Below are 72,089 nucleotides of genomic sequence, written 5' to 3' on the forward strand. Positions count from 1 at the left end.
TATTCTCACCAGCTGCTTGAAAAATAATTAATTAATTCATCTTGAGTTAATTAGTTGGAGAAATTCAAGCTAGAAGTCTTTGTGAAGTCATGCAACAGTTATTCCTTTCATTGAGGAAGTTATCCCTTAATTAAGGAGATAAGGATGAGTTATATTTGAGTTGTAATTAGTTAGCTCAGTTAACTAAGTTAAGTCTAGTTAGATTAATTCCAAATAGTTTGTGGAACTAATTGTGAGTTCAGTCAGTTAATGCATGCATGCATGCATGCAACTAGTGTACTCCAGATAACTGAGGATTCTCACATAAATAACTCATGCATGTCTATTCAGAGAAAGACCTAGTTGAGATTAAAAATAAGAACATTGTATTATCAGTTGGAGGAATTTTCTTATAAAGGAAAATCATCCATGTAGAAGGAACACGGTTCCTTGAGGATTGCACAGTTTTACAGGGTGTGAGATCAGTGTGAGTGATCAGTGTTATACTTGTTAACAGTAGGATCACCCAGGAGAAAAAACGCAAGGAAATAGGAGGCTTGGAGGGCAGAGGAGAAGGTTTATGAGAAGCTTTGTTTGCCTGTCAGATCCAAGAGGATTGTATTGAGAGCTAGTTAGCTGTGAGAGCTAAAGCTTTGTGTAATCTTGATGTACGTCCACCTTGTATGATAATACATAGAGCGTGGTTTTTAGCTGAGGATTTCCCTAGAGTATTCTTTTGTGTTTCATGTGTATTGATTCTTCTTCTCTTTTATATGTGTTCTTCTTGATCTTGCTCAAATTGATTCAGCTTCTGCAAGTTTGATTGTAGAAGTAGATTAAGTATTTTGCTTTACTTATATTGCATAATTAGGTTAATCTACAGTGAGAATTTCTACATGGTATCAGAGCAAAGGTGATTGAAGCTGTGAACAGTATATTGAGAAGGGAAATTCGAAGTTTAAAGCTCTTGATTGCAGGTACAAAATCGAATTCTTATGACACCTCAAAGTTCACCAATGGCATTTAATGGCTTGAGACTCGAGTATGCACTAGATGGCAGCTCGAATTACATAGCATGCAAAGATCGCATGGAAGCTGTATTAGAAGACAATGGTTTGAAGGATTTGATTGACCAAGAAATCCCAAAGCCAAGTTCACTAATGCACAAGAGTTGGCTGAATGGAAGAAGTGTGTGGTGAGGGCAAGATGGATCATCCTTGAGGGAGTTCGAGACCATATTGTCTCGAGTCTCCATGGGAAGGAGACTCCATTTTCAATGTGGAATCCATTGAAGGACCTATATCAGAATAGTAGCGACTAGAGGAAATTGGCACTCAAGGATAAGCTTCGAAGAATCAAGATGGAGAACGACGATACTATTTCCAGATATTTGAACAAGTTCACCACCTTTGGAGATGAGCTTGGAAGTGTGGGAATAACTACTGCCGATGATGATATGGTGAGCCTCGCTCTCCTTGGCCTTCCAAAGAGCTAGCATAGATACCAGGACTCTGTGAATGGGAGGGAGAAACTGCAGGATTGGGAATGACTGTGGTTAGATCTCATGTAGTAGGAGATCAGGAGGAGCACACGAGATGGTTCTTCATCTAAGAAGGATGAAGAAAATCTAGCCTTAGCGAGTAAGGCAAGGAAAGGGAAGGAGAATGATTCTCATCCCAAATTTAATTCTTCTCATGGAGGGAAGAAGGGTGACAAATATAAAGTGAGATGCTTTAATTGTCACGATATGGGTCATTATGTGACTAGTTGTGCATCGAAGAAGTCCAAGAATGGATCCTCAGATGGATCAGAAGGTGAGGCATTAGCTTCTCAGTTCGAAATAGACTTCACCCTCATTGCATGCATGGTGTCATCGACGATGGGGTAGTGGTTGGTTTGTTGACAGTGGAGCCTCATTCCACAAGACCGGTGATAAAAGTTTATTTAGTACTTCGGAGGAGAAACACCTCAAGATACTCATAGGGATGGGTGATGATGAAAGGTATAGTGTTTCAGGAGTGTGCACAATATCATTTCAGAGGGAGCATGGAGCTTCTATCACCTTGACAGATGTTACGTATGTGCCTGGACTGAAGAAGAACTTGGTATTGATCACGATGTTGGAGGACAGAGGCTACAATGTTGTCTTCAGTAAGGGAAAGTTTTTCCTTAGACACATCACCACAGGATAGGTGAAACAGATTGGTTCAGGGGTACAAAACCTATATGCTCTTGAGGTTCAAGATGCCTGCAAAGCCTTGAGGGGTGAGGCAAATGTTAGATACTGGGTGGTTGAGAGGGAGAGTAAATTATCTCTCAACATGCAGCGCCAGAAGAAGTCTCAGACAATTGTGGAGGAGCCACAATTGGAGAAGTCAGCAGAGGGATCAAATACAACCATACCTCCAGGTGTGAGGTGGGGCAATGTGAAGTGTTAGTCCTAAGAAGGTTGAAATTAGGCAGGGTCCATTGAGATGCTTTATCTCATAGATCGTACCTTGCTACGAAAGCCCAAAGTACAAAGTAGCAGGAGGAATTAGTGGGATTGATGCAGTCAGAGATCAAAGTGACAGAGGCTAGAGTAGTCAAATATTGAAGAGCGCAGAGAAGGATTGACAACAGTGTAGACAAGCTGATTCAATAGAAGCGTAGGGTTTTCAATCGACAGAGGCAATATCAGTGAGAGACTTTGATGACAGAGGCATCATTCTGATTCAGGTTGGATATTTTTTGTTTCTAGAGTTGTTGGAGCTACAACACTAGAGAGAAGTGTTGCATGCAAAACATTCCAACGGTTCAGGATTAAGATCTAGTTGAATTCCTTTCTTGTTGAGAGGGAGTGTTGAAAATAGCAACAAGAAATGCTAAAAATAATATTCAAAATATTCCAATTTTTATTTGTCCTTGAATTAAAATTCGAATTTAGTCTCACCAGCTGCTTGAAAAATAATTAATTAATTCATCTTGAGTTAATTAGTTGGAGAAATTCAAGCTAGAAGTCTTTGTGAAGTCATGCAACAGTCATTCCTTTGATTGAGGAAGTTATCCCTTAATTAAGGAGATAAGGATGAGTTGTATTTGAGTTCTAATTAGTTAGCTTAGTTAACTGAGTTAAGTCCAGTTAGATTAGTTCCAAATAGTTTGTGGAACTAATTGTGAGTTCAGTCAGTTAATGTTTGCATGCATGCAACTAGTGTACTCCAGATAACTGAGGATTCTCTCATAAATAACTCATGCATGTCTATTCAGAGAAAGAGGAGATACCAAATCAACGCAAGAGAATGAGAAGATAACTGAGAGCTAACAGTAGGGCGAATCCGTCAGGATCCTTTGATCTTGAGGGATCACTACCTTAATGATTCTCTGTATCATTGATATCTCCACTCGGCTGCTATAAGAAGGGGTAGCATTGCTAGCCCGGGAGGATTATTGTTGTTTTTATGAAATTCACTATTGTACTTGAAACTTTGATCATTGACTCTCTCTAAAAGAGCGGTTTGCTGTAACTATCTTTTGATGCTTAATATATAAATCATGTTGCCATTCAATCTTTGATTCTGGAGTAATTATAAGCAGTGCATCCATGGAGGCTAAGGGCCTGACCCTGGTGGATCACTTGTTTCCTATACCATTAATTCTTGATTTCAAGTCGTGTGTGGTTTGCTTTCTCTTATCTACTTTGTTCAGTAATCTGTTGTTCCTTATTTCATGTATTAGCTCTGTTATATTTCGATTCCCATTCAAATAGTAAGGTTATTCTCTACACAAGAATGTTATGCTACTTGTTCTGAAGTTATATCATATTGTTGTTCCTTTGCCAAACTGATATTATTATATAACATTGTTGTTCCTTAACATATTATCATTACTGTTCGATTACAGAGTAACAGTGTTGTGTATTTATAAATCGGTATCATTGTCTATTTATCTACAGTTTACTTCCAAATGTGATTGTTGTTCATTGGAACTGTTGTTCCATCGTGATCACAATTGCTATTTATTCGTAACTCGGATTAACTATTGTTGTGCTGAAATTCAGATTGCTATTCCTTTAACAGAAAAATGTTGTGTGTAACATTTGGTTTAAGTTTGTTGTGCATTTACATTTGGTTTAAGTTGTTGTTCAATATTTCATAGCTTCCTTCAATTTGTTGTCCTATTTCCGTTTGTTGTTTAAATCATTTCTGAGTAAACTTTGCAATTACTGTTCCATTTTCGTAGGTTAAAGTTTTGCTATTCAATTGAGTCAATAGATTAGTCATTGTTCCATTTCTTGCCATTTGAATTATCATTACTTTAGTGTGCACAAATGATCTGAAACTGTAATGAACATTGACAGTTGTTGTCCAATTTCGAGGTTGATGATCTTTTCCTTGATTTGCTTCTCAATTACATCAGTTTACAAAGGGATGAGTTATTACTACTACACCCTTGACTGATAAGTTTTTGTAGTTTTCTAAGTGAATGATTTAGATCTCAGAGTGCTAAAAGTTTCTTTTTGAAAGTAGATTTTATTTCAAGCATCCATTTACTCTTGTATTCAAAATCACTATACTACTAGCATTACTCTGACAAATGACCGCCTCAAACTGAGTACACTCTTTGAGATAACAAATCATGCCTGGATTGACAATTAATGTAGGGTAAATAGAGGTGAAAAAGAACCTTTTTACTGCTCGAAATTTTGGCACCATTGTCGGGGAAAAGTGTAGCCATTTGTTTTTTTCAGAGTTGTGTAAGTACCTGCTAAGAGAGAATTGGGTTTTAAAAACAGAAGGTAAGAACCTGCGTACGGAGCATGTAACAGCCCTGCACCCCTACCCACTTTCTTGCAGATTTGTTGTTGTTTTGGGTAGAAATTAGCATTTGATTTGTGTGCATGACTAAGCAGAAAAAGCCCAAAAAGAATCCTAAACCACTACCCAAACCTGAAAAAGCTAAGGGGCCGGTGACCCTTGGCCGATCAACCTTTATAGATGAAATCCTTAATAAAGCAGAATCTCAGCCTTCAATAGGACCTATAAAATTTGCTTCTAGACAACCTACTAGTTCCCTTTAGGTCACAAGATCACCATCTGTAGCCTTAGCTGAGGTGCATAGCCAAACTGAGGAGCAAGATGTTCAAGAAATTGAGAATTCTAGCCCAAAATCATTACAAGAAGGGAACCTTAGCAACCTCTGCGAAGGAAGAGGAGAAATAGGGGAAACTGAAGAACCAAGATCTCCTGTTGGGATAATTCAGCCATTAAGTAGCCCAGATAAGGGAAGTGCTGTAAAGATCATTCAAAACGAAGAATCCCCCCAAATATTAATTCATTGAGGAACTTTCATTATCCCAGATCAAGGAAGTGTTGTTAAGGCCATTCCTACTCCTTCTAGTCAGCCTAGGAATACCTTCCTAGACATACCAGAAGGTTATTAGCACATATTTGACAAAATGGCCCAGAACCAGCCAAACTCCCAAACCTCCACACTGCAATATCCCATTGTAGATACTGTAGCTAATGCACCCATGAAGGCAATTCTGCTCCAGGACATCCCTACATTCCATGGCCTTACATCAGAAGATTCAGATGCATTTTTATTTGAATTTGATGTGCTGTGCAGAGGATATGATTATATCATCGATCCCCAAAAGCTAAAATTATTTCCCTCTACATTAAAACAGGCTGCTTTAAGATGGTTTATGGGGTTGGGTGGAGGTGTTATAAATAACTGGGATCAAATGAAAAGTTCTTTTCTGAAAGAATATTAGGATTATTGTAGGTCTAGAGAGTTAAAAGATGAAATGTTTTAGATGGTAGCTAGACCTAATGAAACATTAGAGGAGTATGTTGAACGTTTTCAGTATAATCTTCAAAGATATCCTTATGCATCATTACCCTTACCTGGCAATGTATTAAAAAAAACATTAATTAAAGGAATGAAAGAACAATGGATTGAAACACTAAATATTATGGGAAAATGAGATATTTATCAGGAAAATTTTGCTGACATTATTGATTTATGTATCAGGAATTCGAGAGGCAGCACAAGACTAAAACCAACAGAACATGACAGGTTTACAAGGGACAATAAGATCTTTGCAAAAGGAGTAACTCGCATAGAAATTGGAAATTTATTTGAGAATTTTAAAACTGATATATTGGGACTCTGACAACATAGCTCGATATTATGCAAGAAAAGTAAGAGCAAGTAGAGGCAGAGAAAAATCTAGCAATCTTCTGTCCCAGATGCAGAAAGAAACACAACCACAAAGAGTGCCCATTAGATGCAGTTCAAGTTTGTGCCATTTGTACAAAAGAACACTCTACAGAGAGTTATCCCTCACTTCCTGGTCTGAAAGTAGTATACAAAGTAGCAGAAGAAGAACTAGAACCGGTGTACCTACTTAATCAGCACCATCAATGGCAACCGTGACAATCAGGTATGTTCCTCGATCTAGCTTCTTCTTTTCAGCCTCCGCAATATCATGCTCAGCAATATAATACAATGTGGAAAAATAAACTCCCCTTCCCAAATTGGTCACAACAACTATTTCCTTCATCCTCTCCATGGCTAAATCAAACAAGCCAACCTAATTGGCCAAATTTTCCCTATGCTCCACCATATTGGCAAAATAATGCATATCCAACACAATGGTCCCCTCCTACTTCACAAAGTCAAGCCTGGCAGAAAACTGGCAAAGACCAATGAATCAACCAGTAGGAACCATTCCACTCCCTCAACCTACACTACCAGCGCTACAACAAAACCCCCAGTCCAATCTAAGACTAAAACTCCCAGCCCAACCCAACCCAAACCCAAATAACAGACTAGTTTAATCTATTCAAATAATTGAAACACCAGAACTAGAAACGAATCCAAGGGAGTGCAATGACCTTCAATTAAGGTCTGGACGCATTATAGAAACAGAGGGAGATAAAACCGTTCAAGTTGAAAATCAGTTACCTATAGAAAAACCATCACAAGAAGAAGATGTGATTAGACAACAGACTCATAATCAAAAAACCACATCTTCTCCCCCATTCCCAGAATGATTAATTGTACCACGCCCTGATTTTGATATTCTGGGAGAACTTAAGAATTTGTACATAAAAATCCCGCTCCTCCAAGCCATCCAAGACATCCCCATATATGCAAAAACTATCAAAGAGCTATGTATAAAAAAACCAAGGAGGAGAATAACAAATAACCCCACAGTCCAAGTAGTTGGCACCTTATCTGACCTGTTATCAAGAAGAGAAACACCTGTCAAGTATGAAGACCCAGGAAGTCCAATAGTGACAGTACAAATCAATGGACAAACCTTTTCAAATGCCTTAGTTGATTTAGGGGCTGCAATTAATATTTTAACAACTGCCGCTTGTAAAAACTGGGCATTACATGAGTAAAACTGACTTCCACTTTATTAGAACTAGCTGACCAATTAGTGGTTCGGCTAGAAGGTACACTACATGATGTCATTGTATTCGTTGATTCTTGGGAATATCCTACTGACTTTCTGATAATAAACCCCAAAAACCAACTTGATGGACATCCATTGATTTTAGGCAGACCTTGGCTTGCAACCAATGATGCTTATATTGGATACCGACAAGGTAGCATGACCATAACTAGATGGATTAACATCAAGAATCTAGCCCTATACCCTCCCACCCAGCTAAGTGTCATGATAATAAAAACTAACAAACATCCGGTATCATACCTCACTAAAAACGTTAGATCCCAATTAACAATAGAAGATGCCCTCGATTTCAAATATCAAATAGAGGATGATGTTATTAACAACTTTATTAACCAAGCTGAATCCACATCCCACATACAATGTCACATGATAGAGGAAGCATTTGAGAATGAATTAGAAGAAGATCCTTTCAAAGACACTCATGATCAAACAATACCTACTACCTCTGTGTCAAATAGAAAAACTGTAGAGATTGAGCCAAGAAAAACTTTAAACATTAATAGCAACCTGACTCCCGAACAAGAAGAGAAGTTAATCCAACTACTGAGAAAATACAAGGAAACATTTTCATGGGATTATCGGGACATGAAAGGAATCGATCCCCAGTTATGTACACACCACATTTACACAGAAAATGATGCAAGACCTGTTCGCCAACCCCAAAGGAGACTTAACCCTCATCTAAAAGATATTTTGAAAGCTGAACTGCAAAAATTTTTAGATGTAAACTTTATTTATCCTATCTCCAATAGAAAATGGGTCTCTTCGCTTATAGTGGTGACAAAGAAGAATGGAAAGTGGAGGATTTGTGTAGATTACAGAGAACTAAATAAAGCAACACAAAAATACCACTTCCCCCTTCCATTCATTGACTAGGTATTAGATACTTTAGCAGGAAAGAAATTATTTTCTTTCTTGGATGGCTTCAGTGGATACAATCAAATTTAGATTGCCCCTGAAGACCAAGACAAAACTACTTTACCTGTCCTTGGGGAACGTTTGCCTACAGAGTTTTACCCTTTGGCCTATGCAATGCCCCTGCCACATTTCAAAGGGATATCCTCAGCATCCTTTTAGATTTAATAAATGAAGGGCTCTAAGTATATGTGGATGATTTTACACCATACGGAGATGATTTCGACCCAGCATTAGACACACTGGAAAGGGTGCTGCAACGATGCATTGACACTAGGCTCTGCTTAAGCCATGAGAAATGCTATATGATGATGACTGAAGGACTCATCTTAGGTCATTATATCTCAGCAGCTAGAATACAGGTAGATCCCGCCAAAATTCAGATAATCTTCTTAGTACCTACTCCTACCACACAGACAGAGGTACGCAGTTTTCTTGGATTTTCTAGTTATTATAGAAGATTTATAGAACATTTTTCTCACATTGCTGCACCTCTATATGCACTGACAGGAAATGTTGACTTTGTTTGGGCAGATAAATGTGAGCATTCTTTTAAGGATCTAAAAAAGCTTGTGTCAATATCCCTAGTACTCAGAGGTCCAAATTGGGACCTACCATTCCAAATTTCATCAGATGCTTTAGACACAGCTATTGGAGCAATCCTTGGGTAGGAAGAAGACAAGAATTTCTCTCCTACTGAGTTGAACTATACCGTTACTGAAAAACAATTTTTAGCTGTGATTCACGTTGTAAATAAATTTAGGCATTATATTACTAGATATCCTGTTGTTTTATATACAGATCACTCTGCCATAAAATATTTAGAAATTAAACCAATCACAAATGGTAGAGTAACCAGATGGCTAATTTTATTGCAGGAATTCGACATCACAATAAAAGACTAATCTGGAAAAGAAAATCCTATAGCTGACTTTCTCTCACGAATGCCAAAAACAGTGGATGCAACAACGGTCGTAGATAAATTTCCAGATGAACATTTGTTCGTTGTTATTGTCAAAACACCCTGGTATGCTAATGTTGTAAATTATTTAGCAGTAGGCAAGTTACCCAAACATCTGACTCCCAATGAATGAAAGCAGATTGTCTAGCGTAGCACCCAATTTTCTTGGATTGGGGGCTACCTATTCCATATAAGGGCAGATATGCACATCAGAAGATGCATCTGTGAGGATGAAATTTTTGACATTTTGAAAGCATGACACGACAGACCGTGTGGTGGAAATTTCGCATATTGAAGAACTGGTCACAAAGTTCTGCAAACGGGGTATTATTGGCCCACAATCTTCAAAGATGTAAAGAAGTTTTTTCATGTTTGTGACATCTACCAAAGAGCAGGATGCCCTGGACAGTTCGACGAAATGCCCCTAAACCCACAGCTAATCATTGAACCATTCGAACAATGGGCGCTCGATTTTATTGGTCCAACCAATCCATAATCAAACTAGAAAACATATATTTTGGTAGCAACAGAATATGTCATCAAATGGGTTGAAGCAGAGGCATTTCCAAGATCTACAGAGGATTTCATTATTCAGTTCCTGTTCCACATATTTGTGCGATATGGCCACCCAAGAGACATAATCACGGACAAAGGACCACAGTTTTTTGGTAATAAAATTGCTGCAACACTAAAAAACTATCATATTCAGCATAAAATTACTACTCCATACCACCCACAGGTGAATGGCCAAGTAGAAAGCACGAATAAGGTAATAGAAGCAATACTAACAAAAACCATTGGGTCACGCAGACACGATTGGGCTACAAGATTGGCAGAAGCCTTGTGGGCATATAGAACAACATGGAGACGCACTACTGGTTATTCACCATATCAGCTAGTATTTGGAAAAGAACTCATCTTTCCAATAGAATTCGAAATACAGACCTTGAGAACAGCACAAGAAATTGGTCTAGATTTAAATGAGGCCTAGATTAATAGACTACAGCAAATCAATGAGTTGGATGAAATTAGGCTCTCTTCTCTTCAACATACTGCATTAATCCAACAATAGAGAGCCAAATGGCATGACGCCCTTATAAAAAAGAAATTCTTTTGCGAAGGAGATTGGGCACTCCTATACGATTCTAGGTTTTAGGATTTTCTGGGGAAAATTCAGACTCGCTGGCTGGGACCATACGAATTCCAAAATTTACATGATAATGGCACCATTACTTTAACCACCATCGATGGTGGTCGACACACATTTAAGGCAAACGGCCATTGAGTTCAATTGTATAGCAAGCCACTCACTCGGGAATCCTTCTACCAGTAACTCTGGGAAGACTCTGACATGTAAATTCTAGCCAAGGAAGTGAATTCTTCCTCACCTTTGGTTCATTAAGTAATTTGATTTCCTTTAAATTTTGTACATAATTCTTTTATTTTGTTTTCTATACAGATTTCTGCAATTTCTGCATATTGTTGTTCCTTTCCAAAGGCTCAACATTCTCACCGCTTTGCTATTCCTTTTTGAAGAAACAACACTTTTTGCATTTTGCTGTTCCGTTTCGAAGGAACAGTAGTTCCTCCTTCTTGTTGTTCCTTTCCGAAGGAACAACACTTTTACATTTTGTTGTTCCTTGCTGAAGGAACAACACTTTTGCATTTTGTTGTTCCTTTCTGAAGGAACAACATTTTCGCCATTTGCCGTTCCTTTCCGAAGGAACAACATTTTTTTGCATCCTGCTATTCCTTTCCGAAGGAACAACAGTTCGTCGTTTTGTTGTTCGTTTCCAAAGGAACAACACTCACGTCTTGTTATTCCTTTCTGAAGGAACGACGCTTCCACCTTTTTGTTGTTCCTCTTTGAAGGAACAACACTTAAGCATTTTTGTTGTTCCTTTCCGAAGGAATAACACTTCTGCCTATTTTTTGTTCCTTTCTGAAGTAACAACACTTTCATTTTCTATTGTTCCTTTCCGAAGGAACAACACTTGTGTTTTCTGCTGTTCCTCTCCGAAGGAACAACACTTTCACTTTTTGCTATTCCTTTCCGAAGGAATAGCACTTTCATTTTCTGCTGTTCCTTTTCGAAGGGACAATACTTTCATTTTCTGCTGTTCCTTTCTGAAGGAACAATACTTTCATTTTTTTGTTGTTCCTTTCCAAAGGAACAACACTTTCATCTTTTCTTTGTTCCTTTCCGAAGGAACAAAATTTTCACATTTCTTGTTTGCGCTTGTTTTCTTTGTTGTTCCAATTAAGGGATAGCTGTTGTTCCTTTCAATGAACAACAATTTCGGCATATTTTTTTTCCTTTTGCTTGCGTTTTTTGTACAATAGTTTTTCTATCTTGAGAAAAACATTTTTAGAGTGCATTTTCTTCTTCGTGTGTTTCACCATTTAGATCATTTTTTGAGTTATGCTCATTTAAAGCACAACTATACATTCATGCAACAAATACAAAAACTAGAGGATACTGAAATCAACAAATTACATAAAAATTGTTATCTTTACAAGAAATTGCTTTGAATTGATAAGAGAAAAGAGGAAAGGACACAACTATTGATCACCTTACTATCATTATTCTACTAATACTGATATGATTGATTATTTTTATCATGATGGTTCTTCCTAAATTCCCATAATTCTCTTTGATCATTATTAGTGAATAAGAATAAAGGGCGTATTTTTCTATTGAGATGTTAAGACTTCTTCCACCATCTCTACTCTTAAGGAGTGTTGAACCACCCTCTATATATAAATAGGAAAAGTGCTATATAAAAGAAAAAAGGAAAAAGAATTTATATGATTGCTAACATGGTTTGTCAAATGAAGGATAGGGGGTCTTATCAAGAGCTAGCCTACCATGATCATAAGGAAGAAAGTGAAGTGACATTCCCATTATGGCCACCACACTAGGGATATGATCCAAGAGACACATCAGAAAAAATAAAAAGTCCTTGGAACAGGAGGTCTCATCACGAGCTGACCTGTCCACCTTTCACTCTTTCATGGTGAATGGCATTATGATTTATCTGGTTACCAAGCCAACATAATGGCCTCCATTCTGACATTTCACAGCACTTTCCTAAGCATACACAAAGGATTATGGTTCCATGGGTGAAATAAACAACTCTGTCAAGGTTATGGACACCTGTGGGCAACAGAGCTCTGTTGATGGTATTGAAGTCATATTTCTTATACACCAATAGTAATTATAAAACCCTTCTTCTTATATCTTTATAAATGGTTCAAATGAGATTATGTATATAACCCCTCCGAACCTTTAATACATGAAAATCTATTACAGTCAATTATGACGGCAAAAGTTGATAATGATCGCATAGGAACTTTTATGCACGTCTGATGTCCTATCCTCCAATTCTCGCATCATATCACAACATTTTCTTATTTATTAAGCGATTCTATTATACAACTTGATTTTGGAAATTTTCTCATCATTGTAGACACGACATTTCTGTATACGCTATTCCTTTATGACTCTATACTATGGTAGTTCAACACACTGCTCCTTCATTTGACGGCCGAGGATGGCCTATCACATTGCAGGGGGGAGCAGGTGAACTCATAATTTGCTAGCATACGTGTCATCTTATCATTCAAAGAATTATGACTCGGGAATAACAAAGCTTAATGGTATGACTCTGCAACAATTAGCAGTAAATCCGAAATTCAAACAGCTTGTTGTTTCGTCATCTTCTCTGTGTTTGGTAACAGTTTGAACAGCCTGATGTTCCATTTCCATCTCTATGTTTTTTTACAGTGTGCTAAGCATGGGAGGAAGATCAATTCGCAGAGAACCACAAGTGTTGATGGTCTCTGATGCTGCACGAGAGATCCTAGCGAGGGCAGGATGGATAGTTTATCTCAATCGTCTACAACTATCCAACGAGATGGTGGAAATTGAATTTTTGCAGAACTTTCAAGAACATCACTCCATGGTGAGAGGGAGACAAATAGCAGTCACTAATGACATAATTGCAGAGGTTTCGGGACTGCTAGCCACTAGACCTGTGTGGACTCTAAAAAGGGTGAGACTACGAGATGCCATGAAAATCTTCCAAGATGAAGGGAAGAACCTGACTGTAAGAGGAAAGGGAATTTTACTAGTAGCCTTGGGAGAGCCATGGGCAGAGTTGGCGAGAATTATCCAGAGCTAAATCACTTGTGAAGGCAGGAAAGACGTGGTAAAACCATGCCACCTTAAACTTTTAGCTATGTTAAAGAAAAAATGCGCTGTGAATTTTCCTGAGTTTTAAAATTCTTTATTACACGATGTTGCCCGAAGCATGAAGAAATCTCACCATGTAGAGCCAGTAGTGAGCCACCACGGGTTAACACGATTGATAGTTAGCTACAGTCTTGCTCAACAGCAGAGCAGTTGGGAAGAACTGATAGTCTGATTTTCATGATAGACGGGGGACTGGCTTTGCCAACCCCAAAATGGAAACATGTTGCCAGTACATCGAATAGACCACTAAAACGAAGGAAATCTGTTAGATTGGCATGGATCAGAGGAAGGCTGGAAAATTCCCAGGGGAACATCAGTCAACCGGTGGAAATAGACTATTTAGGAGATGAGCAACCCCCACAATTGGAAGGAGAAGAGAACGAAAAAGAATTGGAGGAAAATGATGAAGGAGAACCAGAGGAAGAGACTGAGAAATCTGGTCAAGAGGAAGAGGAAAAAGAGCAACGCAGTGGAAGGCCACTACAAAACCCACTGCAAGAAGATGAATTGGCCCAAATTTTGGCCAATATGGGTGAATATTCTCAACCTCTTAGCCCACTTAACCTCCACATTGAAGAGGGACTACAGGAGCACTCTACTCATGAAAAAAGTGCATCTGAAGAACTGTGTGATGAGGAAGAGGAAGAAGAGGATCACTTTGCCCATGATAAGAGTGTATCTGGAGAGGAAGGTGACGAAGATGAAGAAGAGGAACAATCTAGTCCTAGTCAAAATACACTAGATGAATTCCATGGATAAGAAGGGGTAGAAGAAGAAATTACCTAGGAGACAGTAGAACAAACTAGGGTTTCTACCCCTAAACAACCCAATCAGCAGAACACTAAAGAAGCACCCCAAGAAGAAAATTAGGAAATTGGTCAAGGTGAAGATACAATATTGGAGGTACAAAGCCCAAGCCTAAGTAAACAAACGACTGTTCCTTCCATGAAAGAAGAGGAAATTAAAAGATTACGAAAGGAATAGCAAAGACTGCTTAACGTGATCACGCAACTTCGACAACAAATAAGGGTTTTGAAAATGGGGAAGAAAGCAAAAAGGACATTTGTGGTAAAGCATGCAACTACCCCAATGAAACCCCTTAAGAAAAATATTAAGAGGACTCAAGTCTAGCTTGCCATTCAAAACTGAAAGGAATAGCATCCGGCTGTTTCCCATGTCGAAGTACAAATAGAGAATGTATCGGCCTATAATAAGGCAATCCAGACAGAGGCACTGTCCTCTAAGGAAACTCAGACCATAAAGATGAGACGCTGTGATAAGAAAACCCAAGTAGATCTCCCACCTACAACTATTATGTTGGAAAAGGACCCAAGGATAGCAACTTTGAGAAGAGATTTGGCGCAAGCCCAGAAAACAATAGAGAAACTCACAGAGAAGACTGTCCCTTAAGAAAAATACAAAATATTGCAACAACAACTGGAAGACATTAATGCATCAGAAACTCAAGCCTTTGCAGGATGGTGAAAAAGTAGAAGAAAGAGTCACAAAGGTAACTCATAGACTAGACGTAGTCATCAAACAAATGGATACCTTATGCTCTCTGTATACTGACATGCTAGCATGTAGAGCACCTATTAGGAGCTATGCTTTGATTTGAATGGAAAGATATTTACAATTGAAAATTAACGTTGTTAAAGGAGGAGTTCCTATCGAAATAAAAACCATTGATGACTTCATAAATTGTTGTAAGCATTACAGGGTGAAGGTTCATAGATTATTATGTGAGTTTTATTTGCACAATCTTGTATTAGATGGAGAAATAGAGCAGAATCCTAGCCCTTTCGTGGGTGATGTCCAACTGCAAGCATTTATTTCTTTTGGTGTTAATCAAATAAAGTGGCTTAAAGCCTACAATGCCTTTCAAAGACAAGAGAATGGATTAGACTTATGGGTCAGAGCTGAACCTAGAGACCCACTACAGTTATGGAATAAACATAGGAACCTAATGAGAACTCCGGGTGTGATTGAGGCATTGGGAACTATTCACACAGTGATCAATCGGCAAGGGATAGAATACTTCTTTGCCATCAAAGACCTTTCCATTGCAACTGCCAACTTCCGATATCAGACTTCAAATCCAAACATCCAAAACAGGGAACTATTTAACTATGAGAACTTTAAGCTAGCTGTTGACAACTTGGGTCTCTATGGTCACCTTATTTTGAGAGAAGGCCCATCTTGGTTAGGCTGTAGGTTCCAAAGTCTGGTCATTTGGCATCCTGCACCAGGATACCAAGCCTTATATGAAATGCCTAAAGGTCAGACAGGACATCTTTTTGAGCACCTAGCTAGGCATCATGGCTGTAGACCACCTCATGAGATCCCTTCTCCAACATATTCCCTCACTACCTTGCATGTCAATTATAATATTTTCATGAGGGCATGAAAAAGGGTAAGCAGGCGGGTGTGTTGAGCACTAGAGAAGGTATGTTATTATCACTTATTTTGTCATCCTTTCTTTAAATTCATAACTCCTTTACATTATGAAATAGGTATATGATGAGAGATTATGATAAAATCTAGAATATTTGTGTGCAACGTAAGATGACTAATAATTACCTTTTTCTATGCAAAAAAAGGGGAAAACGAGAAATCACCAATCTGAAGGAAACGAAAAGATGCCATCAACTGTTGTCCCTTTGACAGGGAACTGTACCCAAACAAGAAGATCCAGATTGGAGCATACAAACTAGGAAAAGGAAGAGGAGATACCAAATCGGTGCAAGAGAACGAGAAGATAACTGAGAGCTAACAGTATGGTGACTCCCTCAGGATCCTTTGATCTTGAGGGATCTCTACCTTAACGATTCTCTGTATCATTGATATCTCCACTCGGCTACTATAAGAAGGGGTAGCATTGCTAGCCCAGGAAGACTATTGTTGTTTTTATGAAATTCACTATTGTACTTGAAACTTTGATCATTGAATCTCTCTAAAAGAGCGGTTTGCTGTAACTCCCTTTTGATGCTTAATATATAAATCCTATTGCCATTGAATCTTTTATTCTGGAGTAATTATAAGTAGTATGTCCCTGGAGGCTAAGGGCTCGACCCTGGTGGATCACTTGCTTCCTGTACCATTAATTCTTGATTTCAAGTCGTGTGTGGTTTGCTTTCTCTTATCTACTTTGTTCAGTAATCTGTTGTTCCTTATTTCATGTATTAGTTCTGTTATATTTTTATTCCCATTCAAATAGTAAGGTTATTCTCTGCATAGGAATGTTATGCTACTTGTTCTAAAGTTATATCGTATTGCTGCTCCTTTGCCAAACTGATATTATTATATAACATTGTTGTTCCTTAACAGATTATCGTTATTGTTCGATTAAAGAGTAACAGTGCTATGTATTTATAAATCAGTATCACTATCTATTTATCTACGGTTTACTTCAAAATGTGATTGTTGTTCATTGGAACTGTTGTTCCACCGTGATCGCAATTGTTGTTTCTTCATAACTCGGATTAACTATTGTTGTGCCGAAACTCAGATTGTTGTTCCTTTAACAGAAAAGTGTTGTGTGTAGCATTTGGTTTAAGTTTTCTGTGCATTTACATTTGGTTTAAGTTGTTTTTCAATATTTCATAGCTTCCTTTAATTTGCTATCCTATTTCCGTTTGCTATTTAAATCATTTTTGAGTAAAGATTGCAATTACTGTTCCATTTTCATAGGTTAAAGCTTTGTTGTTCAATTGAGTTAATAGATTAGTCGTTGTTCCATTTCTTGCCATTTGAATTATCATTGCTTTAGTGTGCACAAATGATCTGAAACTGTAGTGAACATTGACAGTTGTTGTCCAGTTCCAAGGTTGATGATCTTTTCCTTGATTTGCTTCTCAATTACATTAGTTTACAAAGGGACGAGTTATTACTACTTCACCCTTGACTGATAAGTTGTTGTAGTTTCCTAAGTGAATGATTTAGATCTCATAGTGCTAAAATTTTCTTTCTGAAAGGAGATTTTATTTCAGGCATCCGTTTACTCTTGTATTCAAAAGCACTATACTACTAGCATTACTCTGACAAATGACCGCCTCAGACTGAGTACACTCTTTGAGATAACAAATCGTTCCTAGATTGACAATTAATGTAGGGTAAATAGAGGTGAAAAAGACCCTTTTTACTGCTCGACACTAAGCTCTAGGAATTTTCCAACAGATAAACCCTGTGCAACATTAGACATGACTACTTGTCGGGTTGCTTCTAGAACTCCATCTTTCCATTCACATTTTAAGCACCTAAACCACATTCATAATTTCCCTTCACTTTCACCAGGTAATGTCAACAGTAAAGGATACAAGAGATATAGAGTATAATATGATGACATCGACACCATATCATCACAACAGGTGTACATGAACATCATGTACACTGGAATCACAAGGAGTACTTTACAACATTATACTTTGGTTTATCTAGCACATGTGAGGGGTGTCCCCCTTCTTGAGCCCATTTTCCAGACATGGGATTTCTATGATGTATTATTGAGCTAGTATGTCTCAATCACACATGTGAACATTACTAGGCTCCAATTTCTCTCTCATCATGTGCCTCTAGATGTTTCCATAAGGGGATATTTGATTGTTTGACCCACTTTTCATGCATGAGATCTCTTTGAGCTTCTAGAGAGGGCACACTTTCTTATTGATTTTTGTGTAGATTGGGAGGTACTCCAAGCCCTACTATTCGAGGGTCGGAGGTCAAAACACAACAAGTAGACTTGTGGGCTTAGACCACAAGCCTGGGGTTTTTAACACATAGATGTTTGGGCCAAAACTGTGATGATTCTTTGACATGTGATGGATGAGGATGATAGATCTCGGTGAGACGATTATAACACAATGAGAATCATACGATTTCAGGTTGTCGTTTAGGAGTTATGAATTTTTTAAGTCTAATGTTTGGCTAGCACCATATGAGCTAAGGTCATCTTAAGTTTAGTAAGCCTCCTTCACAATTGGACAACTCTAGAGTGACGTTGGAAGGAGCCCCTCTTTTGAATATAAATAGAGGGTGATATGTGAGGTTATTACACATCCAAAGAGAGCAACATTAAGGCAGTGCTAAGAAGGAGGCACACCAACTTGGTGAAGAGGGAGATACCTCTATTTTTCAGCAGGAGAAGAGGACAGAACAACGTGAGGGCTTAGGGTTGGTTTGGGTGCCTCTTTGACTACATGGAGGGATGTCTCATGCCACAACAAAGCCAAGTAAGGCAAGGGTGTGAACGCAGGTGAAATGAGAAGGGATTGGGCCCATTTGAAGGTTCAATTCAGGGTAGACAGTCCCAAATCTAGGCTACCATAGACTTGTAGGTGGAGATATATGGAAGCCGCAATACTTGAAGGAATACCGAGGCTCATTTATAGGCTAGGACAATAGCAAATTGCCTCGGCCTCTCAAGGAGGGACAACTGCACTCACGGGAAGTTTTTTTGGGCTAGTTGACATGGATTCTCATGCTAGAACAGACCAAGGAGATCACAGACCTGTGGAGACTAGGCCACAGACCTATGGTGGTTGTTTGGAGGGCTAAACAAGCCAAATCTGGGTGCTCTAGTTTCCTATCATGACACTGAATGGCAAAGGCTTGTAGATTTGAGGAGACCGTAGTATTTCATGGAGGTTTTGATCTCATATGGTAGGTTGTTGTGGGATACAAGGATGCCCTAACCAGTGACCATACTTCTTTCCATGAACAATAGATGAATGGTATGTTATTTCTCTAGTTTTTCCTTGTGTTGGGTCACAGTTTGTGACTAGTATTGGATTGACTAGTTTGCAGCTCGTGGGAACCATTTGTTGGAGTTGCCTTAGGCATGAAGGAACTCAAAATAGGAGCAGATCACATAGTTGATGGTGTCCTAGGAGACGAAAAGTTGTTGATGCCTAGATTTGTGCAATACCTCCTTTATTACAGAGAAAAGGGCGGAATGGTGGAGTCTCTGGACATCCATATCTAAGGGTCTTCCAAGTGTGGGGATGCCCTAACAGAGCGCAGATGCTACAGCATGGACTTGGTCTCTCGTAGACTATTAGAGGTTAGCGTGAGAGAATACCAAGTGTGGACATGATTGGGCACTTATGGTCCACCGGAGGACATTGTGATAGTGTCCACACTAGAGCTCGATGAGCAAAAACTTGATGGAAAAAGGTGGTTGCAAGAGAGGCAGTGGTTGAGCTTAAGGGTTTGATCAACCAGGGGAAGTTTGTGGAGCCTGATACTTGTGTGTCGAGAAGGAGTTCTACAGTAGATGATGGGCAGTCCTCCTAGCCCATGTTCATTGTGGGAGATGGACATATTGTAGTGATAGGTGGCAGCCCTTTGTGCCCTATGTTGATCTTCATCAGTGCAACACAAGAATACATTAATGGGTTGAAATCCCCGGGTAGCTGAGGAGAAGTAGTGGGCAAATTGAGAGTTGTTCACAAGTGGAGCTATGAACAACTCAACATGAGTCTCGATGTGTTGTGGCCTTGATGGATGAAGTTACAACTAGTGAGCAGATTCTATAACTGAGATTCAGTGGCGAGGTGGACTTGGATCATTTATAGAAGCAAGAGATGCAAATCGGGAGCTGAAGGACCGAGAAGGTACATGGTACGACTAATTTAGGACAAATTGGTTTTTGATGGACTCACACAAAGTCCCAGTTTGATAGCTTGTACTAGTGGATGTATGAAGGTCATTATCCCTGGTATGGGAGCCCTAGACTGTTGTATTATATGTTATTTAATATAACGAAGTTGGGTTATTATACAAATTTGTAAACAATTGTCCATATTATGTTCATGTGTGATTTATTGTTATTTGTATTCTATTGTGCAAAGTAGTATCATTGAGATTCTTGGTTTGGTAGCGTCAGAGATTTTAAGACTCTATCCTAGACCGAAGATCATCGAAATTCAACATGGTATCAAATCATATCTGAGCTACTTTGAGGGACATTGAATCAATGTGTGCACAATGAAACAATTCTAAGGGAGTTGTGGGTGTCTGGATCATGGAGCAGAGGGTTTAGCTAAAGACATGGAGATGTGGACTTGATAGACTACTTGATGAGATTGACTGGGAGGTCTGGTGGATCAGTGGTGAACCTAGTGAAATTCAGTATTTTGTGTGGCGGTTTGTAGATCATGGACTTCCTATGTCTTATCATGGATGGTTGGGAAAACTCGAGGGTTCCTTTGGCATGGACTAGATTAGGTTGATTGAGATGGCTTCATGTGTTGGATTATATGTTGGTAGGCTAAAGTCTTCATCAGATCGTGATGTTGCATGTCAGAGTTTGGTGGGATTTGCATGAGTGGTATTTGATATGGGAGGATGAGTGCTTGTAGGACTGAGCCAGTGGATATCATGTAGGCTCAGAGGGAGTCTAGCCTTAGAGGGAGAAGCCCTTATGGAGGTTTGGCATCTTCAAGATTGGATGTGATGAGGCAGAGGAACTACCGAGATTGTCAGATTCATTTTATAAGGTATGTTGCAGTGATGGATACTTCCTATTCTTGGAAGTACCTCCATCACTAATAGGGAGTGATGATTTTTGTGTAGCTTGGGAGGTACTCCAAGCCCTAGTGTTTGAGGTTTGGAGGTCAAAGCGCCATAAGTAGACTTGTGGGCTTAGAACCCAATCCTGGGGTTTTTCACCCACAGATGTTTGGGCGAAAACCATGATGATTCTTCAACATGTGATGGATGAGGATGATAACTCTCGGCGAGATGATTCCAACGCAATGAAAATCATATGATTCTAGGTTGTCATTGAGGAATTATGAATTTTTGAAGTCTAATGTTGGGTTGGCACCATATGAGTTAAGGTCAGCTTAAGTTTAGTAAGCCTCCTTGACAGCTAGATAGCCCTAGAGTGATTTTGGAAGGAGCCCCTCCTTTGGATATAAATAGAGGGTGATATGTGAGGATATTAGACATCTAAAGAGACCAACATTAAGGCAACACTAAGAAGGAGGGACACCAACTCGGTGAAGAGGGAGATACCTTTGTTTTGCCGCAGGAGAAGTAGACATAACAATGTGAGGGCCTAGGGCTAGTTTGGGTGCCTCTTTGACTGTGTTGAGGGTTGTCTCATGCCACAGCAAGTCCGAGTAAGGAAAGGTGTGAACATAGGTGAAAGGAGAAGGGATTGGGTCTGTTTGTTTGATTGAGGGTTGACAGTCCCAAATCTATGTTATGCAAACCTGTAGGTGGATATCTAGGGTAGCCATAATACTTGAAGGAAGGCTGAGGCTTGTTTGGAGGCTAGGATGGCAGAAAATTGCGTCGGCCTCTCAAGGAGGGACAACCGTACTCAAGCGACGTTTTTCTGGGCTAGTTGACGTGGGTTCTCATGCTAGAATAAGTCAAGGAGATCACAGAATTGTGGATACTAGGCCACAGACTTATGGTGGTTGTTTGGAGGGTTTAAAAAGCCTAATCTTGGTGTTGTAGGTGCCTATCAAGACAACGAGTGGTAGAGGCTTGTAGATTTAAGGAGGTCGTAGTCATTGGTGGAGGTTTTTATCTCAGATGGTAGGTTGTTGTCAGCTGTAAGGATGCCCTAACTAGTGACCAGACATTAGTCCATGAACAAAAGATGAAAGGTATGTTATTTCTCTAGTTTTTTCTTGTGTTGGGTCACATTTTATGACCAGTATTGGATCGGTCACATTTTATGACCATTTGTTAGAGTTTCCTTGGGCATGAGGGAACTCCAAATAGGAGCATATCACATGGTTGATGGTGTCATAGGAGAGGACAAGTTGTTGATGCCCAGATTTGTGCAATAGCTCCTTTATTGCAGAGCAAAGGGTGGAATGTTGGAGTCTGTTGATAGCCATGTGTAAGGGTATTCCAAGTGTGGGGATGCTGAAAATGCTATATTGTTGACTTTCTCTCTCGTGGGCTATTGGAGGGAAGCGTGAGAGAAGACCATGTGTGGAAATGATTGGTCATGTATGGTTTGCTGGAGAAAAACATGATAGTGTCCAAGTTGGAGCCCAGTGAACAACACTTTGATGGACAAAGATGGTTACAAGAGAGGCAGTTGTTGAGCTCAATGGTCTGGGCAACCAGGAGAAATTTGTGGAGCCTGAGACTTGTGTGTGAGGAAATACTTCTACAACAGATGATGGGTAGACATCCTAGGCTGTGTTCATTGTGGGAGATGGGCATATTGTAGTGATAAGTGGTAGCCCTTCGTGCCTATGTTGGTCTTCATCAGTGCAGCGCAGGAAGACCATAGCGGGCTGAAGTCTCTGAGTAGTTGAGGAGTAGCAGTGGGCAGATTGAGAGTTGTTCAAAAGTGGAGCTGTGAAAAACTCAATAGGAGTCTTGATGTGTTATGGCCTTGATGGATGAAGGCACAACTAGTGAGTAGATTGGATAACTGAGATTTAGTGGCCAGATGGACTTGGAGCATTGATAGAGGCAGGAGATTAAAATCGGGAGCTGAAGGACTGAGAAGGTACAGGGTACAACCGAGAGGGAGGAGCTGAGAGAGCATGCAACATCCAAATGGTTTGAGTATCTTGTTGAGGACAGATTGGTTGTTGATGGACTAACACCAATTCTTAGTTTTGTATCTTGTATAGTGGATATATGAGGGCCATTATCCCTGGTATGGGAGCCCTAGACTGTTGTATGATATGTTCTTTAATATAATGAAATTGGGTTATTGTACAAAATTGTAAAAGGTTTTCCATGTTCTATGCATGTGTGATTTACTATTATTTATATTCCACTGTGCAAAGTAGTATCATTGAGATTATTGGTTTGGTAGTGTTAGAGATTTTAAGACTCTATCCTAGATCGTGGAAATTAAACATTTCTCTCTCCTCTCTCTCCAATGTGGGAGACTATTTGTGCACATTTAAGAGCTCTTTAGTGAAGGCACTCATGCTTTGACCCTTTCTTAACCCTCACATGTGGGAAAGAACAGGGTTTGCTGGCCAAAAGGAGTAAGACACTCTTGTGTTTGACTATTTTGACCCTAAAGCATGGGAAAGGGTTGGAGTGCACCACCTAACATCTAAGAGAGGTCCACACATGTGAGGAAGTTAGTTATTTACTACGTGTATTGAGCACACCATTTCATGATGGCACATGGTTTTGTAATGATGGCCTAGGAGGCCTCTCCTCCTATAATAGGATGGCACTCCTCTCATTTGTACATGGTTGGAAATGGAATAAAACACTCATTATCTTACTATTGGTATGAAATTTTCCTGTCTCCTAAGCATTTAGTCCCAAGTTAGAAATAGAAAGGATTTTGGGCATGCACATTACATTGAAGGATTTTGATCATGTGCAACATCAACCAATGCAAGTAAGATAGGAGTGTTCCTATGTTGTTTCATTGTGAAAATAATTAAGCTAAATTTTGGGTATTGGGGTTGACTATTTTCATAATTTAATTCTTTACTTGAATTTTTAGCTTAGAAATTTTAATTTCTTTTAGTTGCATTACTTATGATAGATCTAATACTAGTCTAGCCTCTCTTTGATTTCTATATAATCCAACTTCCTAGAGTGATGTTTTCCAATATTTCAGCAAGGAATGTGTGGAAACTTCAAAAATACAAGGTAAAAGGACTTTTGCTTGAGGGTCAAGATAAGCCTCCATGCCTAGTGGAGGCATTTAGGGCATTTTCTTTTCTTTTCCAATCATCTGTTTGAGTTTTTCCTTTAACTTATATTTACTTGTAGCCTAGGACTTGTGCATATTTACCTTTAGAACTAAGTTTCCTTTTTCTTGTTTCAATGAGCTAATTTCTTCATCTTTTAGTTACAAACAGATTTTGTTTTGCAGGTCGACCATAAGAGATGGCATAATCTCTAGAACAATTTGTTGTTTGTGTTATCACTCAGGTTGTTCCCAAAGTTGTAAGAAAAGGAATACGACCGAGGTAACCACAGACCAATCATTTAGATACAAATTCTAGCCAATCTGCATCTAGAGAGGGCTCTCTCTTTATGATTTAGCTTTGTTTTGAAAGGTATTAGGCTAGTTATGAAGTTCAAGGGTTTTTTTGAGTTTGGGTGGTGAGATTCAATAGAACAGTGAGGTAAAACAGAATAATTCAGTCCATTGGGCATGATGGAGTCAAAAGACATGGCTTTCTGGATTTGGTTTTTTTAACAGAGGATGGCATCACAGAGCAGGGTACTCAAACATGGAACAATTAAAGAGTTGAAAACAGATGGAATGGGATCAAATGGGTGAAGGGAAATTAAAAATCCTTCAAAATACTGAAAGAGGGAAAGTGGATGCTTTCCGACAAAGAGCAGTTAATAATTCTTTATCAAATAATCAATATGAGAGAATCAGGAAACATGAGAAATTAAGAATTCACTGTTTATACTAATTCTGAAGAAAACACAGAGAATAATAAAGACTGAAAATAGAGTGCAGTTAAGCAAATTATGAATTAATCATTCTCTTTATCATTCAGATCATGAAACATAGATGACATAATAGACAAGAAAACTATAAAACACAAGATATAAGTGTACTTATTGATCCATAGGTTGATTCAAGAATTCTGTGACAAGTTTTTTGCATCAATTCTTCATCCAGTAGGCTAAACAACAGTTTGTTTCCAACAGCTTTTTATTCCAAAGGTTCAGTGCTTACAGCAAAGTCTAGGAAATCTACACATACCCAACCTCTTCAAAACTCTGATGAAGGGGGTATTTATACAACAAACATATGTACAACAGAATATCTCATCACAGTTGTGAGATAATATCTAGATTTTAACCTAAAGTAATTTACAAGCAAAGTAGAAACAACTAGCTTATGCTGTGCTAGAGGCAAGCCTTTAGGGTTCGGCTTGCAGCTATCCTATAGTAGCTCTGCGCATCTGCCTGTCTTAAATGCGCTCTTAAATTCTGATCTGCTTCTCCTTATCAGCTCATATACTCTTTAATTCTGACTTGATTTTCCTTTAATTCTGCACTGATACTCTTTAATGTGTTTTGACTTCTGCTCACCGCTGTCCGGCAAAAAATAAGACTGCAACATGTCTTTACACCGCCTTTCCCGTGCAATTGATGTTTCTGCAGGTTTCCACTGGCTAGGGTAACAAAATATCCTGTATATCTTCATTTCTCTCTTCTGCGAGCTTGGAAATTCCTTTGTTTGCTTTCAACTGTGTCTAAGAGGAAGAAAAACTACAAAATGGCGGGTTTGTTGAGGCCAAGCTCGTCGATGGAGCTTTTTCCTGGTCGGAGGTGGTCGGGGACTGGGAACATTTGATTTTGGTCGCTTTTAATGCCTGGAGCGCGATATGCAAAAAACATAGCAAAAACTGACTTTTTCCCTTTTTATTGAACAAAAATGATTTTTGGCGGGAAAATTTGATTTCAAGGACGGATGTCATCAGCATGATGTTAGTAGGCGGTATGGGACAGGTGATGTGGCAGGTGACATGGCAGTACGGATGGTGACATGGAAGGTGACGTCAGGGAGGGATGATGTGCCAGGATGACATCAACGAGGGTCAGCGGGAGGGTGGGAAGCTGTTTTGCCCGCACCGCTTTTGGGCTTGGGCGGTTTCGGGTGGAGGGGCAGCGAACAACACGAGAGAGCAATGTGTGTCCTTGGTACGGGCACCAAAACCATCGTTTCCCTGGGAGTTAAAGTTTAGCAGTGGAGGGGGTCGTGAAATGGTTAATAGCCGTCAGATGGTGAGGTCCAGATCAGACGGTGGGTGCTACATGAAGATGGTGGGAGGTTAAAGCACGGGACTGACACAATAAATTAAAGTTTTTTTAATGCATCAGGGTGGATTTGATTGGTCCACGGGGTTGGTTAGGTTATTAATTAACGCGGGGTTAATTAATCCCATTATGCGCGGGGAGAAAGGTTATTAAAAGGTTCCAAATGAACCATTAATCCCTTTTTCAAACAGTGCTAGGGTTATAATTAACCAGGGGTGGGATATTAATATTTACAATCGGGGTTTTTGTTATAAATACATAATACGGGGATTGGGTTTATTTTGCATGGGATTTATATAATATAAAGTTATTTTTTTAATATGAAAGAAATATAAATGAATTCGCTAAGTGATATACTTAGGCTTAGGGTGAAAAGGGGTTTTGAGGTGAGAAAATGTATTTTTCCTAAGTAAAAATGGGAATTCACATAGGCAAATGATGAAATGGAATGAATGGCTTAGTTATATTAAGCAGATCTCTTAATATCATTGGGGAAGTTAGTAAATGTTTTCGGCAAAAACATGAAGGGAAGTTAGTCATGCCTCGCTTGAGCTGCTCCAAAATATCTACTTTGCACTTGTGATAGAGGTGTAAGTTAACACATTTTTAGAGACAAAACCTATCACAAGTCTCATTCTGCAACTTCATCTACCTACCTAGCCTACTTTGCCTAACATTCTTTCTTCTTTTACTTGGGTGCACTTAGACTGGAAATCCCTCATAAATATTATTTTTCTTTTCATGATAAACCTATCTAAGTCTGCCCTTATTACTTCCAAGGGCTCAGATTAAACAGTTCAGCTCCTTTGCTTCTCTACCTATCTACTTACCTACCAAGTTTAAACAGTTTGGATAGATTTTTATTCTCTATCTCTAAAACATGGAATTCAAACATGAACTGGCCAAGATTACGTTGTTTGGACATTCACCAATTGTGGTATAAAGTTCAACAAGCTGTACATAATGCTTTATTTACAGAAAATGAAATAGTAGTGGCATTTGGACATGCACACTTTCTTGGTCTTTCTTTTTTTGGGGTTCATTTCTTTTCAGTTTTCTTTTGACCATTTATTTTTTTCACCCTTTGATTTTTCTTTTAGGGTACACCCTCTTTATATTTTTTAATTTTTTGATTTTTTCATAATATGGAAACCTTTACAGTAAGGAAAGGACGAACATATTGCAGAGCCCAACCAGTCAATCATGAAATATGACACCTATAACTATAGGAGTATAACAATTTGTATTATATTATCTACAAGTCATCCATTTAAAAGGGGCCCATTACAAATTGCTTTGCACTCTTTTTCTTTTATATAAGGATTTATTGTGTTTGCCCAATTTTTTTCACTTAGATCCTATCATGTTAATAGTTTTTCTCAAGGTTTATCATTTGTGTTTTGCATAAATGATGTTTTAATTTGGATTCATTGCACTTAGCTTTGGATCTAACCCCGGGCATAAATAAACTCAAGAACTTCAATGTTCAAACATCTAGTGAGTTTTCATGCCTGGATATGAATGGCCAACATTGCCACTTGCTCTCTAATATGAGGTTTTATGCTAACATTGCACCATTGACAAGTGGAAAATCAATTTTTAAGGGGACAACGATCTAACTTTTCAAATGTATCCATACACCTCGGAGTTCTTGAAGGTTGTAATTTTATCTTCCTATGCGGACGACATGTTTTCTGCTCCGAATTGTAGCGAAAACCTCCAATCCAAATTAGGAGAAGAATATCTCAATTAAATATTGAAAAAGAGTGAATCCAGATCAATTGAATCGATAGGGCAATGAAAAATTGAATATCATATAAGGGTATGGAATCTGCTGCGAAATCATAAAGATTATGAGCATAGAAAGAGCTAACTAAGTCCCAAACCTCACAAGGGAGAATAGTGGCAGGAAAATAAAATTTAATAGGTCCATTTAGATTTTAGAGTAGCTGCCAAATTAGATTTTAATAGGTAGTAAAATCTTATAAAGAAATTGCTATGGTCTCTTAGGTTTTCTTTAAGTTTATTTATTTTTGAGAAAAAGGAGGTCATCTTACATAAAAGATATATCTAATGATGTTGAAGATAAGTAATAAGGTTAGTCTAATTAGGGTATCGATAAAAACTATATGATGCCTCTCTAATATAAGTAAATATCTTCATATAAGGAGGGAAAATGGACATGAACTTTACACATAAGTGAAATATCTATCAATTTTTAAGGAGGTGAAAAATATGCTTAAATCTGCAAATAACGTTATCAGTGAACTTAAATAGTTATAGGTAGCCCATTATTTTTTAGGAAGTTCACTTAGACCTTAAAAGTACCCTATTAGAAGATAGTCATAGCTTAGAAGGCCTTCACATGTGTTCTTAAGAGAGACATGGGATAAATTTTGACTAAAGGAAATAAAGGGTACAATAAGATCAATGTATAGAACCTACTCAAATCACGAAGAATATACCCAAACTATTAAGATGACACACTTCTATGAGAAAAAATATGAAACACCATGGAACAACTCATATTAAAACTTATAGCCAAAGCATTAAGAGTTAGAACAAAGTGTTTAAGTGAAAACAATAAAAATAGTACACATTGGACATAATATCATATACACATGGATCATACATATCCAACTAAATGCGGTTGCTAAAGGAAGCTCTTCGTACACCTAGTGTCCTATATGGCTAAGGAAAGGTGTGACCAAACCAATGACACATACACTAATTGCATATAGATTTGTATATCTTAGATGGAAAATCATCAATATGACAGGAATCGTAGGGGTTGAGATGATAATCTACTAATTTTAGTTAACAATGGTATGTTGTATGCTTAGCACAATTACTTAAATGTTCCTTAAGCAGCCCAATAGAAATTTCAATTTAGATTTCTAGTAGCAATCACATTAACCATTAATCACATTTATAGTAAAAGTAGGTAGAAAATAAAAACATATGCAAAAGGCAAGCTAAGAGAAGATGACACTAGATTTAGTGGATGCCAGGGGAAAACCCCAATGTTGGGAAAACCCTTTGATCAATTCTTCTTATTATTATATCAAAATTTAAGCATGAGAGAGAGTAAAAAAGTCAAATTGACTTTCCCAATCAAAGTCAAAACTGTCCTGTCAATTTATGCAATCAAACTTTAGCCATAATCAGAAAGTCAACCTTGGTCAATTAAGAAATCAATCATCCTCAGTCCAAACGTGACCTAATGAGGAGGTAAAATTCAATCTAAAATAGCTCGATCAGAGTTGGTGAAATGAGAGATAAAAATTGTTATAATTTTCTATGGTCAAATTGCAGTTAATCATGAAGTCAGCACTGGTGAAACTGCCCATATCCCCTCAACTTTTGTGCCCAAAAATGAGGCCCTAAAGAGACAGAAAATATCCTCCAAAAATCGTAGTCAAAGATGGTCAATATCTCCTTGGTCAACGCTGGTAAAACTTGGTCTTCTGCGTAAAATTTTGGTCCTATAGTTCAACCCAGAAAACTCATCCTTCTTCCACATGTGTGAGAGAGACAAGTTGCCCAATAGTTGTATGAACCAATGAGAGAAGGAGAGAGAAGAACATGTGTGAGTGATGATGATGCCAAATGAGGTGTGAGGACACTTGAATTTATACAATTCACTGTGGGTGAAGAGACACATCCATTGGGCTTCTTGAGCCTACATGTTGATGTAGCCGACCTAAACAATTTGTACATGTGTTCAAAATCACACTTCCGCTTGTCTAAATGAGATGATCTTTATATCAATTTTGGTCCTCTCGAAAAGAGGAATTTAATGTAATCATCATGTCCATCAAATGGTCTATCCTACGGTAGAATTTGGAACTAGTTTCCAATTTTAACACAATCAAAATTTTAAAATATCCTCTAAAAGCCAAAATAGAAAATGGTGTAACAGATTGTTTTGGGAAGTTTTAGTGTCTACAGGTAAACTCTTAAACCCCTAGACTAGTAGCTAAGACTAGAAAAACAGTTTAAAGAGTTCTCTACTTTTCCTATGATATATTAAATAAGAGGCGAGAAAGCCTACCTATGGCTTTCACTTACTCCTTATCTCCGTTGATCAATTCTGTCGCTCCTCCCCGTACTTAATCTGCTTGAAGAGTACCTGCACGTAGACAAAAGAAAACAACCGATAAAAGCATATGATAATGATCTATTGATTAAACATAGCATGGAATCAAGTACATGATACACATATGAAAGCATAAATGAATAGCACAAGCATATGGAAAAATATTTGAACACTTTATTAGTAAAAGGAAGAGTTACAAGCCATTGCTCGATTCAACATCACTCCTCCAGTTCAATCCCATCCTCTCCTCATAACAGGCAAGACATTTTGACATCATTACAATACTTGAAATCAACTCAAGTCTCATACTAACAACATCTCCCTATAATTTAATAATTTCCAGCCTAGCCAGCCCCTGATCACTTATATGAGTGGTCTTTTTATAGGTGAATGAAGGAAGTTATGCCATAAATGGTGATAATGAATGCCCTCCCAAACTTAGAATTTTATTCCATGGAGGAAGGGATAAGAGATTGATGTTCCTTAACTCCCTTCCTCATCCAAATACCAGCTCAAAGGAGTAGATAGCTTTGAGAAACTTCTAGAGGCATCCAATGGATAAAGATTCTTTCAAACCCTCATGGAAATTCACTCAAATTCGCCCAGTGCAGGCCAAAGGGGGACCAAGTGCGCTACATAGCACGCGATCAGTGTATGGTTTGCAATACAGCACACCCTAATGAAGGCCTACCTACACTGATCTTCTTAGAGGCAGTTTCTGGATGATTTTGGTCATGAAACTTCTTGGGAAGCTAGGCATTATGATGGTTGACTTCTTTAGGGCATGTAACAATTGAATTAGGGTTTGATGGGCCTTAATAATACTGATCTGTAGGTTGGGGTGGATGTGCCCAAATGGATCTATAATAGTTGCCCCCTAAAGCATGTAGTCGTAAATATGTATGTCGAGTGAAATTCTTTATCATGTGGAGAGGAGGTTTCGAAGCGGAAGGCGACTTGCATCAATTACAATACATATATCATGATAATTTGATTTTTCTCATGAACTTGCTGAGGGAAGGCATACCCATGCTCAGCTCATAAACTTTCATTAAATGTACAAATAGAGTTGTCTACATATATAGACCCATGAATGGATGACCATGAATGTAAGGCCATTATACATTTGATTTAGTACTCCTGAAAATATCGCAACCCAAATGGATGAAACTAGATCTGGGGCCTTCAATATTGTTCAATCTTTCGCTCAAGTACAAGTCTAACCATGTGAATAGATGTTTTGAAGTCGAACATGGGAAGACATCATCTGATTATCAGCCAATGATGTAAGCCGTTAATAGATGCAAGAGGAATCACTGATAATGTAATGACCCTCAAGGTACTACAGTACATTTCGCATGGTGTGAATGAATGATTTGATGTCGAACACCATACAAAGTCTTTCAATCAAAGGCCAGTGATGTCAACCTATCACCGGAAGCGAGAAACCTGCCATTGATGTATGCAAGCCTCAAGGAACTGAAGGGGTGTTTCTATGTCAACTTCTTGGATAATGTGTTGATGTCGATAAGAAGCGACTTGTCACAAGAGGGCCTTGATGTATCCCACATCAACAACATGAAATGAGGTAAATGATTTTGGAGATGAAAAATCGACTGACAATGCAAGGTTCAAGAATGACAGTCATGAAAACGAAGGTTTACAGTATTGCAAAGGATGAAGTTTGAACTGAATGACTTCTCTTGAACATATTGGCGACACTAAAATGAATTGGTAGCATTGACCCAAAAAAAAGTAATGGATGGTATGATAGACCAATGGTGTGATAACCATCAAGCTGAATGACCCAACCCACATAGTCACGGTGATGAGGTGAAAGTGTCATGTTCAATAGCAACTTGCTACCATAAAGGTTTCTCGGATTTTTCCCTTTTTCCTAGTCATTGATGACCAATACCTCTTTATTTTTTATCAAGCTTGAGGAGGATAACATATGCTTGTTGTATAATTTCACCCTTCAGGCAAATCCAACGCTATTTGATGCTTTAACAAGTCTAGCGAAGGTGAAACTCAGTCTTGTCTAGATGCACAAGTTTGTCGCTATTTGATGTTTTTAATGAGTTTAACGACAAAGATAACTCATTCCTTTTCATGTTTAGGGAGTTTGAAAAGGGACAAAAAGGAAACTTTGAAAGTTCTTTTCATAAAATAATCTCTCAAGTCTGAAAAAGTGTAAAATAATACAAGAGAGATATCATTTCCAATCCATTAACGAGCTGGAAAGGACAAGCACTCGACAATATTTTCATGTTTAGAGAGTCTGAAAAGAGCTTAAAGAGGACTCCATTTTGAGGAACGAGTGGTGTCTAGGGTAGAAACTGGTTCTAGTGATGTTGAAACTTCTCAAAACATGTTGATTTATGTGAAGAGACTGGCTAATAAGACCACTCCTTGCAACTGTTCCTCAAAAAGGGTAAAAAACCAAGTGAAAGTGTATGATCAGCCAAAGAGATGGTGGTGATGGAATGAAACAACCAAGGCTTAAAAGGCTGATAGAATGGCAATCACAAGGGTTAAAATGGAAATGGGTTCATTTTTAGACAAGCTTGAACCATACGGAACTATGCTTGGATTCCATTTCATGTTTACACAAGCTTGAAAGGAAAAACTATGCTTGAATTCAGTTTCATTTTTACACAAGATTAAAACAAAAAAATATGCTTGAGATTGGTTTACATTCCCCCAGCATGACAAAAGGGAGAGTCTCCTGTAACCAGATGGAAGTTGCTACGGTGAAGCAGGACGGTTATCCAATAGTTTTTGGCTTCGTCCAGATAGGGACAAAGGTGAATGGGGTGATTACATTCACATAACCTACAGGGAAACTTAACTTTACCATTAAGTGCATGCCCCCTAAGCTTCATTACATTTACCTAAGCAGCCTACTCATGGCTATGAGGTAGATGGAATGAAGGTTCACTTATGAGATCAAGTGAAAGACTCGACTAGGATTTTACGAGATCTATTCAAAGACTCGACTTGGAACTTTGCTCCAGGTGACCTAGTTTCATTTTTTAATGATCTTGACACAAGACAAGGAACTCTTCTCAGATTCCTTGTTTCATTTTTTAACGAGCTTGACACAAGACAGGGAACTATGCTCATATTCCTTGTTTCATTTTTTAACGAGCTTGACAAAGGACAAGGAACTATGCTTATAGGGGATGTTTCATTTTTTAATGAGGTTGACATAGTAAAATAACTATCCTCATATTCCTTGTTTCATTTTTTAATGAGGTTGACACAAGACAAGGAACTATCCTTGTACCCTTAGTTTCATTTTTTAACGAGGTTGACACAAGGCCAAGAACTGTCCTGATTAACCTGTTTCATTTTTTACTGAGGTTGACACAGCAATATAACTATCCCCATGGGAGTTGTTTCATTTTTTAATGAGGTTGACACAGTAAAAGAACTATCCTCATACACATTTTTTCACGACTCATAAGATGTCATGAAGGAGAGATCTGGTTCCAATACCCCAAGTACATGTTGTACAACATCACTGAATTGATCGTCAGTTGATGTAGGTATGGAACAGGTTGCCACATAATTAACCCGTGGCGAGGATGATACCATTGGTACAAAAGGACCATTTAGAGAAGATGGTTGACAGGGAGCCATATTTGGACAGGGAAATGAAAGCTAGTCAACGGTGACAATTTTGCTTTCATGAGGGAAACAAATCACTAGAAAGAATGTTGAAACAATAGCTCCCATGTCATAAACATAGTCGCGCCCAAGAAGTAAATTATAATCTAAAGGGCCTGGGACTACCATCACATTCAGATAAATGATTTTTCCTCCCAAAGTAATAGGCAACTGAGGGAGGATCCCTAATGGTTGACTGGTTCCTTTACTAAAAGACAACATATTCTAGGTAATAAGCACAAGCGGTGGCAAACTGAGAGCTTGCAAAGTAGTTGAGGAAAGGATGCTCACTGATGCACCCTCATCTATAATAGTGCCAGATACAATCATATTACAAACTTGTACTATGATCTGGAAAGGCACATAAGAAGGAAGGTGAAATCCTGCCAGTCAATTCCAATCAAAGGAAGTGACTAGAATACTTTGAGGGGGTACCGTAGAAAAGGGAGAATTAACCCCTTGAGGTACGAGAGCGGGAGGATTGTCTTCTTGTCTTGATGGAATAGGAGGACTACCCCCAAGCTAGTTAGAATCTAAAGAAACAAAAAGAACTTGAGCGGTATCATATTCACTTTCTTCAGGAAAGGTACGATTTACTGAAGGTGAAATTAGGTCAGTTGTTACCTCGATTTGTTGATTTGGGTCGGGTATAGACTCAGAGGATTCACTTTCAGAGAGAGTGGGTTTGACTGACAGTTAATTTGAGTCAGTCAATTCATAAACTAGTGAAGGATTTAGGGAGAGTTTCCTGTAACCAGATGGAAGTGGCTGCGGTGAAGCAAGATAGTTATCCAACGCTTTTTTGGCTTCATCTAGATAGAGACAAAGGTGAATGGGGTGATTCCCTTCACATAACCTACAGCAAAATTTAACTTTACCCTTATTTCAATGAACTTTACTATCACTAGTTGATGATGTGTCACCAACATGATCTCTAGAATTTGATGACACAGGATGATGTGAACGGGAAGACCATTCTTCTAAGATCTGAGGAATATCAACACAATTTCGAAGAATATGGTCTCCCACACAAATTTTGCATGAATATCAAACTTTGTGAGGCTTGACAGACAGTTTCTCATCAGATGTTACATTCAAAGCAATGGTTGCTTGGTTGCCCCTCTACTGAATTTTCCTCTTCTTCTTCTTCTTCCTCCCTTTCTTCTTCTTCTTAGCCACCTAGTTACTAGTAGCAATACTTTCACCAGGCAAAGAGGAAGAAGGGGAGGAAGAAACAATCGAGGAAGAAGGCAAAGGGTCAACATTAGGATCAACTGGATGTTGATTTTGTCGAGGTGTACTCAATTGCAGAGAAATCGCGACATTTTGAACCAAGGAGGTTGAAAACAACCATACTGGCAAGCCAATGGTAAATCCCGGAAGGGACAATGTATCCATATAAGGAGCACCAATATTTTTGAAAGGAGGAAAAGGACTAGGATTCCCGTCAAAAGGAATTCCTTGATCGATGGACTCCAGATTTGTCGCCATATGTTTCAACCTAAGATCAACTAAGGAGCGAGCAAGGAGGATGTTATCCGCAATCAATATAAGCGTTGTCTAATGCAAAACCGCACAATGAGAGAATTCCCATATACTTTACGTACTGTAACACTGCCTTATATACCCAAAGGTACGTGGATGAGCTACGATATATTCATGTACGTGGAATGAGGTATCACACTCGGGATGTATTGCAGACAAGTTAGTGACAACTGCTTTGTTTTACGATGCCGGAACACGTCTCTAGCCCAGACCTTTGAATGTTTTTCGTTAAGTGACAATGCTCCATCAGGCAAATTCAGATAAATTTTAAGTTGATATTCTTTATAGTTTTCCTTTCAAGGTTCACCATGTGATGTATGTTTGCAATTCCTAAAATGCAATTAATATGATAAGCATTGTTTCCATTCAATTTAACAATGAAAATCCTTAGCTAGTAGGGATAGAGCAATTAGGCCTTTGACAAAGAGAAAAGAGCACAACTAATGCAATTCCCTAGCTATTCCTTTCAAGCATTCACAAACTACAATATTAACGATGAAAGTTTTTCTTTTCAAATCCCTTAATGTTATGATGAACAAAAAGGAAATACGCACAATCGATCAAAAATCTCTATTCATAAAAATGACGATTTTGCAAAAAATTCTTTTCAAGGAAAGGAAGAATTTACGACACCTTCAATCTCAAAGAAATGAGGAATTACAACACTTTCGGAGAAAAGACAAACCATATGCACATATAAATCAATCGATATTTTATGAATGAAGACTTCACTACAATTCAGTTTTTGAAGGAAAAGATGACTTTACGACACTTTCTTTCTAACAAAGATTAATCATATGCACACATCAGTCAATCAATATTTTATGAATGAAGAATTTAAGACAATTCAATTTTCAAAGGAAAAGACGACTTTACGACACTTGCTTTCGACAAAGTTCAATCGACCAAAAACTAACTTTAACTATAGACTGATAATGACAAAGAAAACATTAAAGAAACATTAATCAATCCAATCAAAGTAGGGCTGGATAAGGAGATGAAAACCTAAGTTTTGAGACAAGACATCATTGACATTCGGAAAAACATTCAAACAAGGGAAAATGGGCTCAGAAACTTTAGTTCCTAGAAGGGAAACTGACCTTTAAGGGATCAATGCAAACAACAGTGAGAGAAAGTGTGATGAAGTGCACTAGATCTATGCGGGAATTGCATTGCAGCGTATTGTGTCCTTCATTGGGCTGCGCTAGTGATAGTAAGCAATTTTGAAGAGAATTTGGCACAGTTTTGGCTCAATTTTCAATGAAAGAAGAATAAAATTCAATGAACGACCACAAGTACAATATGTAGAAATGTCTTAAGAGGCTGATCAGCTTCTAGGATGGATGATCACTCCCCAGCGGAGTCACCAATTTGTTTTGGGAAGTTTTAGTGTCTACAGATAAACACTTAAACCCCTAGACTAGTAGCTAAGTCTACAACAACAGTTTAAAGAGTTCTCTACTTTTCCTATGATTAATAGATTAAATAAGAGGCAAGGAATCCTACTTGTGGCTTTCACTTACACCTTATCTCCCTTGATAAATTCTGTTGCTCCTCCCTGTACTTAATCCACTTGAAGAGTACCTGCACACAGATAGAAGACAACAATCGATCAAAGCATATGATAATGATATATTGATTAAACATAGCATGGAATCAAGTACATGATACACATACGAAAGCATAAATTAATAACACAAACATATGGAAAAAGCTTTGAACACTTTATTAGTAAAAGGAAGAGTTACAACCCATTTCTCGATTTAGCATCACTCCTCCAATTCAATCCTATCCTCTCCTCATAACAAGCAAGACATTTTGACATCATTACAATACTTGAAATCAACTCAAGTCTCATACTAACATCATCAATAATTCAATAATTTCCAACCCAGCCAGCCCCTGATCACTTAGATGAGTTGTCTTTTTATAGGTGAATGAAGGAATTTATGCCATAAATGGTGATAATGAATGCCCTCCAAAACTTAGAATTTAGTTCCATGGAGGAAGGGATAAGAGATTGATGTTCCTTAGCTCCTTTCCTCATCCAAATATGAGCTCAAAGGAGTATATAGCCTTGAGAAACTTCTAGAGGCATCCAATGGATAAGGAATATTTCAAACTCTCATGGAAATTCACTCAAATTCGCCCGGTGGAGGCCAAAGAGGGACCAAGTGCACTGCATAGCACCCTATCAGTGTATGGTTTGCATTGCAGCGAACCCTAATGAAGGCCTACCTGCGCTGATCTTCTTAGAGGCAGTTTCTGGATGATTTTGGTCATGAAACTTCTTGGGAAGCTAGGCATTCTGATGGTTGACTTATTTAGGGCATGTAACAATTGAATTAGGATTTGATGGGCCCTAACAATATTGATCTGTGGGTTGGGGTTGATGTGCCCAAATGGATTTGTAACACAGATCCCATGACATCCAAAATGTGATCTATGGTGGTAAATTCTCAAAGTATCTCTGAATAAATATATTTCATTAAGGTCGAGGTCAAGAAGAGGTATGATGCCTCACTAATTTGGTAGTTGAAGAAGTTTGAATCTTGGTTTGTCAATTTGGCCCTAAGTAGGCAAGGAAACATGGAAGGAGGTGACTCCCTTGGAAGAGTTTTATAGGGGAAGGCCACATAAGGCCTTATATAAAGATCTAAATCAAAGGAACTCCCTCATAAAAAGTTCTAGACATGTATTTAAATAAAGTAGATAACGACCCATCCAAATGGTTATAAAGACAATAGAACATCACTTGAATCTCATAATAAATAGGGGCATCTATAGATTAGGTGATCCTTTAATCCTATCTCATGTCTATGGAAAAGATAGCAGATGTTACTAAGAAGAGGAAGGTCATCATGATTAGTTTCAACTCAATGCGAATGTAAACCAACTTTGAATGCACCAAGGGGGATCTGAAGGGTAGCATCCGGTGCTCCTAAGCATATGTGGTTAAACGAGAAGGTCCCCTTTAATTTGCATGATGTCAATAATATCATTTTATTTTCTCTTATGTATATTATTCTACATTGACACAATTTAGTTTAGCAGTTAAGGAATTAATATTTAGGGGATTTAGGTGTTAGTGGTTAAGGGGTTAGTATTTAAGTTGTTTAGGCAGTCAAGGGTTAGGGGTTAAGGGTCATAGGTTAAGAGGATAATGATTTATGGCTTCCGATCCTGTTCATGGATTATAGGTTAGGGGTTAGTGTATTAATATTTAATGAGTCAAGGGGTTTATGGCTTATGAGTTTTGAGTGTAGGTTTTAAGGGATTATAGATTGGAGGTTATGGGGATAGGGAATTTAGAGGTTATGGGTTAAGGGCTTGTGGTTTGTGATAATTGGACTCCTAATCCCTTATCACCACTATTGGGAATTCCCCTATCAATTTCTCTTGCTTGCATCCCTCTAGGTCCCCTAGACCCTATTAAATTAAGTCTTAATACCCCTTCTCATTCTCTAATGCTAGGATTATAGATCTTAGTAAACCATTCTTTTACCTATAATTTCTACCATCCATGCTACCCTTGTGCCTCCTTGCCTTGTTCAATACACCATAACATACCCCCCCACAACCATTTTTGTCATTCTAGTCCACTTTTCATAATGTTATGAACCCCCAAATTTGGTCCAAATTCCCGTACAACTACACCCTTGGGCCCCCTTGGCTAAGGTATTAAACAGATTAGGGGTTATGGGTTGTGATAAGGGAGCCCCTAATCCCCTTATCACAACTAGAAATATGCCCATGAACACCATCAATATCTACTAGAGGTGCTGTGATGAAATAAATAATGAATACAAAAGTTGTGGTCAATAAGACAGGGATCACCAAGATGTTAAACCATCCAATGTAAAGATGGTTTCCAATGTTAGTGATCTAGTCACATAAAAGACCCCATAAACTTGTGCTTTGGGACACCCCTAGGATTGAATGATTAATCCAAAGTGAGAGGATTCATTGTTGAGGTGACAATGCCAACAACCTTGAGTTAACATAAAGTGACAATTTGTGAGCCTTGCACAAATATGTTATGAAACCAACTCACAAAAAGATAGATCAACGACTTCAAAATCAGCCTCTTCGAGGGGGCAACCTTCTTTACATTACACAAATGAACAATTCTTGGATGATACAAATGAAAATACCTCATTTCTATATATAGGAGTCTAAGGGGTCATAATATAATCAAAGCCGACATAATAATAATGTAAGGGACCAACAATAACAATAGTGGGCTTCTATGGGGCACAATAAAAATATGGGGAGTACATGGGAACAAAAATATAATAAGGGTGTTTCACTAATAAAAATAAGTGGTTATAGTAGTAGTATAGGGACCTAGCATGCCCCTCTCCTTCAAAAAGTGTTGTTCTCAATGCTTGAGTAGTTTTGGATTCTTCTATATAAAATTCTTGTCCTCCCATGTGGAATCTTCAGTGGGTAAGTTCTTCCACTTGATGAGATACTCTGAAATTTATCGATTTCGTAGCTTTCGATTTCTTGTCCCTATGACTGTTTCAAGTTCCAATATGATTTTTCCTTCCTCGTCAAGTTCAGAAAATATTGTTTGAACTCAGATCTTGTCACCTATAACCTTCTTTAAGCATGAAACATGGAAAACTTGGGGCACTGGGGAAGTTGCAGTAACCTCCAATTTGTATGCCATAATACCAATCTTTTGCAACACCTTGTAAGGACCATAGTACTTTGGTGATAATGTATTATCCTTCTTGGATTGCTTGAGGGACATTTTTTGTATGGTTGTATTCATAAAAATACCCAGTCACCTATATCAAACCTTCTTTCACTGTGATGTTGATCTGCTTGTTGTTTCATTCAATTCTGTATGAAAGTGAGGTTATCCTTTTTCATCTTGATATGTCATTCTATCTTGAGAGTTTGAGGAGTGGTAATTCCTACCAATACATTACAAGATATGGTTAGATTCATTTCTTCTTTCTATGGGGTTGGTTCCTGGTGTATATCCTCTTCTTTTGACATTTCTTGATCCTTTTCTTCCTCCTCTTCACAATCAATGTAAAATAATTTCTTGTCAACACACTTATGACCTTTAGTGTATCTTCTATCACAACTATAAAAAATGTCAGTTTCTTCTTTTTCTTCCAATTTTTTTGGTGTCAACCTTGTAGGTTTTGAAAGGCTAGGAGCAACAACACTTCCATCTTTACAATTGTGAGTGGTAGAATTTCTTCTTGCCATAATTTTGCTTTCAATTTTTCTTTCCATCCCGAATTCCTACTCCAATGAATTAGGTTCCAAAAGATGAACCTCATGTTGAATGTTATCCTTTAAAGTTCCTATGAAGACATCAATCCTATGCTTCTCTTGGAAGTCATCAATGTTCTCTACCATTGAACCCTTTTGTTTGAGCTTTATCAATTGGCTAAAGAAGGTGTTGCTCCTTATATCTTCATAGTGTGCTATCATTTCCTCCATGAAATTGACCAAGTCACAAGTGGTTTACTAGAACAAAGCCCTTTATACCATAAAAAAAATTTCGGTTCTAAATATAAAGATGCAATACGTAGCTTTTGTAACAGTTGCACATCATATAGATCAAAATATTTCTCCATCTATAGTATCCATGTTACGGTATCCTTGCCATCAAACGTCCTCATATCGACCTTTGGAATATGGTGGGTCTTCAATACAATCTTAGATCCTATGAAATCATGATTAACATTTATTTTTTTCTCATCATGAGTTTTCTCTACTACCTTTTCGTCATTAGGAGGCCTTTCTTGTAGCATCTTTGTCCTACCTTCCTTCAAACCTTCTGTGTCTTTCTTCAAATCTTCCATGTCTTTCTTCAAATCTACTTCCATACCATCGATATTAGCTTCCATGGCACATATCAAACTATTTATCTTAACTTCGATCACATTCTTCAAATCATCCATCCAATTTTTCTTACTAGATGTTTCTATTTTCTTGATTTGAGCAATTATTTTTCTTGCTTTAAGGAGTTCGACATCTAAATGAATGCAGCTCTGTAATTGCAGATCTTTAAGTTATGAAATTTTGGCCTAGGTATCCCTCTGAGTCCTCTTTCTAACCCCACCATTTGGATCAATATTGGATTCTTCAATAAAGAGTTATGCAAAATATCCTACGATGACCTGATTATAGACTAGTTCAGTAGAGTGAACTTGTACGACCTATCATATGTCATTGTTTCGACCTTCGGACCTAAACCCGACGCATAGAAAACCACAGTCTGTCCTATTTCTGTAACTTGCTACGAAAATTCAATCTGATACATAGAGAGACAGATATGACGATTTTCCCAAGGTCACCTATTTGGGATGTAATTCAGGAGCCTACAAAAGTCGTACCTTCCTTGGATCATATCTACGAAAATATAGTGACACATGATGTCAAATTAGGATCCAAGCATCATCAAGATTTCGTCTCAAATGGGTTTTTTTTTTCCGTCTGAAATGTTACATAAAAAACATTATAGCGAAAATTCCATTGTGGCCTATTTTGGAGCAGCGAAACCCTAGAATCCAAAGCTCTGTTACCAAATGTTATGAAACCAACTCACAAAAGGATAGAAAAGATAGATCAACGACTTCAAAATCAGCCTCTTTGAGGGGGAAACCTCCTTTGCATTACATAAATGAACAATTCTTGGATGATACAAATGACAAGACCTCCTTTTCCATATATAGGAGTCTAAGGGGCCATGGTATAATCAGAACCAACATAATAATATTAATGTAAGGCACAAAAATAACAGTAGTGGGCTTCTATGGAGAAAAATAAAAATATGGGGACTATGTGGGCACAAAAATATAATAAGGAGGCTGCACTAATAACAATAAGGGGTTACACTAGTAGTATAGGGACCTAAAAAACTAGGGTGTTAGATTCATCATCTACAAGAGACAAAATTGACATGTGGCAACATCTCACATTTAGGGAACTTGGTCACAAATCGTTATTCATGTTTTTTCACTGAGGGTACCTTTAACATTTCCCAAAGCACAAATTACATATTTGGATGAATTTTGGATAACTTGTCACATTTCACTAGCCTCATGCATGAAGAGGAGATCCCATCCTTTAAGAAGATTTTGGAGGAATTCATGCCATAGTCAAGGGTCACATGTATAAAATAAGAACACCATAGCCAAGAATAAGAAAATTGGAATTTGTATCACATGGCATAAAGGAGAAGGACATAGGTGAAGAGTACTCCATTTATAAACATAAAAAAGCTTGTTTATGTTCTCTTTCCAAGGAAGAGGAGATATCTTGTGAAAAAAAGCCCAAATTTCCAACAAAGGAAGACTCGGGTAAGGGTTAACTTCTTTGACATGTTGAGAGGAATTCATATATTTTAAGGTGTGTTTTATTGTTGAGTTCAGATATTTGGAACCACAATTTCACAAGTGGAAACATCTCACATTTGGTGCACTTGGCTACAAATTTGTATGCATGTTTTCTATTGAGGGTATCTTTCACATTCCCCAAGGCACAAATCAAATATTTGGAGGTATCTTGGATGACTTGTCACATTCCACTAGCTTCATGCATGAAGAAGAACTCCCATCAATTAAAAATGTTTTGGAAGGTTTTGATGGCATAGTTAAGGGTCACATTTACAAAAAAAGAATGTTTAAGTCAAGAAAATGACAATTGAAATTCACATCACATGTGGAACAAAGGAGAGGAACATAGGTGAAGAGTGATCCATTTTGAAAGATCTAGAACAACTTGTTTATGTCCTATTTCCAAATAAGATAAGATATCTTAAGACAAAGGGCCCAAATTGTCGACAAAATAGGACCATCTATTAGATCACATGGACTTTGGTTTCTCCTCATTAGATAAACTGTTTTTATTAGGATTTAGATTTCCCACTAATGTTTTTTGGGACTTTCCTACCATTTTTTTGTCATCATCTTATTTAAATTGAGAATAAAACTCATTCCTATTCAATGAAATTGGGATTTAGATTTCCCACCATTTTTATTAGGATTTGGATTTCCCACCAATATTTGTATGAGTTTCTTGGCATTTTGTTAGGACTATTTTGTTTAAATTGAGAATAGAACTCATTCCTATTTAATGAAATTAGGATTTAGTTTTCCCACCATTTTTATTAGGATTTAGATTTCCCACCAATATTTTTAGGGTTTCTTGCCAATTTGTTTTAGGACTATTTTGTTTAAATTCAGAATATAACTCACTCCTATTCAATGTCGAAATTAGGATTTATATTTCCCACCATTTTATTAGAATTTACATTTCCTAACAATATTTTTAGGGTTTCTTTCATTTTTGTTAGCATTATTTTATTTAAATTGAGAATAGAACTCCTTCCTATTCAATAAAATTTTGTTTAAAAATGCATTGGAGCCTTTTTGTTGAAGTTGCTTGAAGATGTGTTGGAGTTTCTTTTTGATAGAAGTAAGATTACCATCAATTAGAAAGCCATGATTACAAGGAGAGGAAACGAAAGGACGTAAATTTATATTTTATAACCACAAATTATTTGAAGTTATTTTTTATGATTTTAGATAGATTTTAACATTAAGTTTATTACAAAAGGTAAATCTGTATTTTATAAAAGTGAATTATTTGAAGTTAAATTTATATGATTTAAATGCATCTCAACTTTACATTTTTTAAATTGGTCAAAATTTTGATATTTAATTAATTCAGGGAAAATCTAGATTGAAAAAATTCAGAAATTGAAGAGACGGGTCTTTAGCAATGTGGCATTCATTTATTTGCTCTGAAACATGTGTTCATTTATCTTCTCTGAATTAGGAAACAGGTGGTTTAATTTCCCAATATGACACATAATATTCACTTTAACAATTAAAATAAACCTAATTGCAGTGCGCAGAAAGGAATTTACAACGCAATATAACATCCATCAACATTTTCATTTTTGTTTCTCTCTCTCTCTTATATAATTGGAATGCTTATGATAACCCATTGAATTTCATCATTTTGTATATGGAAGACTTTTCCTCTGCCTTATTCAACTAAAATTCTAGTATGTTAGTTTGCAGTTGTCTCTTTTATTGTTGTTCCTCTGCCTTTTTCAACTAAAACCCCAATATGTTAGCATGCAGTTGTCTCTTCTAGTGTTGTTCAACTACCTGTGTAGTTATCTCTTCTAATGTTGTTCAAATACCATTACCAATTCCATCTTGCATTAGTTGTGTCTAGCCCTCATTCCTAAACTATGTTACTTAGAATAAAAATTCTAATCCTTATTTAATGGTGCTTTATCACACAAAAAGTCTCTTTACAATTTGTTGTTGTCAAAAGATAGTAGTGGTGGGGGTCTATTCTACAAATTTTGTGAAGAAGCCTAGCAAGTAGTCACATGAAGATGAATATGGACAGATTCTAGAGAAACTAGGGTTTGTTCCTGAAAATTTTGAGCCTCTATTGTTTAGTTTCCTTTTTTGGTGTCCATAGCATGATAAGCATAATGGAATTGGGGAGTTTTATTGACATGCATGTGGCATCCATTTCTTCAATATATCATTCAAGTGTTTCACTCAACATGATTACTATTAGATGCTTTTTTCTAGATATTTATTTTTCCATTAGAATTCTGTAATGGTTCGTTCAGCCTAGTTATTTACATAGCAATGGTTTTTAACTTTTTTAGCCTAGTTGTTCACATAGAAATAGTGTATTGTTTATCTTTAGGAAAAATAACTCATCAATTATTGTTATATGTGAACCTATTCACACCACCCTGCAAATTCTTCCCTGGAAATGGTAATGACATCGTGGCTTTAAACAGTGAAATTTTACAACTCATACTTCTCAATATTTGAGAACATAAATGAAAGGTAAAGATTCACATTCCAAATCTTTCTATCAGTTTATCAAGCATCAATTTGTTTTTAAATCTGATATTGAAAGTTCTCTGTAAGTTCCATCTACATTTGTTGTTTTTTTTTATCTTGCTGACCAACAATCCTCTTTCTCAAGAATTTCTGAGCATGTAATCTTTAATTGTAAGCCAAAAATTAACAACGAATGTTGTAATGATGTTATCTGTCCAATATGAGCGAAGTCCAGGAAGAAAGGACAATCAATGGAAGACACAATTCATTGTCACCATATTATTCTAATTTTGGGTTTTTGCAATAGACTAATTTTATGTACTTGTAATAGAAAGAAACAAGCTAGAGAATCTTCACTTGTTAGTGTCCAACAAGCAGATAAAAAATCAAAAACTCAACTTACTTAGTTTCAAATTCTTCAACAACCTAAGCAGGAAAAATTACTAATCAATTACATATCTTAAGCTATATTTCACACTTTATATGCCTCTTTAGACACCATGTGTGTGATAGGGAGTGAGTGAGTAATAATGCACCAAAAAATTGGTTTAGATTACATATCTTAGCCTTTCTATCAATTTGTTGAGCATAATAAACTTCCCATCAAATGATGGTTTTCCCATTTGGAATTTCACAGTCACATCCTTATGTTTATTATGTGGCCATCTAAATGTGGTGTGCTTGCTTTGGTTGGTGAATTTTTGTGTGTAAATTGTATAGTAGAATGCAATTTGTGGGTTACAAACATAGACCCATTTTCTTTTCCAAATCACCCAACTGATATTTAAATTCCAATGCCACATTCCCAATCTAATTTTGTTTCAACACAACACTAAAATTCATTTTCTAGCTTGTTTATTGGATTGTTGCAAGGAAGATATGTCTGTGCATTGTATTGGTGTCAATGAGTAATTACAGTGTTATTGTTCCAAGTTCCTTGACAAGAAAATTCATGCATATCCATGTGAGATGGTAATAACCACCATTTTTCCCTTTTAAAGTATCCTTATTTATGTTTAATATCACTGTAGTAGTGACAAGGACATTGCCTTGTTTGCAACAAGTAGGATTGGTCCTTGATGATACATTGACAAATATTTTTTACCTCAGAGATGTCCTCTTGTGGGCATGGCATGTTATAGAAATAGTCTTCTAGCAGAAAAGGATCACAAGGGCCCTTGATGAGAAGCTTCTTCAATATATGGAAGAATCTTGGAAAGAGTATATTCCACTAGAAGTTTATGGATGAAGTCTAGAATATTATGGAAGGAAACATTAAAGAAGTTTACTAGTTTAGTTGCAGCATGAAGGAATAATTGAAGTATTTTATCATATTGAGAAAGGATCCTCATCATAAACATTTTCTTCAAAGAAAGAGGCAATTCATGAAAGAAGTTGACTAGATGATAAAATGAAGTAAAGATGTATGCACATCTTTAGATAAGAGCTCTTGTTTAGAAAGTAGAAATAATGTATAGAGAGATATGGTAGGAAGAGTTGGATGCAGATATATATTTGGAATCATGTGCATGGTATTTCTTGGTTAAATACTAGATGAAATAAGGACTCTTCCATATGAGTATTCGACGTATAGAAGCATGACGGTTTTGCATAAAAGCTGGTGACATTGATCAACATCCGATATGGCCTCTTGGAAAATGAAAATGAGCCATGATAAGTTTAGATGAAGATGCAAAGACCTTGATGGATACGATGTTGAAGCTTGCTGATTGATTCATTTCAGGAACATATTGATTGATGTTTACAAGGTGAAGAGCATGGAAAAGGGAACTTTGATTATTATGTGAAAATAAACCAAGTAAAGGGATGTTGATCTAAGAGGAAGCAATTAGTCGTATTTGATATCATGACTAAAGGTTTTCATGATTTGGTAACTCTAATATTGATGGGTTTTTTGAGATGTGATTTGGCTACATGTTGTAGGAGAACATGCTAGAAAGATAACAATTGAGATAATATATCTGTAGTTGTTTGAATTAACTCGTAAAAAGGAAAACTCAAGTCTTGGAAAATCAGAAACCTTGGATGATTGAGCTAATCCATAACCATATTCTGGAGAAACAAATGACTTAAATTATGCTATGATTACATGGGTTTGTGAAGTAGTGTAAATTTGAATAAAATTCTCTTACTCCTACCCATACAAATTCATGCTATGCAGCCTAGTCCATGACATATCTTCAATCTGATATGTTCAAAGCCATGTATGATGTAATTGCCCAACATAACAGAACTATCGTTTCCAAGGAATGAAACAAGAAAACTTGTTGATTTCTCAATTGACATAGCTTGCACAACTTAAATAACCAAGTGTCCTTGTTAATGAAATGATGTTTTTCTTTATTTACAAGTGAAATACTAACACATGCTAGACATTTTGAAAGCATGATAGGCACGCTAGGATGTGTCAGGTGCCAAGGTGTGGAGTGAATGCATTCTAAGGGGTGTGACAGCCAAGTGCCAGGGAAACAAAAGGGAGCACTCATTTCAAATGCATGGAAATGAAGTGTTAGTGAGTTCCAAGTGTAGTAAGGAGGGAGTGAAAAGGTTTGCTAGCCAGTGCCAAGAAATCACAAGGGAGAACTAGGTCAAAATGCTCGGAAATGAACAAATAAGTGTTGCAATAAGGAGTGTCAGCGACTTCCAAGTATCCCAAGGATGAAGTGTGTTGGGAGAAGTTCACAATAGGGCTTGTAGGAGGAAAGCCTATGGTTGTGATAAGGTGTGTACACAGTAGTTTCAGACAAAGGGAGAATTTGGGTTGGGCACAACATTGTTTTGTCAATGACTTGGTTGGGCTCCCAAGTCGCAAAAAAAGTAAGGCTATCTATGAGGGCATGACAGCTTGGAAGTGCCAAGGTGTTCTAGGGAATGCCAGGAAGTACTAACATATGCTAGACAGTCCCAAGGCATTTTAGGAATGCAAGACATGCCAAGTGCTAAGGCATGCCAAGAATTTCTAAGAGCTAGGATGTGGCACCAACACATGCTAGGGATTGTTAGAGCCAAGTTCCAGGGAAACATAATGGAGCACTAGTTCCAAATGGATGGAAATGAATGAATAAGTGTGAAAAAGAGTGTTAATGAGTATGAGGTGTGCTAAGTGTCAGGGAGTGATAGGATGTGCTAGGGAGTGCCAAAGCATGCCAATAAATGTAGGGGATGTTAACACATGCTACATCATGCCAAGGGATTTTCAGACATGCTAGGTGTTATGGCATGTCAAGATGTAAAAAAAATTTCTTAGTTTTTTAATGACCACGGTTCAATGTGAGCCTTGTCTCCGTAATTTGTTAAGTTGTATGAGTTGATATTCAACACAAGTAGCCTAAGATGAGTTATAGGAAATTCTTAGGTGAACAAAGAATAGTCTAGTTGTAGAAATTGTAACTTGGTCAAGTTGTTGTTATATTTGAGGAATGATTTAGTTATGTTCAGATGTCACAAAAAATTTAAGGGTAGTTGTGAGGGCATGACAACTAAGGAGTGTCAGGGTGTGCTAAGGAATGAAAAGGTGTGCTAACACATGCCATACAGTGTGAATGTATGCCAAGGAGTGTTGGGGAGTGTTAGGGCTAGGCATAACATTATCTTTTCAATTACTTGTTTGGTTTACCAAGTTGCAAAAAGGGTAAGGCTAGCTAGAAGGGCATGACAACTAGGGAGTGCCAACATGTGCCAGGAAATGCCAAGAAATGCTAACACATGCTAGAAAGTTCCAAGACATGTTGGGCATGTTGTTGGTGCCTTCGTTTTGAGTTTTTGCGAAAAGACAAGACAAGAACAGGTGGCGAGGATGACCGGTTGAGTTTTAGAGACGACAGTTGAGGGGGAGAACAGGAACCAGGAGTGGTTCGGTAGTTGCGAAAATGTGACGAGGGAGAAAAAGAGAAGCTGAGCAAGTAGACAACCAAAGCAAGAGTCAACCGAGTAGGAAATCAGTGAAACTGACAGTCTAGGTGTGAAGCAAAGGATAAAAGGCATAAGAAAGGATGGGAAAGGGTTGGTGCTTACTAGATTTTGATGAACCAAGTGAGTGAAGAATCAATGCAGCCTTCCTTTGTTGTGGAAGGCAGGTGCACCTTTGCTCTGTTGGTCTATGATCTATGGGTTGGGTCATTCTTGTTGTTGATGATTAGGCTTCAAGCCTTCTATACTTATTTATGTATTTATTTCTATGAATCAAAATGAAAGAGAAAATTTGTGCCTATGATGTATTGTTGAGTTCTATACTGGTTCTTTAAAATTTTAAAATATCTGTCTATATGTTGTATGATTTCCTAAGGTAATGTGAGTAGAATAGTATGGTTGGATTACAGTAGGTGTTTGATTGTTATGAGTTAAGATCGGTTGCGGGTTTTAGTTCCCTTGGTGCCTCATTCTACCCCCTCACACTTTAGTCATGACACGCCTCGGGTGATAATCCTTACCCTCTCCAGGTAAGGTGAAAATGCCGACGTTGTTCTAGACTACAACAGAGCCTTGTTGGTCCCTTGTGCCTGGACCCAAGGTCTCTTCCCTATTCCCATTTTCATGCTAACACATGCCAAGTCATGCCAAGTTCTAAGGCATGCCAACATGTGCCAGGTGTTAGGGTGTGGTGACAACACATGCTAGGGAGTGTTATCGAGTGCCAAGAAACACAAGGGAACACTAGTTTCAATTGCATGGAAATGAATGAATAAGAGTGTGTGATAGGGAGTGTTAATGAGTTCCAAGTCTTCTAAGGAGGGAGTGAAAAGGTATGCTAGGCAGTACCAAGGCATGCTACAATGCTAGTGAAGCATGCCAATGTGTACCAAGTTCTAAGGTGTGCCAATGCGTGCTAAGGAGTGTTAGTGAGTTCTAGGGAAACATAAGGGAGCACTAGGTTGAAATGCATGGAAATGAATGAATAAGAGTGTGTGACAGGGAGTGCAGCAAGTTCCAGGTGTGTTGAGGAGGGAGTGACATGGTATGATAGACAATGTTAAGGCAAGGGTAGCATCCAACCAAGATGTGCCAGGTGCCAGGGTGTTCCAACACATGTTAGGAAGTGTTACAGAGTGCTATGGAAACACAAAGGACCACTAGGTCAAAATAATGCATGGAAATGAATGAATACGATTTTGTGACAAGAAGTGTCAGTGAGTTCCAGGTGTGCTTTGTATGTTTTAACCTCGTACAGAAATTACCTGCATACAAATTCTTAAAATGCAGAAAATAAACAATGCGAGAGCATAACACATAAAACACATACACACAGAGATTCTCCCCTAGATCCCAAAACCAGGACTACCAGCTTGATTTTTCATTATTTTTCTTTCAATGTTACAATACATATTTATTCATGATGAATCATCCAATACCATGGACCGAAAACCATCGTGTCCAAAACCATGTACTAAAAACCATCGCATCCAAAACCATGCACAAAACCATAGGTAGGTCCGCCCAATCTAATATAGGGTCCAAAAAAAAAATTTCCCTGGGGCGTTGCCCCGAACCCTGTAGATGGGGGCTACCCGCCCCCCTCAAACCCCCTGGACAGGGGGGTTGCCACCCCGCATGTGAGCCCCCTGTTGTGCAATCAATGCAACGAAGGGGGGCCTCAGCCCCCCCCTTTAACCCCCCGGTTAACTACGTAGGTTGGTTGTGGAAAGAATATAACACAACCCAACATGCTCAGGGAGTGACAATATATTATTTGTAGTGCTAAGGCATTCTATGGTCCAGGGCAACTCTATTCCAAGATGTGGCAAGTGCTAGGGTGTGCCAATGCATGCTAGGAAGTGTTAGGGAGTGCCATGGAAACACAAGGGAGCACTAGTTTCAAATGCATGGAAATGAATGAATAAGAGTATGTGACAAGGAGTGTTAGTGAGTTATAGGTGTGTTAAGGAGTGAGTGACAAGGTATGTTAGGCAGTGGCAAGGAATGCTAGAGGGCAAGGGCAACATGCCAAGATGTGCCAGGTGTCAGGGAATGTTAGGGAGTGCCATGGAAACGCAAGGGAGAACTACCTAAAAATGCATGGAAATGAATCAATAAGAGTGTGTGATAGGGAGTTTCAGTGAGTTTCAGGTGTGTTAAGGAGGGAGTGACAAGGTTATATGTTGGGCGGTCCCAAGGAAAGCTAGATTTCCAGAGCATGTCAGGGAGTGCTAGGGAGTGCTAGGGAGTGCCAAAGCATACCAAGGAATGTAGAGGGTGCTAGCACGTGCCACATAGTGCCAAGGGATTGTTAGATGTGCCAGGTGCTACGACATTTCAAGATGTAAACTATGTTTCTCATCCTTGTTATGGCCACAGTTGGACGTGAGCCTTGACATGGTAACTTGTAACCTGTTAAGTTTGATAAGTTGAAATTATACGTGAGTAGCCTAATATGAGTTATAGTCAATTCTTAGGTGATCAAGGCATAGTCTAGTTATAGTAACTGTAACTTGGTCATTTTTTTGTAGTCACGGGAAGACTTGGTTGGGTTCCCAAGTCCCAAAAAACGTAAGGGTAGTTGTAAGGGAATTATAGCTAAGGAGTGCCAGGGCATGCTAATGGATGAAAAGACATGCTAACACATCTTGAACATTGTCAATGCATGTTGAGGAATGTTAGGGAGTGTTAGTTCATCACAACGGAGAACTAGGTCAAAATACATGGAAATGAAGAAATAAGTGTGTGTGCCAAGGAGTGTCAATGAATCCTAGGTGTCGCAAATATAAAGTGTGTTAACAGAAGGTCAAAATAGGAATTGTGCGAGGAAATCCTATGGTTACAATTATAAGGGGTTGGTGAAACAAGTTTTAGACTAAGGGAGAATTTTGGTTGGGCACAACATTGTTTTACCAATTACTTGGTTGGGTTCCCAAGTCGTAAAAATAGTAAAGCTATCTATGAGGGCATGAAAATTACAGAGTGCCAAGGTGTGCTAGGGAATTCCGGGAAGTACTAACACATGCTAGACAATTCCAAGCCATGTTAGGCATGCTAAGACAAGCTAATGGTTAAGGCATGCCAAGATGTGCATGTGCTAGGTGCCAGGGTGTGGCGTGAATGCATGCTAGGGAGTGTTAGGGCCAAATGCCAAGGAAACATGAGGGAACACTAGTTCCAAATGCATGGAAATGAAGTGTTAACGAGTTCTAGGTGTGATAAGGAGGGAGTGACAAGGTATCCTATGTAGTGCCAAGGCATGCTAGAGTGTTAGGGAAGCATACCAATATGTTCCAAGAGTCAAGGTGTGCCAATGAGTGTTTAGGAGTGTTAGGGAGTGTCAGGGAAACATAAGGGAGAACTAGGTCAAAATGCATGAAAATGAATGAATAAGAGTGTGTGACAAGGAGTCTCAACAAGTTCCAAGTGTGCTAAGGAGAGAATGACATGGCGTGCTAGGTTATGCTAAGTCATGCTAGATTGTTAGGGGGACATGCAACCAACATGTGCCAGGTTCCAGGGTGTGTCAACATGTGGTAGGAAGTGTTAGGGAGTGCCACATAAACACAAGGGGGCAATAGGTCAAATTAATGCATGTAAATGAACAAATAAGAGCTTGTGATAGGAAGTTTCAGTGAGATATAGGTGTGTTGAGGGAGTAACAAGGTATGGTAGGCAGTGTTAAGGCATGCGAGAGGCTAGGGCAACATGCTAAGATGTGCGAGGTGCTAAGGTGTTCCAATGCATGCCAGCGAGTGTTATGGGGGTCCAAGGAAACAAAAGGGATCACTAGTTTCAAATACATGTAAATGAATGAATAAGAGTGTGTGACATGGAGTGTTAGTGAGTTCTAAGTGTGGTAAGGAGGGAGTGACAAGATATGTTACGTAGTGCCAAGGAATACTAGAGTGCTAGGGAAACATGCCAATATGTGCTAGGTTCTAGGTTGTGCTAATGCGTGCCAGAAAATGTTAGGGAGTGCCACAGAAACACAAGGGAGAACTAGTTCAAAATGCATGGAAATGAATAGGTAAGAGTGTGTGATAGGGAGTGTCAACGTGTTCCAAGTTTTCTAAGGAGGGAGTGACAAGGTTATATGCTAGGAAGTGCTAAGGCGTGCTAAAGTGCGAAAGCATGTCAAGGAGTGTAAGTGTGTGATAGGGAGTGCAAAGAATGCCAAGAAATTCAGAGGATGCTAACACACGCCACATAAGGCTAAGGGATTGTTAGACATTCTAGGTGCTATGACATGTCAAGATGTAAAATGTGTTGCTTAGTTGTTTTATGGCCATGGTTGGACACGAGCCTTGACTTGGTAACTTTTTAAGTGGGATGAGTTGAGATTGGACATGAGTGGCCTAAGATGTGTTATAGGTAGTTCTTAGGTGAACAAGGCATAGTCTAGTTGTGGTAACGATAACTTGGTTAAGTTGTTGTAGTTGAGGCAGGACTTGGTTGGGTTCCCAAGTCTTAAAAACATTAATGGTAGTTGTGAGGGCATGATAGCTAAGGAATCCCAAGGCATGCCAAGGAATGAAAGACAGGCTAACGAATGGCAAACAATGTTAAAGGATGTTGAGGAGTGTTAGGGAGTGTTAGGGGAACACAAGGGATAACTAGGTCAAAATACCTGGAAATGAACAAATAAGAGTGTGTTTAAAAAAGTTTCATTTAATTCCAGATGTCCCATGGATGAAATGTTTTAGGATAATTTCATAATAGGACTTGCAGGAGGCCAACATATGGTTGTGATAAGGCATGGACAAAGCAATTTCAGAGAAAAGGAGATGTTGGGTTGGGCACAATATTGTTTTGCTAATGAAGTGGTTGGGTTCCCAAGTCGCAAAAAAAGTAAGACTATCTATAAGGGCATGACAATTAGGAAGTGCCAAGGTGTTCTACGGAATGTAAGGTTCCCAAGTCATGGAAAAATGTAATACTAGTTGTGAGGGCATGACTACCAAGGTGTGTTAGGGAATGCTAGGGCATGGTAACATGTGCCAGATAGTACGAAGGCATGTCAAACAAGCTAAGATGTGCCAAGTGCTAAGGCCTACCAAGATGTGCAAGGGTTTAACAATGCATGTCAGGGACTGGAATACAAGCAAAAGGGAGGAACATGTTAAAATATAAGGAAATGAACATATAATAGGGTTAATAAGTCATCAATTTACCTTTTCCATGAGAGGCATGCTAAGCACACCAACACTACCGAATAAAGTTTTAAATATAAGAGAATAGGATAGTAAAGGCTATACACAATAAAATGTTCAACACATACCGTGTTAAGAGGAATAACACACTGTGAGAGTAGATGTGAAACGACCCCTTCTCCTGCACATAACTCGTTTTCTATATTTTTTATCATCATCAGAAAACACATATGCCTTTAATATAACACAAATGCATGTGTGCCACATTTCACAAAAAATATTCTCTACAAAACCACAATAAAAGTCGCTACACCTTTTGGTCAGTTGTATTATTAATTGATAAATACATTGACATCAAAGGCTTTTATTGTTAATATTTTAGTAAGAAATCGACATATATGATATTATTGGTGATATTTTAAGTGCAAATAATGCTCATCTTTGTAATTCTGAATAGCTTTTTGTATTTTTGAATATGTTTCAAATTAGGCAAATGTGCAGAAGTGCGACATAACTCTATTGTGCCGAGGAAGCTTTCAATGTGTATATCACCACACTTAACACAAAAATATTTTTTTTCTAATATTTTGATATTAAATAATGCATACTTTCTCAATAACATTGTCTATGCTTAGAATATTGATTACATTTTAGTTTTAAATAATGCATACCATTGCTATTTAATTGATTATATATTTTAGTATTAAAAAAACATATTATTATTCTTATATTATTAATAATATTTTAATTGTAAATAATGCATATGTTTGTATTTATGAATATGTTTTAGATCAAGCATATGTGCAGAAGTCCAGAGAAATTCCATTATGTGAAGGAAGCTTTCTATGTGTTAATCACCACACTTGGTACTAAAATCTTTTATTGTTAATATTTTAGTATTAAAAAATGAATAATTGTTGTTCACAATAACACTAAAAGTATTGGACTCATACGATTGTTGTTAATACTTTATTCATAAATAATGTATATCTCCCTATCTCTACAAATAATTAAGTGGTTCCCATATTTCGCCCACATTTCTATCTCAGCCCACGTTTGCTTCGCATAATGATGTTTATATAGCTTCCTCGGTACATGCTATCTCTTGATATGCTTCCTCCACAGATGCTCTAAGTTGGACTCCATAAACGCGAGTAGGTATGATACATGTTGTTGTTTTTACTTGGATAGGCTAAAATGTGAGTTGTGTTTCTGTAAGTATTGAGACTATTTTACAGTGGCCCCGATTATGCTTATAAATTCATTTGATCCATTTATTTCGCCAAATGCATAGTCTATTAATATTATAATAGAAGAACATGGTTAATGATTATAGTTAATATAGTTAATATGTATTACTGGTTAATGATTACAATATTAGGATTGTACATCCATTGATGGTCTTATTTGTAATTATATAATAGACCAAAATGAGATATCTGGAACATTATCAAAATTGAATCATTGTACGGAAGATTGATGTGCGGAGCTTGACACAATGAGTTGGGCATAATGGAAATGAAAATTCCAAGGACTATGTTTTGTAGGGACCACTAATCATAAGTGATCTTGTAAATATCGAGTTCAAGTCAAGTTCCTAAATATTTAAATATTTCAAGCTCTACAACTATGAAAAAAATGAATTTAACAATATTATTGGTAATGTTTTAGTTATAAATAATTCTTTTGTCCTTACTCTACAAAATGATGTCTATAGATATTCTTTTACACGTGCTATATTTGGATGTTCTTCCTCAACTTCTCTCCCACACATAATTTGTACTTTAAACAGTAAAATCTCTACACAAAAAAACATAATAATATTGCCCATTCTCCTAAAAATACCACGTCATTTGTAAATACTCATATGATGTATGATATATGATTTGGGAATTTCAAAAAAATCTCTGAATAACGAAATATTAAGTGGATATTTGTTCACGAAATCAACAAACAAACCCCATCTTCCACATAGTCAAAGCTCCACACAATGAAACATAATAACAATACAATATTAACATTAATAGTTTCACATTAATTTCCTTATACACCATCCATTCTCCTAAAAATACCCTATCCTAATCTTGTCCCTTTCAAATTTTTTTTCCAATATGAAAGAAAAACATAGTAAAAGCTCCACACAATGAGATCTCCCACACATATTGCATCCTCTGCAAAAATTCTTTTTTAACACCAATTCTCAAACAAATAACACATTATCAGAGAACTCGTAAAACCCTATGGTCCGCCGCACATACCGCATTTTCCATATTTTTTATCGTCAATAAAACACATATGCTTACAATATAATACAAATTCATAAGTGTTATATTTCACAACAAATCCATTGTACGTAAAAATATCACAAATTAACATTAACAGTTTAACAATGTCTTATGCACCACCCTGCACAATGAAAATTAAAAATGTTAATCATTATTTTTTCCCACGCACACTCGGTCTTCCGAAAAAATTCATATCTTTAAAATCAAATCTCTATGAAATTTGTTCCCCGCACATACTATGTACTACGCAAAGTAAATGTTCTAGAAAATGAAAGATAATAATATTCCCCATTCTCCCATATATAGAGAGTTCTCCACAAACATTGATATGATATATGATATATGATATAGAAATTTGTAAAATTATCTCTACATAGAGGCTTTTGTAGCTCCCCCCCTTGCATTTATTCTCTGCATAACCTACGCACATGCACAACCACCATCGTACAATTACTTCTATACTCCATAATGCCCTTTGATCAATAATTGAAATTTGAAATTGTTATTAATTGAATTAATAGACTTTTCCTAACTACACACTTGCTTTATTAATCACTTAGTAGGAAGGTACATATTTCTACATTTTTACTTCCATATATCCATCCATGTCACATGCTTCACATATTGTTTGTTCGCACAAGAAATGCTCCATAAACTTCCTTTTCCTCTTAATAAAAAATGATAATTACGATAAAGGTACTTAACTTGTGCTTTTTAATTATGAACTGAGGAATTATATTCACATTTTCAACAAGGTTTCATTGGCCACCCAATTCAACATATACGAAAAACATGGTTATCACTTCACAATGTTATCTGACTTTGCATTATTTAAACGCATTAAAATATAAAATATAAAATCATGATTTTCAAAGCATTGAAATATTAATATTAATGTTTATTCTCAAAATTAATACAAAGTGTAAACCTTTGAAGATTTCATTATTATTTTGAAAGCATTAAAATATTAATATAAACAAATAAACTTTTACTAGTTGAGTTAATCGATAGAATGGGATGGTCTATTCAAATTTGAAACCACAACACGTCTAGTGTTCACTCTTATTAATAATCTAATATTCATATTTGTTTGCTAATAATCTAATGTCATTACAATTATAATGTGGTTTGTCGAAGCACAGTCCAATGTTTTATTGTACAAATCATTCCTATGGATTTTCTTATCTCTTTATAAGCCCAAATAAAAATTGAAGACCTTTTATTGGCCGACTATGATTCCCACACTTCAGCGAAATAAATTTCATTTGCACAAAAAATCTTTGCTAATAAATTTATTAAAGTTTTCTTTCTTTGCACGGTCAAAACCTTGTTAATATTTATCTTTCTCTAAATAAGCATATGCATGGAAATGAAAATTAATTCCATTAAGCGGAGAGAGATTTCAATCTTTCATCGTTCAAATCTTTGTACTTTGCATAACAAAATATTCTTGTATAAGGAAGTATGTTTGCAGAAATCCCTTCCCCTAATTAATTTGTTGAAGGTTACATAGTGCAACACAAGGCTAATCAAAATCAGAAACGCTTGAAATTGATATATCATTTTCATTTCGAAATACAAAAGAAAACTTCCATTATATATAATAGACAAATATGAAGAAAATGTTATAAAATCCCTTCTCGAAGTACTGTGCTTCGATGAAATTTAAAAATATGATTATAGTGGACATAATTTTTTCATCACAAAGCGAACTTATATTCTCATGTTTCATGTTATTAGCATATATGTATCAATGGAATAATAATAATGCTCAAAGCCTAATTCTATAACATTAAGCAATAGAACCATAGCTACAAGAAAAAATCAAGTTTCAAATTTCAATCATCATAACTATGATTGAAATAAATAAACATAATACAAATGCATAGAAAATCATATGCTAAGCATTAAGAAATTTGGTTCTCAGTGTGAATTGCTTGTATTAGTAATGAAAATTCTCAAGGGCTCAGTTCATTGGCTCATTCACTGTGATATTTTGGCATCTTCTCTTATGTACCTGCTTCTACATTCACAAAAAGTAAATGTATGAACTGAAATATGAAAAAAGAAAACTGCTAAAATTTCATTTAATGAGTAGAGGATGTCACAATAGTAAAATTAACAAATCACAATGATTAAATATTAGTAAACAAAAAACAAACATGCAAAAATTTAAAGATAATTACAATTTGTGAAAGCATTTAAGCTAATTATTTGATTATCAATTTCTTTAAAAATGCATGGCCTCTTGAACCAATGTATTCAACTTAGCCTGAATGAATTATTTCATTGGTCCCATTGTAATCTCCAACCTCACATGTTGATCAAATAATTTATTTTCAATCTCCATCGCCTCTTCTTGTAACTGATTAGTTAACACAATTTCCTGTAATTAATACTAACAAAGTCAACTGGCCATTTTTTAAATTCTTATAGGGTAAAATACATTATAGCATCAAATTGTTCTACCATTGATTATTTTCTCTTGTCCAATTCAAATGTTAATGTATCTTTTGTAATCAATTCATAATTTTGTATAATGCATGGGTCATCTAAATCTTGAAAAATTTTCATCACCTTCAGAAACACATCACGTCTCCTATTATCTATGCTCTTACATTCAAAAATAATGTTTTCTAGTATACTGGTTCTTCTAGACCTTCGAGATTTGATTCTCCTCATTCGATTAGCATTTGGAAGTTCTCTATTTTTCTTGTCCAGATCAGACAACAATTCAATATTTTGACTAAAAGCAAGTAAGTAATTAATAATGAAATTCTTCTCTTCGGTAATATTTCTTCCCAGAAAATCCACAAATGAGTTGGTTTCGTTTGCTAACCATAGCATAACAATAATTTCCTTCCATGCGTGTTCAATGATTTCTAATATCGGGCATATATTTCCAACTATATGCCATTTGACTGCATTAACTAGTTGCAAAGGTCCAATAGATATGTGAAATGCGCTAGGAGTGGGAATTGTAGATTGTTGATTCCATATTGTGACTTGAGTCATTAACAAAGGATCTAGATTTAAAGCATTTTCCATCATCATTATTATTTCTTTCAGTACTAGTTTCTTTACATTTTGTTACTCAATAGACACTGCAAGTGTATTTCCAATCACTTCATCCAATGTTAAAACATCCATGGCCGCAATTCAAGACATATGACGATTCCTTTCTATTGTATCAATAGTTTTTTTACCTTGCGTCCTTACCTTTTCAATTTTCAATATTTTACTCTCCCCTTCATAGTTTTCATCTTGAAAAGTGACAAATTGATCATCGGAAATAGAAATATGTTTGGCAAATTTCTCTGTTATTTTATGATTTTCATTTAAATCACTACTGACCAGATTAGGTAATGGAGTTTAAATCTCCTCGTTGATAGCTTCTTGAATACTTATTCTTTGTAGGGGACTTTTGCATTTTACCAATTGAGGCTCCTTGTCATCTCCGATAGCTGATAGCTGACTGTGAATCATTTTTCAGCTTTAGTATCTTTTCATTTTTATTTTCACTTGACAATGAAGCCAATTTAGTTTTGAATATGAAAACAGAAGATTGCCTAGTTTTTATTCTTATTTGTTTACACATTATTTCACTACTAATACTTTCTTCTTTAGTAATTTATATAATAGTCATTTCCCCTTCTTCATTATATCTTGCATCACTGTGACTCTTTTGAGTTTCACTCTCAACTTTTTTCCATAAGCTCTCTCATTTAATGGCACTTAGATGTTCGAAAAATAGGCCTTCTAGATCAATGTCTTATGAGCCTTCAACTTATTTTAAATTAAAACAATGCAAAGACTTGGAAAAATTTGTAAGCTTGATCTTTAGAGTTACTATCCCAATGGTAAATGGAAAAGAAATAAACTATTTTTTTTGTTCAAATTTAAATCGCCAATCATAGTCTTAATAATGGATTGGAGATTTCTGTGGTGTGATTGTTGGTTTTGAGAGCTCGGATAATCCACAGTCTGCATTTTTCTTTGTCTATGTTTCGAGTCTAGAACAAGACTCATCATCAGGACTTGGATCTACAAAGAAGAGAAATTGAAGCTATTAATATGAAATGGAATGCTGCAAGGGTTGGGGAGATGACTAGATCACCAACCCTTGCAACATTCCATTTCATATTAATAACTTCAATTTATCTTCTTTGTAGATCCAAGTCCTGATGATGAGTCTTTTTCTAGACTCGAAACATAGAAAAAGAAAAATGAATACTGTGGATTATCTGAGCTCTCAAAATCATAGTATTGTCTGCAAACTTTAGCAACAAAATATATGTCCATAACAATTCACGGTAGCAATAGTGGTTTACCTCAAAATCCATAAACTCAAATAACCGTATTATTTCCTCTTTGTTCATGTATCCATTTTCCCCAAGAGGAAAAAGTTTTCTTTACCAGATATTTGATGGGGTTCTCGTCTAGTTATCATGCAAATAACTTGAGCTTTACAAAAATATCTTAATTAGACAAAAATTTGAAATAGCTTCTTGCTTCCACAATATGGGATAGAAAAACTGGATCGGTTCTTTGTCAAGATTGAATTAGGGCTATGTGGCAACTCATCAAAATTATGATTCAAAATTAGGGTTTTGATTAGATATGCCATCATGAAGAACCTGTTTCTGTTGTACAAATGTAGTAATTGAAAACACAGTTCATTTGAAATAAGATCAACCAAGTCGAATACACAGTATTTTTTATATGAGTAATGGAGCACATAGAGAATGGAACTTGGCGTAGTGGTTGTAGTTTCTTGACCCATTGAACATGCATACAACCAAGAAAAATCTCAAAATGGTTCTCTAAACAAAGTGATATCTAGAGAGGAAATATTGGAAGGAACCTCAAACCAACGAAGTGAACTCTTGTAAGGTTTTCAAGCCACCTACCCGTGATTCTAAAAGCTATTTACATTTGAAAAATATAATCACATATTTGGAATCAATAGCTTCAATATCTGCCTAAAAATCCCCAAAATCAAAGAAATACTAGTGTCTTTGGCTGACAGCCTAATTGTTTTTGTTTCTAAATCAATAAACGATTTCTCTGAAATCAAACACCTCTTGAATGAATGCAACATTCTATAATCCGACAGACCAAATATTATCGTTTTTCTTCTCCTGTATAAACAAATCCACATATGACTCATACGTAGTGGATGACTGAAATATATAATTGATAAGCCCAAGTGAGTTAATAGTGCCAATGCAAATACCTTCCTTCCTTCCCCTCAAATCCATTTCTGTAGTGAACTTTCAAAATTTTCTATCAACCAACAACACTTTCAATGTGCTATAGGTATATAACAATGATATGCTAAAATAATACAACTTGTTACTACTCTGCTTTCGAAATCCATTCTACAGGAAACAACATATAGAAATTCAATATAGAAAAATGTGCATTTACGAAAACTAGAAAAATTAGTTTGCATAATCTAAATGCCCCAAAATTCTGGCCAGAAAACAATATAAATTTCGACACAAATTTTAGAAACTCAGGCATTTTTTTTTTGAAAATTAGATTATACTTGTAATAGAGGAAATCATGGATCTGGGTTACACTTTTTGTTAAGAGAGGGCATGTTTAGGTGGAAAAAAATATGGCTCGATCATGCCTTTTTTAAGCACTTGATCGAGCTCCTTAGGCGGTAAAAAAATAGCTTGATTGAGGGTTAGAAACAGAACCTTGATCGAACTTTATGGGTTAAATATCCCATCCATGGTCTACACACGCCATTTTCATAGACCACGTGATTTGTAAACTTTCGTGGATATTCCATTAGATAGTTCATCACAACAGATCTAACAATATTATATTAAAAATCCAAAATTCTACACTATTACAACTTTATTTAATTTCTAAATCTGTAGAATTTACTGTAATTAGCACATGCATGCAAATGGAAATTATGTAGAAAATTAGAGAACGACAAAATAAGCTCACACACACACACATATAAGACCCAAAATATGCTATGGGAAACTATTTTGTGAGAAAACCCATCTAGAAGATGAAGCCTCTTTTCTCTCTTTCTATCTTTGGAAAGTATGGCTACAAGTACAAAGAAGTACTACTTGTGGCCCATGGGCTGCTATAGTGCACAGATCCTATCTGCATGCTATACCTCCTATCTTTCCTGCCTATCTGTTCTCAGCTATGGAACAAAATGCTCTCAAAAGAATGGAATGCATCTTCCTCCTAGTTGCCTAGTTATAACACAACCCAACAACCTACTTGTGGTTAAGTTTGACTAGATAAAATCTTAACTAGAGTTACAATATAGACTCTTCTATAGTATTTTACATCACAATCATGTGTCTAACCCATTTTCCATGAGTAATGGGGGCTAACGCAGCATCCTCCCAAATTATAGGTGTGAAAATAGGAAGGTCAACTTCTGAGTGGCATAACTCTTTCATACGGATTCTGACTGACGCTCTTCTTATGCCATTGGAAATGTATCTATGTGTAGGACCTCTTCTTTAAAAATGTATCTTCTGTCAACTTTTTGAGAGCATATGGTGCCAAATCCTCCACAAAAAGTAGGACTTGTTCCTCTTCTTGATCTAGCATGGAAGGCTCATAGAGTTTTAAATTCTCCACATTCACAACTGAGTAAATTCGTAAATATGTTGGTAAACTGAGTCAATAGGAATTATCACCTTCCTTTTCTAGTATCTCAAAGGTTCCATACCTCAGAGCCTTTGATTTCTTACCAAGCCCCTGCAATCTCTCTTTGTTCAACTGTAGCCATACCTTATCTCCCACCTTGAATGATTTCTATGTTCTGTGTTGATCATGCATGGCCTTATACTTCTCCTATGACTTGTGTAGTGTGTCTTGTACCTGTACATGGATCTTCCTTATCTTCTCTATAAAAATTTTAGCCCTCAAAGCATCTCCTGTAAGATCATCCCTCACTCCTCCTTACTGCCCATATGCAATATCCAAAGGTGATGGTGGAAAATATCTAAAACAAATCTCAAATGGGTAATTTCCTATTGAATTGTGGATTTCTCTGTTGTAAGAATGTTGTATATATACCAAATTTTCATCCCGGATTATCATATGCTTCTAGTTGTATCCCCTCATACGCTACCCCAAAGTCTTGTTGACTACTTCTGTCTTGTTGAATTGAGGCTTCTATAATCCATATCAAGATTATAAGAAAAATCTTTTCAACATAAATCACATGAAAATACGTTTGTCGATGCATTTCAAACGAACCCGTGTCTTCCCATATATCTATGGATGGAATTTTGTAGATATCTCCAACCTTTTGTCCATATTCTCCCATAATGTAGTCCAGAATGCACTGAGAAATCTAGCATCCTTATCTAAAATGATTCTCCTTGGTATCCCTAAGTGCACCTAGACTTGTCCAAAGAATAAGTTTAACTCTTCCTATCTGCTGATGGTATTTATACAAGGAATAAGAAAACACATCTTGTTAAACTTGTCAACTACCACAAACAAGTAGCCATGTCCATTCCTAGTTGTCGGTAAACCTCCCACAAAGTCCATGGAAATGCTTTTCCAAGGATGAGTAGGTACAAGTAAGGCCCCTGTCTCATGTTGCTAGGCTTGCTGATACAACAAAGCATGCATCCTCTTATGAACCTAGCTACCTTCTCTTGCATCTTGGGCCAATACACATAACTCTGCAAGTTATCCACTGTCTTCCCTACACCAAAGTGTCCTGCAATATTGGAGGTGTGAGCCTCTCTAATCAGTGTTAATTTCTCACCTTTAGGAACACAAAGCTTATCTAACATGTAGAGTAACCCACCTTGGAGATAATAGTCAATGGTGCTGTCTCCATTGTGCACTTGACTCTGACTTTGTAAATGTTGATACACCTCCTTGAAGTCCTCATCCTCTGAATATGCCTCTCTGTGTGCATCATGGGTGAATTTCTCCATGTGCACAAGAGTCCCGAAAGTTGTGATATTTGATGTGGATGGCATTGAAAACATGTCAAACAAATTATTTATGCTAGCCTTATTATACTTGACCACCAAATGAAATTTTTGTAAAAACACCATCCACTTGTAATTCCTAATATTCTCTAGCTCACTCTTGGCCTACAAGTACTATAACGGTTGGTAATTTGTGTGGATTACTATCTCATTTCCCATCAGATAGTGCTTCCAATTCTTCACAACTTGCACCATTTCATAGAGCTCCTTGTCATAGGTAGGGTAGTTAAGGACTGCCCCATGAAATACTTCAAAATGGTAGCATACAGGGCTTCCTCCCTCTATCAACACAACTGCCATATCATACCCACTCACATTTTTCTCCACTTAAAAGGGTCACTATAAGTTTGGAAATGCCAGGATTGGCTCTTGGCTGATCTTATTCTTTAGCTCCTCGAAAGCCTTCTAGTGACCTTTCCCCCACTAGAAACTCTTACCACTTTCTATTATAGTGTGGAGCAGTGTTGCTACTGCTGAAAAAAAGGCTATGAATTTCCTCAAGTACTGTGCTATCCCAATGAAATTCCTAACCTCAGCGACACTAGTAGGAACTAGCCATTTGATGATGGAATCCATCTTGGAAGGATCTATCTTTAGCTCTCCTTCGTTGATCGCATACCCTAGATACATCAAATACTGTCGTGCAAACTCACACTTCTTGAAATTTTCTAATAGCTAGTGCTTCTTCAATGTTTCCAACACCTATGTCAAATGTGAAATATGCTCCTCCCAGGTAGCACTATATACCAGTATATCATCCAAACAGACAATAAAAAAATGAAACTATAAAAGGGCACATTACATCATTCATTGATCTCATAAATGTAGCTGGTGCATTACATAGACCAAATGGCATGACTAACCACTCATACAAACCTTGCATGGTTTTGAAGGTGGTCTTCTAGCTATCATCTTCTTTGACTCGAACGTGGTGATATCCAGACTTCAAATCCATCTTGGTGAAGTAGTTTTCTTATTGCAATTGATCCAATAGATCATCTATCCAGGGTAGGGGTATATGTTCCTTAGCGTGATTTTTATCAACGATGTGTAATCTATACATATCTGCCAGGTCCCATCCTTCTTTGGAACAATGATGATTGGTGACCCACATTGTGATGTACTAGGCCGAATGAAAACATGTTCCAGTAGTTGTTGCAACTATTTATTCGCCTCGCTTTCTTCTATAATAGGCTACCTGTAAAGGATAATATTTTGAAATGGGGAGTCTAGAAATAGTTGGATCTCATGCTCCACTTCTCTCTCAAGTGGTAACCCTTTAGGCTCTATAAAACACATCCTTGTATGCCTATAACAACTCCTCCAATTGTTGTTTTTTTTCTATTTGTATACCCCTTTAGGGATGCCTTACCTCTTATTGAATCCTCTTCATACTCACTTTCTCTTAAAAAAAGTAAAACATACTTCTTGCTAGAACTGATCAATGTCTTAGCTTGGTTGGCACTTACCAGTGAATTTCTTTACTTGCCTTTGCGTGCGTTGACGATGAACTATTTTCCATCCTTGATGAGGCGATACTGGTTGGTTCTCCTCATGAATATTGCATCATGCATGTTCATGTATGGACTCCCAAAAATTACTCCACATACATCAAGCGGAACCACATCAAGATCTACATCATCAATAAAATCAACACTGATAGAGAAACTATTTTTTCACTGTTTAGTTACTTTTATCTTTGCATTCTTATTTACCCATCCCAGTGGATATGGGTTTGGATAATCGTGAACTTCGAGCCCCAACTTCTTGACCAACTCTCCTGCAATGATATTTACGTGCAATCTTGAGTCAAACAAAGCATCAAGATTTGTCTTCTTGACCTATATCTTTATATGGAAGAGTTTCATCATTTCTTTCTCTTCTATTTGCTAAAGGCTACTTAGATTCACCTTCTTCTACATAGATGTGTAAATGATCTTCTCATCCATATCCGAGCCACTTTCAACATGGTTTCTTTAATTAGTGGCCATGATATTCTTCTTATTATTATATTTCTTCTTGTTCTTTAGGTTTATCTCTCGATGCAACTTCCAACACTTCTCCTCTGTATTTCCATCAATGTTGCAGTGGTTGACTGGTGTGTTGTGGCTGTCATCTGTTTATCTCTTCCCCCTTTTTGATTCTTCTTCCCCTCCTTAGAAGTTTAATGTTTCTCCTTATGCTTCCATCTACTTGATTACGCTCTTTTCAGGCCTATGTTCTCCATGTATTGTGCTTGTACACAAGGCTCATCAAATGATTTGGTCTTGAACAACATCACTTACTCATGTAGATGGTGGTGCAACTCCCCCATATACTTGACCGGTACATCTAGGTTATTTGGAGAGATACCCAATATTATAGCCATAGTTTTGAATCCTGTGGTGTTCCTACACACTTTTTCTCAACTTTTCCTGACGTAATGCCACTGGATCCACTGATCCTCTACATATCGAATGGGAAAAAACCATGAACTAATGAGGGTTTTGAAATCCTCCCACTTAATCACTAGAGGTTCTCCCCACAACTTGATGGTTTCTATGTGGCTCTCCCATCAAGTTAGTGCATGACCCTCTAATTTCAACTGTGTGAATGATATATTTTTCCCTTCCTCGATATGATTGACACTGAAATAAGCTTACATTCTCTGTAACCATTGGATCAGCTTCAAAGCATCACTATCATCGTGGTATGACTTGATATCAACTTTTTCTTCCATTCTAAGTTGGGATTGATTCACGAAACTTGAACATGGTTGATCTTTTCCTGATTCTTTCTTTGACTAGTTCTCTGTTTCTCCCCAATATTTTGATCCCCATTCTAATTTATCCTTTTCATTTGAACCCCCACCTTCTCCATATATCCCTACATTGTTATTAAATTCTACCATGAGGAGTTTTACTTTGCGGTTGATATCTATGACTTATTTTTCCAACCGCATAAACCTCACCTCTGCAAAATCATGAGGTTTGTTTACAAATTTGTCGGTGATGATTAGGGTTTTACGATTTTTGGCCCTCCAGATCTAGATCCCTGCAATCTCCACAAGATACCCAAATAAGACCGCTCTAATACCAAATGATATGTAAATTGTCATGGATATTCCACTAGACAATTCATCACAACATATCTAACAATATTATATTAAAACTCAAAAATTCTACACTATTACAATTTAATTTAATTTTTAAATATGTAGATTTTATTGTAATTAAAGCATGCATGTGAATGGAAATTATGCAGAAAATTAGAGAATGACAAAATAAGCTCACACATATAATTAAGACACAAAATATGCTCTAGGAAACCCTTTCAGAATAAAACCCAACTGGAAGATGAGGTCGCTTTGTTCTCTTTCTTTGTCTGGAAAGTATGGTTGCAGGTACAAAGAACTAACTTTTTTGGCCCGTGGACTACTACAGCGCACAAATCCTCTCTGTTTACTCTACCTCCTATCTTCTTGGCTATATTTTCTCATTTATGGAACAAATTCTCTCGAAATAATGAAATGCCTCTTCCTCCTAGTGCCTTGGTTATAACAAAGCCCGACAACCTACTATTGGTTAAGTTTGACTATATTAACTCTTAGATATAGGTACATTATAGACTCGTCTAGAGTCTTTGACATCACAATAACTTAGGTACTCCATTTTCCATGAATAATAGGGGTTGATGCATCATCCTCACAAATTATAGGTGTGAAAATACAAAAGTCCACTATTAAGTGGCATAACTTTTGCATACAAACCCTAATTGTTTCACTTCTTGCGTCGTTAGAAATATATCTATGTTTAGAACAAAATGAAATTGCACTATATTTAATTGGAAAAATTTAACCCCCAAAAAACATTATTTGATCCCTCAAAACACTCCTTGAAGGTTTTAGGCCCATTTCGCCAAACTGGGTCCTGCCGGTAAAAATGATCCCATAAGTTGATTCCTCCACTTTTTCCACTCATAAGGCATCAAGATGGATTAAAAACAATACAATGATCCAACATGGATCACTGTGGGGCATTTGAGAGCTCGAGTGAGTGTTTAGGTAGCTTGACTGTGAGTATTGGAGCTCAATCGAGCAATTCAAGTATGGAGCATTCAAACCAATCTCAACAATCACCCCACCAACTTCCTAGAGGCTCAAAACAAGGTAGGTATTCTGTCTCTTTTGTCTTCTTCTTTTTTTTAAATTAAACAAATTAATTTAGAAAAAAACATACAAAAACCATGAAAATTACAAAAAATCCCTTCAAAACAACTTAGAAAATCACAAAAGCAACCTAGAAAACAACAAAAAAACATAAAACAATCTTCAAAACAACTTGGAAAACCACAAAAAAACATCAAAACAACTATAATTTAAAAAAAAAAACAAAAACAAAAAAAACTTGTAGTGTTTTATTTATTAAATGCATATTTTCTGATTTTGAATGGTAAAATTTATTTTTTGCTAATTATTTTAGGTTTTAAAGTTTTTCTTTAGGAATTTTGCAAAATAATTTTTCAAAGCTTTTCATTTTTTGTTATTTAAAATGAATTTTAAATCTCTAACAAATTTCACCAAAAATATACCCCCAAAAACTCCAAAACAGAAAACAATGAAACTATAACCAATATATAAGTAAATTAGGAGCTTGAGATTAACATGATGAATATAATCTCATGGAGAACCTTTATTTATAAAAGAAGAAATTTTATTTTATTTTATTATTTTAAATTCAAATTGACTTATATATATATATTTGAATAATAAATATAGTACGATTATAGTTATAAAAGTAAATTACTAATCTTTAAAGTTAAAAATCTAAAGAAGAAAATTTTGTTACACACATAGATATATAATTAAAAACTATATAACATCATGTCAATATATACAACAAAACTTTTAACTTCGTTATATATAATATTGAACTATATATAATTATAACATAACATATATAACTATAACATAACATAACTATATTTAACTATTATATAACTATAACATCACATAGCTATATATTATAGTTCTATGTATAACATATAACATAACATAAAATTATATATATATATAGCATGTTACAACATGACCATAACTATTTTTCATAACATCACAATATAATTATAAATATTTAACTAAATTATAAGTTAGATATAACATCACATATCAATAGCTTATAGTTCGATATACATTGTTTATCACATAACATAACATAACATGTAACATAACTATAACTAGATATTTCATAACATCATTATATAACTATATATATAATTTAACTTTTATAACTATATATATATATATTTAAGGTCATGTTTCAACAATGCATCATTGTTAGATACATAAAATTTATCATGAAAAGTGTATTTGGTTTAATGAATAAAAGCATTTATAATATTTTCTAATTTGTACCATATTGTTTCATTATGTAGTGTGTTGTACAAGAAACATTGTCTTCATGTGCTTGCACCTAGTACATGTCATGTGTCAAAGTCAAACATTAAGAACTTAAATTCTATTGGAGTATTTGGTTGGCATGAAATTTTATTAGTTTTATAAATAAGTTATTTTCAATTTTTTACATATATATTTAAATATTTATTCGTTATGAATAAAATGCATTATTTAGAAACAAGAAAAAGTGTGAAGGTAGATTTTATCACTTACTTTGACTTTGTTTACATGGAAATAAATACTTTGGTTGATAAATGATCAAAAAATGGGCTCTAAAGTTTAGGACTTCATACTAGATTATTTTGCCTAAGTTTAGAAATGGTTTTTTTGTCAACATTTTTCTAACTCAAAATTTGTTTCTTGGATTAGTTTATATGTATTACTTGTATTATATGTAATATGCAGAGGCATCTCATATGCACTCCACAGTTGTAGGCCATCGCAATGTGAGGGTATATGTTATACGTGGTCGGACTTGTGATAGATCACATAACTCACCTAGAGTGCATGTTCCACTAATAAATCCTGCCTCCGATGTCCGTCAGAGTGCCAAAGGAAATGTTTTTATCTCTCTTTATGACCATGCTACCTCTAGTGGAACCTATTCACCAATTTTAGGTACACCACCTACATCTTTTAATCCTCTTTAAATTTTATGTGTTTAGGTCTAGAAATTGTCTTTAAGTTTTAAAGTATCTTCAACTGACATCTTTCAATTTAATGTATATGTTATTGTTCTTCTAGTTTATTAATTAAATATGTTAAATTTTGTTTATGATTTGCAGACCGAACTTGAGGTTTAGGGTGCAGCATCAATCCCTTAGGGGGATAATGTTACAACTCATATCACATTGCAAGAGGTTACATCCTTACATACATAGATAACTAAAGAGTTGTGTAACATCCCTGCGAGTTCACCAATTGGTCATAGTTTGTCCTTGATTTTTGATATCATGAATTTCTTGATAGAGATATACCGGAGGTCAGAATGAAAAAGCCACCTCCTATAGTCCATACAGTGGATTAGGAGGCATGATGTTATAGCCCCAGATACTTGGGAGGTGGTGAAAGAGGCCACCAATAACATTGATGTTCATGGGATTGGGGATTTGTTTCACATCCCTCTAGATTTCCATGCTAGACATAGAGATATGATTCCACTAAAATGTTTTAGGAATGTTGATGCAACCCCTTTTTGTTTCTAATCGGTTCATTAGAGATTGGGGCATGTTCTCCCACCATGACTAGGTCATTGTTTATTTTTCCAAGCATTTATATGCAAAGTTCGTGTTATAGATGAGGCCATATTACACTGAAATCGGATCTCAATATTGTGGACCTGGCTTGGGACGTACCTATGAGTGCAAGGGGACTCGTAGGGACCCTGGGTATGTACCACCACCTCTGAGATTCTTACCACTACCATCTCAGAGCTTGGTATTATCAACAGAGATAGTGGAGTTGTCGCAGCTTGATGGCGACACTAGGGATACTATTGCAGAAAACATGCAGACGTCATTGGCCACTGCGCAAGTTAAATTGGATGGAGATATTATGAGACCACAAACATTGTCTCATCACCTATCATTGCCCTTATATGATGACACATTTCTCGCAAGTTTACCGTTTGACCAAATTTTGACATATACATGTATGTATCTTTATGTCATTCATGAGACTTGGATGGGGCACGACCCACGTGACATAGAACAGGTACATATATATAAGAAAATTTTTAATCTTATTATCAAATTATGAATAATTATTTATATTAATTTCTAGTTCTTATTAGATT

Source organism: Pinus tabuliformis, chromosome 3_1 (genome assembly GCF_031772625.1).
Source record: "Pinus tabuliformis cultivar Carrire ecotype Pingquan chromosome 3_1, CPIR1, whole genome shotgun sequence".
Lineage (NCBI taxonomy): Eukaryota > Viridiplantae > Streptophyta > Pinopsida > Pinales > Pinaceae > Pinus > Pinus tabuliformis.